Source organism: Bidens hawaiensis, unplaced genomic scaffold (assembly GCF_021521415.1).
Source record: "Bidens hawaiensis isolate Kalapana, Puna unplaced genomic scaffold, B.hawaiensis_p1.1 tig00005195_1, whole genome shotgun sequence".
Lineage (NCBI taxonomy): Eukaryota > Viridiplantae > Streptophyta > Magnoliopsida > Asterales > Asteraceae > Bidens > Bidens hawaiensis.
Genome location: NW_027491335.1, coordinates 232,785 through 304,873, shown reverse-complemented (window position 1 = coordinate 304,873; position 72,089 = coordinate 232,785). Strand labels below are relative to the sequence as shown.

At 35.6% G+C, this 72,089-nt stretch overlaps 4 protein-coding genes and 2 non-coding genes across 7 annotated transcripts; 4 read left to right on the top strand and 2 right to left on the bottom strand.

The window, feature by feature from the left end:
* Positions 1–5,322: 5,322 nt before the first annotated feature.
* Positions 5,323–8,920, bottom strand: LOC143629401 (PI-PLC X domain-containing protein At5g67130-like). Of its 2 annotated transcripts, XR_013152942.1 has the most exons (5): positions 8,129–8,920; positions 7,156–7,254; positions 6,768–7,071; positions 6,301–6,686; positions 5,323–5,729 (listed from the first exon to the last, which is right to left on the bottom strand). XR_013152942.1 is itself a non-coding variant. In XM_077098686.1 (4 exons), the coding sequence occupies exons 1-4, from the start codon at positions 8,228–8,230 to the stop codon at positions 6,379–6,381; spliced, it is 813 nt and encodes a 270-aa protein (XP_076954801.1). In that variant the 5' UTR covers positions 8,231–8,920; the 3' UTR covers positions 5,750–6,378. The 2 variants fall into 2 exon arrangements, 1 of the variants encoding a protein (XP_076954801.1); XM_077098686.1 differs by lacking the exon at positions 5,323–5,729 and having other exon boundaries at positions 5,750–6,686.
* A 7,748-nt stretch (positions 8,921–16,668) lies between these two features.
* Positions 16,669–19,216, bottom strand: LOC143629457 (uncharacterized). The gene is made up of 2 exons (XM_077098728.1): positions 19,007–19,216; positions 16,669–18,267 (listed from the first exon to the last, which is right to left on the bottom strand). The coding sequence occupies exon 2, from the start codon at positions 18,235–18,237 to the stop codon at positions 16,990–16,992; it is 1,248 nt and encodes a 415-aa protein (XP_076954843.1). The 5' UTR covers positions 18,238–18,267; positions 19,007–19,216; the 3' UTR covers positions 16,669–16,989.
* A 5,317-nt stretch (positions 19,217–24,533) lies between these two features.
* LOC143629456 (uncharacterized) lies at positions 24,534–34,128 on the top strand. The gene is made up of 17 exons (XM_077098727.1): positions 24,534–24,999; positions 25,430–25,799; positions 25,896–25,967; positions 26,063–26,125; positions 26,233–26,442; positions 26,683–27,204; positions 27,292–28,053; positions 28,139–28,402; positions 28,476–28,631; positions 29,073–29,482; positions 30,152–30,575; positions 30,940–31,224; positions 31,311–31,977; positions 32,052–32,110; positions 32,193–32,690; positions 32,845–32,883; positions 33,745–34,128. The coding sequence occupies exons 1-17, from the start codon at positions 24,626–24,628 to the stop codon at positions 33,928–33,930; spliced, it is 5,361 nt and encodes a 1,786-aa protein (XP_076954842.1). The 5' UTR covers positions 24,534–24,625; the 3' UTR covers positions 33,931–34,128.
* Positions 34,129–42,411: 8,283 nt separating this feature from the next.
* On the top strand, positions 42,412–42,484 carry TRNAR-UCU (transfer RNA arginine (anticodon UCU)). The gene has a single exon. It is a non-coding gene; the product is annotated as a tRNA-Arg (tRNA).
* Positions 42,485–49,249: 6,765 nt separating this feature from the next.
* TRNAR-UCU (transfer RNA arginine (anticodon UCU)) lies at positions 49,250–49,322 on the top strand. The gene has a single exon. It is a non-coding gene; the product is annotated as a tRNA-Arg (tRNA).
* Positions 49,323–54,176: 4,854 nt separating this feature from the next.
* On the top strand, positions 54,177–56,698 carry LOC143629359 (abscisic acid 8'-hydroxylase 4-like). The gene is made up of 9 exons (XM_077098654.1): positions 54,177–54,485; positions 54,594–54,915; positions 55,303–55,452; positions 55,549–55,797; positions 55,851–55,967; positions 56,046–56,124; positions 56,211–56,317; positions 56,411–56,545; positions 56,609–56,698. Exons 1-9 carry the CDS (start codon positions 54,256–54,258, stop codon positions 56,696–56,698), a joined length of 1,479 nt encoding a protein of 492 aa, XP_076954769.1. The 5' UTR covers positions 54,177–54,255.
* Positions 56,699–72,089: the final 15,391 nt, after the last annotated feature.

Genomic DNA, 72,089 nt, shown 5'->3' with positions numbered 1-72,089 from the left:
CCGAAACATAGAAGTTTACAAATTTACAAATGATGAGGTAAAAACTACAAACACAAAAAAAAAAAAAAAAAAACAAGAAGGGCTTTTCAAGTCTCTATGTTAATATCAGCCTCTTCATCTTCCTCATCATTATTTCCTCCCTCAGCATCTGGCGCAGCCCGCTCCTCGTCATCTCCAAACTTACCATAATCAAGCTGTTCGTCTTGAATATAGTCGTCTTCTGTCATGATAGCGTCAGAAGTAGGTCCTTTGGCCACGCCAGAGCCGCTGGCAGAGGTAGCGTTGCCCGCGCCATCATCATTGCCACCAGTCCCTTCACATTCATCAAGTAATTTCTTTAAAGCGCCAAGATCGGGCTGGTCAGCAAGCGCGGCTATCTGCAAGTCACAAGGAACAATATAAGTACAAAAGATTATGAAAATAAGTCAAGTAAACTCATTAAGGTTAAAATACCTGCTCAAGGATGGGAATTGGAGTATTCAAGTACTTCTCCCCCACCTCAGCCATGTCAGCGCAGACAGCGTCGAGCTGATAAGGGTAGTCGGATGGATTCTTCTTTAGCATGCCATATTCATAACCATCCTTAAACCCCTCAGCCCGACCCACCAAGCGCAACGCCGCATTACAGTCCATCACAAGGGTCTGAAACTCGTCTGAGTATTTCATGGCATAAGCGCAACGAGTCACACCCTGTGAAATCAGCCATTGACGGTCCTGCGCGAGGGAAGAAACAGACGTCTCATGAGCAGGGATTTGAGAGTTTAACAACTTAACAGTTTCCTTGGCTTGTTTTAGCTCTTCTTTGTCAGACGCTGCCGCCGCCAAGGCTTCATTCTTTTCCGCTCGCGCAGCATCGAGCTCTTTCTTCAGGCGCGCAACCTCACTCTCCAATAAAGATTTTTCAGTATTAACTTGCGCAATAGTTTGGTCACGCGCCTCCACTGCCAACTCCAGGTCACGCGCTCGACGCGCATACTTGGCCGCATCTGCCTCTGCCACTTGCAGTTTCTCCCGCGCAGCTTGCAGCTCAAGCCCGCGCTTCACAAAAGCAGCGTTGGAACTTGCCCGGTTCTCTCTAAGTTCTGCTTGGAGTTTCTCAGCTTTCTCTCGAGCATCAGAAAGATTCCAAGCAGAAATCTTAGCCTCTTGCTTGGCCCCCGCAAGGGCATCACGTACCTTTATATAATCATTGCGAAGCTCTAGGGAGGCAGCAAAAAACGCAGACCCAGCAAAAAGGTGGTCATTAAGCAAATCCACGCGAGCGCGGTCCTCTTGAAACCTCCTTTCAGCTGGAGGAACAGAGTGAGCCCAAAAGTCTTCACATACGCCCAAGGATTGGAATGAGCTCTCTTCAGTGATACTCCAGCTCGGGCGGTATATGTGATCGGCTCCCTACAAACACAAAGCAACGCAAAGAAACGTTTTAGTTATCTAAACACTAATTTGGAAGTCTGCACAGCGGAGCAAAATAAACTTATACCTGAGGAGAACCGGTAGAAAGATTAACGCCAGCTGATGAGCTCCTACCTTCCCCATGAGAAAAAGGCTGCGCCACGAAATCTCGTGGCGCTATAGGGCTTACGCGGCCACCATCAGAATTTTCAAAATTAACATCCTCATCATCCTCTATAACAGGTCTCTTCTCCTGCGACTTGGAAGAATCAAAAATAGTCTCACGAGAAGGGCCGCGCGCAGGAGGAGGTGAGGGATGTCTTGACGCTGTTAGAGCAGCGCGAAAAATAGTCTCCTGCTCCTTAGTGATCCCAATGAGGGGAGATTCAGTACTTGTTGGAGCAGGAGCAGAACTAACGGCGTCAGCGCTAGCAGTGCCACCAGCAGCTTGTGTGCCAGCTATAATTCCTATGAATAAACCAACAAGGAGAAATGATTCATGACTTGAACTAAAGGAAAAAATCAGACAATCAAAGCGCAATAAATACCTTGGCGCACCGCAGTCCGCGAATTAAGCATCGCCATGAAGTCCATTTTCCCCCTTTTTGAGGGCAAAACAAAGGACTTCAAAACAACCTTCGGCATAGCCTTGGCACCTTGCTGCGCCCGAGGTTGAGCCACCAACGTTGCCGGCTCTACAAACATTTGAGTAAACAAAGCTTCATTAATAACTCTATCGGAATCACGCTCATAAAACCACAAAATATAAACAAAGTATACCTGTTGGAGAAGACGAAACAGCAGGCGCAGCACCGCTTCCCTTGTCCGCCGCGCGCAGAGATGAGGTGGCAGCACCATACCTCGTGTGGACTGGAGGATTGCCCACACCTTGAGGCAAAGAAGACGAGGAACACTTGGAAGTAAAACCCTTGGTTTTCTCAAGTCCCTTCACTTGAGTAGGAGGAAGATTCTGGGCAACAGAGGCATCATCTTTTTTCTGTTTTTTACTGGCCCCTGCGCCAGTTTTGCCTTTAGCCTTGCGCTTGAGTTTTTGCGCTTCAGCTTCTGCCTCATCCCCTTCCTTTTCCACAGGCTCTAACTCATAATTAGCGAGCGCATCTACAATACGCGCAACAGAAATGATAAAACCAAATTTGGTATTCTAAGGGCCTAAGCACAAATACAAAGGCTTACCAGGCACATCGCTGTCAAGGCAAAACTCTAAGTCAACAGGAATAAACATATCGTCAAAACGATCAGGAAAGGCGGTTTCCCCAGGGTTCAGCGCAGCAGATCCACCCTCCGTATGCTCGTCATAGGCGGCGTGGATGTATTCATTGCTGTCTGCATAAAACAAGACAAGTGATATCAGCAAAACGAATTATACTCGCGCAGAATTAATGCAATGAACAAACAACCCACCTGAGCCATCAACACGGATGACAGGCTCAGTCTCGCTGTCAGTCCACCTCTTGCTCATACCAACCCCCACCAGCGCTTCCTCGCAAATATTCTTGGCGGGGGATGGTTCAGCAGATAACTTCTTAACCCATGTGCCCGTTGGGTTCTTAAGGACATTGTCATCCGCGGGCGCAGAAGTGATCGCGCGCATAGTCATGCGGATTGGAATCACACCAGCCTTGACGTAGAAAAACTTCTCAGTCCAGTCATGAAGGCTCTTAAAAGTGACAGTACAGCATTTAACCTTCTGACTGCGCGGAGTAAACGAAAACCAAGAATCTTGAACCTTTGGTTTATAGAAATATTGAAAGCGGCGAGGAGTAGGCTCTTCGCGCTGAGCTTTGCACATAAACTCAAAATGAGTCATGCGCACCAACCCAAAAGGGTGAACTTGGGATATGTGAATCCCATAAAATTGAAGGAGCGCACCTATAAACCTTGTCATCGGAAGACGAAGGTTACAGTGAGTAAAAAAATGAGAATATAGAGAGATATAGCCGGCAGGATGATCCGCAGCCGTCTGCCCTGCTGCCGGGAGCAGACAACCATACTCAGGGAGAAAACCCTGAGAAGCAATGAGACTATCAAGCTCAGGCTGTTTCAACTTGCAGGGGATCTCGTCCCATCTTTTCGCCGTTTTATTCTTTCCCCCCTCCTCCGACGAAGCCTCGGCAACCCGAATACCCTTGCCGGTCTTCTTCAAGTTAGAGATAACCATCGACTTCACACGGCCTTTACTGGGGGACTCGGTAGTGTCTGGGTTAAGAGACATGCGATTGCAGAATAAGAGCAATCCGATTGTTTAAACACAGAATCCGGAAGCAAAGATAAAGGCTCTGAATCGAAGGGTTAGAAGACAAGTAAAGCTCTAAAGTGACAATGGAGATGAAGAAAAAACCTTTCAAAAAGGTTTGGTTTTATAGGCCCAGGGGAGAGAAAGAGAAACAAGTAATAATCAGATCTACGCTCACGCGCCCCCACTCGCAGGCGTAGGCCAACATAAGCGCGACACGTGTTCCTGACACTGTATGAGGAGACGTGAAAGGCCACTGTAGCACCTCGAGCACACGAAAGGTCTGACATATAACGCCTCCATCTCTGATGCATGTCAACACCAACCAACCACGTGCATTGACGATTCGTTTTAACCAAAGGGATGGAATTTCGCGCAACGCACATATGAGAAATGAAAAAGAAAAGACAAACCCTATTAAGAAAGCGAACCATTGAGTCCAATATCTCCCTTACCTCGCTAGCGCGAGACAAGACACACATTAGACTGGGGGGCTTGAATGGGTATGCACCCGCCCCAACATCGAGCGGGGCGGGTCAACCCATAAAGTACGGATAAGAAGCTTGAAATCAAGATGTCACGAAGACACAAAGCCGAAACCTATGCGCAAGCGCACGAAACACCTGTGCGTGGCGCATATCGCATATGCACACAGCGCGCACACTCAGTGTGAGAATAAGAGAAGACCCCGCGCATCCCCGGGATAGGCGCATAAATGAGACAATTATCTAATCCAAATCAGGATAAGGACAACCGTGATTGTGCTCATCAGACAACCTTCCAGAAGGTATCTTTTAAGGAATAAAGAATGTGCTGAGGTTGACAGCTGCCAATGAAAGGTGGACAACTCAGCAAAGCCCATGTGCTACCACGTGATGGCACATGGGTCAGGTGAAATACCTTGGTCAGAGAATAATCAATGAAAGAGCACCAGGTGTCCTAAATACACGTGGCGCGAAGCAATAGGGGGAGGCTAAAAAGGCCCTAATTGGGTCTGAGCCAAATCATTGGAAACCCTAGCACTATAAATACTAGGCCGCCTCCACAGTTGGAGGCAGGCAAGAAAATATATTCTAAGTCCTTTACTCATTTTCACATCCTGATTATCCTCTCCTACAATATCTGATTCTCACACCGGAGGGTTACCCCAAAGAGGACCCCTCTGTCCCTTTCTGAGGGGTAAGCTCACGGTACTGTTCGTTTTGTAGGTGGAAGAACTCGTATCTCGGAAAACCATCGGTGATATAGCACATTCGTACCCGAGGAACGTTGATCGTATACAAGTAAGTCGATACACGCTTATTCAATATATGTTTCATTGATTATGTTAACAAGTTTCACCCTTCAGGATACTACTCAATATTGTACTTTAGAGGCAGCATATTGAAAGTAACTAATTGTATTCTAAAGCTTCAGATGGTACCAATTCAAATCAAACCGGATTGGAATTCGTTTGTCTGGAATTCAGAATTCAGTAATTCAATCAAGTTGTGAATTTGTGAGTTTCCATTATCGAATCAAGTTATGTATTTGTGGATTTTGAACCGAACTGGATAGTCCCGAATGCCAAAATTCATATTACATGTACATTCCCTTCATATATATATATATATATGAAATATAGTGTTTTGTTTAAATCAACCCGAATCGAGTTACAAATTACCTGAATCGGTTTTCCCAAATTCGAATAACCAGACACCAAGGAATTCCAACCTAATGTGTCCATTTATAAGCGATGTGCATTATATGAAGTCTAGGAGAGAATCAATAGTAAGTAAAAGCAGCCTATCTCTTCAACAAAATTACCATTGATTCATATATGAGACTCACTTTACACCAATCTCCTTTTGCAATCTAATGTTTTAAACTGAGTTTACTAAACCCTCATTATTGAGAAAGAAAGGATGATCAAACCTGTCCCCATAAACCATCCAAACTGAAGCTGTTGATAACCTGAATGGGCATACCTTTTCTTGAATCCTCTTCCTTTTGCTGCTGCTGTTGTTGATGTAGATACTTCTGTAGCTGGGGCTGGTGCAGGACTGTCCTCTGATGCTATACACTCTCCAAATTGCATCTTTGACTGCAAATAGATTCAATAATATCATTTAGTCATAGGTTTTCTATCTTTGTTGTTTTCAGCACTTCATATTAATGATGATAATCATTGTTTTCAGAATCGGACCGTGAACAAGCTATATAACTGGTTTGATTGAGTTTGTATTTGAACCGTCCCCATTTGAACCAGTCTGACCGGATTTCAATCTTTTTATGTTATTTTTCCTTCAAATTTAGCGGTGTGAGAACGAGCCAAGCCAACTCGTGAGCCTTAAATAAGCTTGTTTAATAAATGAGCACAAGCTAGATCATCGAGCCTAAAGTGGGCTCTAGTAAGTCAAAACGAGCTAATCTCAAGCTCGGCTCAGCTCATTTGCACTCCTAGATCCATTTACTACTTCAACTCAATATATTACTTATTTAAATCTTCGTATTTTACTAAATTACAATTCCACATCAAAACATAAAACAGTTTCATATTTTGTTTGACATTAGTTATATATGTAGTTTAATTTTATAAATGATCCGACTAGTGGACCGCTAAGGTGACCGGTTTAGTTATGGAAACATTAATGCTAATGAAAATGAAAGCATACTCTGCATGAGTCGATGTTGTTACAACCGCAAACTAGCTGCCCATTAGCAAATCTACAGCAGCGCGTGGACCTTCACCGTCACTTCTCTAAACATTTCAATAACGTGTATAAGTGAGTTGAGTTTATTCGGTGTTCGGTGAAAACAATTATTATCAAAAATACCTTGTAGAAGTCAACAGTAATGAAATTAGGCCATCGTTCACCAGCAGCATCATGGCAAGTGTTCATCATGGTCATCAGTGGAGCAGAATTGTGCTGGCAAGATTCAATCATATCCGGGGTGTCAGGGAAGTGGTTAAACAGAACCAAAGATCTTGATCTAGTGTTCATAGCAGCTGACTCAGCACGGTTGGGGCAAGACCCATTTTTCATTCCATCAGATCCATCTGCAGTTTACAGACTTCATTAACAAACGTCATACATATTGGAAGATTTTGATAAAGTTGAGATTAAGAGTTAACACTTACACTGATTCTCAACCAAGTATCTCCACACATATGCAATACCTTCGGAAGCTTCTTTAGAAGACTTAGTTGTAAATACTACCAACCGTTGATTATCCTCGATCATGGTGTCAACTGTAGGCCAGTTACTACCATTGGTTGGCATTCGAGATACTGGAAACCAAAACTTGCCCAGACCAGAAGCTTTAAAGACCTTGGTTAGACCACTTTGTGAGGTAACATGGTCTTCAATGATTATGGTGACTATTTCTGTAGGATTTGCTTCTAGAAAAGCTTCAACCTCTTTCAGAACATTGATTGCAGGTTGCTAAATAATATGTTTGGATTTCAAAGTTTATCAAAAGAATACATAGTGATTACAGGCGATGAGAGTAGTAATAGAAATACTTACAAAAGCTGTGTAGTTAAAGCATCTCCCATGAAAGGAGTGACATAACCAAATATCATTCTCAAAGTCATACATATCGAGCATCAGACCTCTCACGCCATTCTGCAAAATCAGTAAAAACATATCTTTTGCTTAAACAATACAAGGTATACATAGTTAAGACAGCTTTTCATTGGCATGGAAGTTTAAGTAATTCAAGATCAGTTCAAGAAAGAAACCATAGGCAATATTTTTATATATAAAAACTGTACTAGAAGAATTTGGCTCACTGAAGTTAAATAAAGCATCTTAACTACAACAAACATGAGATTCTGGATTCAAGTCTAATGGGGCTATTCTATTTGTGATAAGAAATAGTAGTTTCTGACCATTGTTAAGTCTATAGAAAAGTGATACAAGCAGCAAATGTAGGTCCACTGAGATATTCAGTCTTGTAGTGTTCTGCCATACAAGGCAAATTTTCCACTCTTTATTGTATTCCAATTATGGTTGTTAACTACATATTAGTCTATAGTTGATTAAACTTAAGGATTGACAAGGTCAAATTGATTCTTAGATTCTTTCACTTGTAGAAGAATATCTTGTAAAAACAGATTGCTATATATAGCAGTCAAAGCCTCTACAATGTTGGCTGAAAAATAAATACAGTTGTTTTAACTTTTAAGGCCAGTTCTCAGATCTCAATTCTAAATTGGCATACACTCCTAATGTAATTCATGGCCACTTAATCTATTTCTTGTTGCTACTGAAAAATATTCAATGTTATACCAGTTTCTAAGTACAATTTCCACAATATTAGACATTATTAAAGCTTATTCTAGTGATGCAGCGATAATTGAGTTTCTCGAAGGACTTTCGATCGTTCAGAACAGTTATCAATCAATTATACGCGATGAATAAGCAGTCAATTAATCAATTGCAATTTAGCGCGCGTGTGTGTGAGTGTGTGACTGATAGAGAGAAACGAAAAGCATACTCCGAGCTGAGCAGTAACGGAATCCTGCTGGTTCATCGGAGCTAGAAGAACTGCGCCTGTAACCGACTTATGTCCAATTCTAGCAAACGAGTTATGAGTCATCAACCACGAGTACCGATTGAACGGTAATCCTCTAACCAAAAACAATTCACATTGATAAACACTTCAACACTCTACTTCATTTCCAGTTCCACTCATAAACACTAACATATAAATATAATATACCTTACGAATAGGACTATGAGGCTGAATGCGAACACACCGAAGCGGAACGGTGCCGTTTCCGGTACACGTTCCGCATTGTGATCCGGAGTCACAGCTCTTATCGTTAACGCAAATTTCTCCTTCCTGTTAAGGCCAAGTCAAAATTAATCGATAAAATTAGCTGCAAATAGATAATTAATTGATGATTAGTTTCGGAATTGACCTTGAGTGCCGAAGTCACTGTGAACAGAATCGTTGCGGCGAATAGAGTTGCAGATAACACGTTCAACGAGAAATTGATTCTCTGTGAGCATTCGAGTACGTGCATGTTTGATCAGTTATTTGGAGATGAAAATGTAATAATAATATGTAAGAGATAGAGAGATGTTTACCTCCATTAATGGCGTTCAGAGAGGATGTGTAGCCGTGTAGGTGTGATTAGAGAGAGATATAGAAGTGTGTGTGTGTATATGTATGTATCTCTGGAATGAGTTTGTTTGAATGTTTGTTCAGGCAGGCGAGAGTGTGACTGTGTGAGACGCTTCAGTCACGCGCCACGCATAACAACCTCTTCTCCTTGTTTTCTTTTTGGAAAATGTAAATCTTAAATTAAAATGGAAAAAAAATTGAAAAATGTATTATTAGAAAGGATAAAAAAACGGGTGAGTTAACGTACCATAATTGTTTAACGTACATTAGGTACGCGGAATACGTTCAGTATTTAAAAACTTTAAACGTTTAAGTCAAATTCTCAACCCTAAAACGTTTAAGATTAAACCTTTAAACATTTCAGGCTTAAATCCTAATACATTCAATGCTAAAACCCATCACTCAGAGGTCAAAATTGATCGATTGAAATTTCAAATTGATAATTAAATGAATCATCATCATCATCGTACTCAGTATATCCCATCAATAGCAATGCTATGGTAGGGTCTGAGGAGGGTAAGATAATTAAATGAATCGATTTCGAATATTAACCAATCAATTGGCTTCAATTTCAATTTCGGTTCTTATCGAAAAACGGGAGCGGTGTTCGTGTTTTTCCGCCGAGTTTTCGAGCCCTCGTTGTCGACTCCGGTGATGGTGAAGGGCGTGTGTTGATGCCGTCAAGTGGTGGTGGAGAAGGATTGAGGGAGAGGGACTGTCAGATGAGTGTAATTGTAATTTAGGATGTTTGAAAATCAACGTTTTGCAATGTCGTGTATGTAATGTACGATAAAGAATTATTGTATTGGATCCTTTTATTTAAAAAAAAAACACCTTTAATTGCAATAGTAAAAAACTACATGTGAAACCTTTATATGATGAAATTTGTGAAAGATATCTTTGAAAGTTAGAAGAAATAACGATCATGTAGATAGCTTAGTTTTATCAATTGGATTGGGATTTAATCATAGCATAAATTAGAAAGATGTGATTATTTAAAAGGGTGCAACACTTATTTCTGTATGTGCAACCAAATAAAAAAGACGTGATGATTTAAAAGGGAGCGACACATCTTTTCTGTATGTGTAGTGTGGGTGAGGTCTTCAATTTAATTTGGTGTTTAATAGCATAATTGTCAAGATGGTTCCAGTATAGATGTATAGTTTAACGAAAGAGAGTGAACCAATTTGACGATTTACATAAGGGTGACATGTTCAAACATGACACGAACAAGCATGATCTTCAGAATGACATGTTCATACCGTACATTATCAAAAGGGTACTAGATTAGAAAGGTCGGAATTTAATTAATATTAAATTTCTATGGAAGTCGAATACAAGCAGTGGTTCTAGGGAAAATGTATTATACAAGATACTTATTTATAAAATATAAAATTTTGTATTGTGATTTGAAAGTTTAGAAATCTTTCTATCTTATTTCCGATATTGAGTGTAATGAAATCTTGCATAAGAGGATAGTAAGTTACAAATTCTATTTTGTTTTTTCCTTCCTTTCTTCTTTTTCGTTTCGGATTGAAAGAGGAAGAGTTGAGTAAATGAAAAATCCAAAAGAGTTTCGTGGCCAAGGGTAAAGATGTGCGAATACCAGTTCTTTTGGAATATACTGCTTGTGTTCGAAACGGTGATACTTATTCAAAAGGACATCCAATGTCATATAGATAATTAAATATAACACTCTTCACTTTTGAAATTAGAACACTAGCACACATCAAACTTTGTCAAATATGCTATCCCTTATTATACTCGAATTATAAGCAACAATTATAGAAACAAAGTTCTCATAAACTAAAATCAGTGTAACTCTCACTAATTCGTCCTGAGTTATCACCACTGCTTGAGAGTTGGTCAACATATATATACACATTATTTCATTGTATCTTGGGAGGCTATTCACCAACACCCATGGTGATCGAAGGGGGCAAAATTGCGACAAGTAGTAGAGGTTGCGTATATATTCGCTTGGAAACAATTGCATACATATAATCTTTCTAGCTTATAGACAAGATCTAGATTGTGGTGACAACAACGTATATACTAAAACAAAAACATTTCATCTGCTATTCGGTGTTGATGGAGCACGAAAGCTCGATTGACTTGGCGTTAACTACCATCATGAAACCCATATATTTTTTAGAGGTGCAAAAGAGTTAAGTTGAGTTCCTCTAGACACGAACTCGACTACTTAAAAGAGCAAGCTCAGCTAGTTCAAACTCTATTTCTAAAATTCGAGTCTAGTCATAAGTAGATTTAAAAATCGAGCTCAACTTGTAATTAATAGATTTATAACTAAGTTGTATATATTTTAATTATAACTTTTATTTACAACCTAGCATATATCATTTAATTATTTTTATCGTATTTTTATAAATGATAGCAGTTATTAAAAAACTATCAACGTGCCCGCGCGATGCGGCGCGGTATGCATGCAAACATGTCATCGGATGCGTAACCGGTGTTACCGTTTCTGTATGTGCGTGACTTCACAATAGTATGCGCGTAACCCGAAGATAGTATGTTCGTATTGCGGCATTGGAATCTTAATCGGTATTAGTAAGCATGCCACACAACGATTGTACGCGTGCAATCAGATGTCGGTGCGCACTTAACGCTGCATTGAACTCGTCTTGACCCGCAACCAGTTCCGTTTGACATTGTTCTAATCCGAAATTCCTTATGACTTGACCCCTTTCAACCCAAACCCGTCCCGACCCAAACCAAATTAACTTTTTTATATCGACTCATTTCAACCTTAACCTTGTAGACCCATGGCCCGAACCCTCCCGATTCGTTTGCCGGTCTTTAATGGTAATCACGTAACACGTTAAGTTTTTAAAATAGAAAAAGTATAGCAATACCATACTCAAATTAAATATAATAAAATACTCGTTTGGGTGCTGCTAAACGTACCCCCCTCCCATCCATTTTTACTAAACATACCCCCTCCTTCAAGTTTTACATTAATACAATTTAGACCTTTTTGTTGTTTCTTTTGTCATTTTGCTATATTTTATTATCATTATTATTTCTATAAAAACATTTTTTTCTATTTTTATTTAACCATTGTTTTTCTATTTACCCTTTCATGTATATTTAAAAGCCTTTAATAAAAACATATTTTTTCTTACTTAGAAATGTTTTTTTTTTCCTTATATGAAAAACGTTGTTTTTCTTGTTTTAAAAAAATGTTTTTTTCCTATACCTGTTTTAATCTTTTTGGAGAGCGTTTTTTTTAAATTAAGAGATAGTTTACATTTTTTAAAAAAAATAATATTTTTTTTTATAAATAAGAAGGTTAAATAACATACAACTCGATAAAAAAATTGACTATTCTCTCAGATAACATTAATCTCATGTATCCAAACCTAACAAATAAAATCAAATTGTTTTGAATACATTTTATAAAAAAATAAAAAATCATCTAGAGAAAACACAAACTTTTGATACATGACAGTACTTTTTAATACATGTAAAAGAATACACAAACTTTTGATAAGATCTTAAAGAAACAAAATAATAAAATAAATAACAAAAATATAAAAAAACTGTAAAACAAAAATAAAAATTTAATAGTTTTTTATTTGATATTTTGAGAGAATTTAAAATAAAATAAAAAGGACTAACATGTAAATTGCAAATGTTAAGGAGAAATGAAAATTCATGGGGGGTGTATGGATAGCAAGGGAGGGGGTTCGTTTAGCCTGACCCTACTCGTTTATATGGTATAATGTTTTTAAAAATATTAGCATGTGAAAACGTTTAAACGTCGTTAGGGTAGTTGGTTTAAAATAAGGGGTCTATATGTAACTATTATATAAGTTAACAAAATATGACTAAAGTTAAAGAACCAAACTTGTAGTTAATTTTGAATAACTTAAAAATCAACCATAACATGATTTTATTTTTGCTAAAAGACAAAATTACCCCTAAAATGTCTTAATTTTATGCTTTGTAGTTTCTACTAAAAGTAACAAGTTTGGTACCTCTTAAAAATTAAGAGCTCCCTAACACATGCTTTATATATAGTATTAGACGTGCACAAATCGGGTTCACTTGGAAAACCCGAACCGGTTCGGAACCGGTTTTTTTCACACCGGGTAGGAAATGGCACCGGTTCCAGTCAGGAACCGGTTTGGTTCCCGACCCGAACCGATGCCCAGAAATGCTAACTTTTAGGAACCGGGTAGGGTAGGAACCGGGACCGGTTATTACGTAAAAACCGGTTCCACCGTTTTTTTTTTAAATTCAAATATTCTAGCCATTAGAAACCGGCTCCAACGGCTATATAGCCGTTTTTGACCGTTGGAACCGGTTTTTTTACTATATTTAGCTTATTTTCATTCTATAAATAGCAAGGTATGGATGTGTACTTGTTAAACCACTTCCAAAACTATAAAACACACTCCAAAACACAATTAAGCTTAAACCGACAACAAATGGAAACTAATGACGACGTTGTTATGGTGATCGAAACAACAAGATGCCCTGATGTTTGGATTCATTACGATTTGTGTCTCATGACCGACTCACATGAGATGGCTCGTTGCAAATATTGCTCGAAGTTTCTTAAAGCAGGGTCCAACTCGACATTACGAAAACATACGAATAAGTATTGTCGAGAGAAAAGAAGTTTGGATGCTAAAAAAACGGAAGTGGGAGAGTCGTCCGGCTCTACAACCCAAGCATCTACCACCGGTGACAACGCTTAATCGTTGTAGAACGCCGGATTAAAACGACGGACTTTGTTTTTTTAGTTTTAGTTGTTATGTTTAGTATCGTTTATGTTTTAATAATGTTTGTAATAGTTATTGTTTAAATAAATAAAATGTTCGTCGTTATTAAAAAAGTAACAAAAAATTAATCATGACTAACAAAAGTAGTTATAATTAAACAAATCAAGATTAAATATTAGTTGAACTTGTTACAAATAATTTTATTAAAACAAATAAAAAACACAAATTACAACTCTTCTTCGTCTTCATTCTCGCCTTCACTCTCGTCTTCGATATCGGAAGAAACCCCGTCCTCCGCCTCCTCATCATGAATAGGACGCTCTATTGGTATTTCGTCTTCAAAGTTCTCCTTGTGTTGTACACGATCCACCGCATCCAAACGGTCATTTAGGCAAATGCAAACCTCTAGAGACTCGGGAGTTAATTTTGTTCTTCGCATAGATAACACCCTCCCACTAAGAGAAAAAATCGATTCGGAAGCAACCGTTGAGGCTTGTACGGCAAGCAAATCACGAGCCATGGCGGATAGAATGGGAAATTCGTTTTGTTTTCCTTTCCACCAAGCCAACAAATCAATAGAGCGAATTTCGTCGACCGTTGCGCCCTCAACATAGTTTGCTCCACTATATCGACCAATTTCGCTAGTTGGTGTGTTTCCTCTTTGCCTCTTAAATGCCAATTCACGAACCGCATTCATCAAGTTTATAAGTGGGTCATTGCACGGCCTACTAGTTGTTGTTTTTTTCACAAAAGACGATCTCGTGCTTGGACCATACATTTGAAAATAATGATCATAAAGGTCTTGAAGGTTTTTGTTGAACTTTTCTTTCGCTTCCGTCGACAACTTCGGGTCGATCTCATGCATACCAAGTTGTCGAATATTTCCTCAATCGTTGTCTCAACCCCATGAACATTCCAATAGGGGTTTAATGCGGCGGCACAAGTAAAGACCGGCGGTATGTTTTCAAAATATTTTAAGAACTTTTCCTTCATCACCGCAACAATATTCTTAAAGTTTTTGTTCTTCTCTGCAAAGTTTTTAAAAGTGCAAGACATGTAGTACAATTATTGCAAAACCCAACAACTAGTAGGATAATAGACTCCCGATAACTCTGTTTTTGAGTTTTTGAACACGTCAAGATACCCCAACAAAAAACCGACATTCACCCAAACACTTTTCGGAAGCATATCGGCCTCGCGTTCATCAACAAGATTGGTATGAAAAGATTGTAAAGTTTGGCGTTGGGCAAAAGCACACTTTAGCATATGACAAGTTGAGTTCCAACGGGTTGGAACGTCCCAATTTGGCCCCAAATACTTTCTTTCAACCGACTTGCAATAGTTCTTATATTCAAGATGTCTTCTTTTACCACTTTTGAAGACATCTTGTAACATAAGTCTAAATAATTTTAAATCCTCACAAATGTTTTCATTGTCGAGACCTTTTTGAACAACCAAGTTGATGATATGTGCAACACATCGAACATGAAAAAAATCCCCGAAACAAGGTGGTGAATATTTAATGATAAATTTTTCGGCCGCCTTCGTATTGTTTGAAGCGTTGTCAAACGAAATCGAAAATATTTTATTTCTCAAGTTGAAAGTCGTTATAACTTCATCAAGTAATTCAAACAATTTTTCGACGGTATGTGGGAACGGGAAGTTTTCAAAAGCGATGGTGCGTTTCATCAATTGCCATGTCACCGGATCAACCCAATGAGCGGTGACACATATGTATGATTCGGGCAACCCGTGTGGTGCCGACCAAACATCGGTAGTTAAACTAACCATCACTTGTAAAGAATGAAAAAACTCGATTAACTCTTTTTTAGCACACTCCCACAACTTGATACAATGACGTCTTAAGGTAGTACGACTTACATGTGTGTATCGCGGTTGGAGAGTTTCTTGAATCAACGACGTCAAATCCGGGTCATCAAAGTGGTTAAACGGCAAACCTCGTTGAATAACGAACTTTGCCATTCTATCTTGAACTTGAGTCGTGTTGTAACGAAATAGTGTACCATCTTTACCCAAGTCAATTTGATCGGTTGTGTCAATCCCTTTCAACGCCTTGCAATATGGCTTCTCGATGTGCTTTCTAAAAGTGGAGTTGGAATCGTGCTTTAATTGTGCTCCACATAGTTTGCAACGAGCCTTTTGATAACCTTCGTCATTCACAACCAAATCCCAATTCTTCCATATGTCTTGGTTGCGGTTATGGTTGACTACCGTAACAACATTTGGGTCCTCTGTAGCAGGAACGGGTTCAATAAAAACACTCTTCTTAGCCTTCTTGTTAGTTTTTTTGATGGGTGCCATAATAATATTTAGTTGGATGGTCGGGTAACGGGTTTGCTAAACGAGAAGTATTTTAATTTGTTTTTGAGTTTGGTGGTGAAACAAGTAATGGAAAACAACTTATATATAGTTTTTGGGCTACAAAAACCGGTTCCAACGGCTATATTACCGTTGGAACCGGTTCCAACGGCTCTTTTGTTTCTCAAAAACCGGTTCCAACGGCTATATTACCGTTGGAACCGGTTCCAACGGCTAGTTTGACCTGTGTTTGACTTTTTAAAAAAACCGCCGGAACCGGTTTTTTCGGGTAGGAACCGAACCGGGTACAAATAGGAACCGGGTTGGAACCGATGGGGAAATACAAATAGGGGAACCGGGTATGATTTTCGGGTACAAAAATACCCAAACCGGGTATTGGGTCCATCGGGTAGGAACTGGAAACGGTTCCGGGTCGGTTCCATCGGGTAGGAACTGGAACCGTTTCCGGGTCGGTTCCATCGGGTAGGTTCCGGAACCGATTTTTTTGTGCACGTCTATATAGTATAGATATAGATTATATATTTGATACAAACTATTATACAAATAATAGGTTTGGTTATACTCTCAAGCTCGATGAGTGAGGTTCGAGCTCACACTTGTATGTTAAAACAAGTTTACTCTGGCTGGGGCTCAGACTCAGGCTCTTTTAATACTAGGTCAACTGAGCTTTTAGCGAGTCAAGCTTGGGTAACTCACAAGGAGATTGACTCGTTTGCCCCTCATTTCAAGAAAATAAAACACAAATAATGTTCCCTGTGATAAAAAAAATAAATACATAAAAACTAAAAACTGTCAGGCACATAATTTGATGATAACAGTTAATTAATCGTACTTTGAGCACACCCTATAACACTAAACGTATGTATAGCCTATAGGGCTCACAACCAACCACATTAGCTAAAAGCCTAAAATAACATGTGGTGGTAATGAACATTAACCTCGCATAAAACACAACCAAAGGCTTCTGTGTCTCAGCCGCTTGCGCACCTAAAGTCCACGAGCCATAGTAAACGAAACCAAGAGGCAATTCATCTTCAGAACCAATAAGCATTTAAAGCTCAGCCAAGTGGGCTCGAAACGTGGTTCATGAACCTCTTGAACCACCCCATAAAAAAACACATTAAACCGCACACAACCCTACAGACCAGCAATCACCAAGAGCTTCTTCTTGCTCACCGGTTCCTCATGCAATTCTACAATATCATTCATCTTTCCAAATAACTCCTCAAGATCCTTCACACCAAATCTTTTACATTCAAGCGGTCGTTTGTATCGTTGCTGATATATCTCCTCAAAACAACCCAAGAATATCCTACAAGAATAACTCACTAATATTTCTTGCAGTTCACACTTAAACAGGTTGAAAACCTCATTTTTAACCACATTCTGTTCTTCAACAACCACTCTTTCTTCTTCAGAGCATTCACCAGAAGACACTTCCCGAACCCCCTTCCCTTTATTATCATACTTAACATTAGCACCCGTTAACCGTTTTTTGAGCAACACAACCCTCTTCTGACCCTGCCCTTCAACCGATATCACGTCACTCATTTTTTTTAAAAGATCCACCATTTTTAACGTCCCGTATTCCGAAACACAAAGCGACCTCCCAAAAGTTTTCTGGTATTCACACGGAAGACGTCCTATAAGTAACCGTCCACCGAAAGCTTCTAGAAGCTTCACTAGTTGACCCTTCAAATGAGTCAAATCCCCGGGCTGGACCCACATCAAATCATTTGTTTCAGATGAAGGATGAGTTATTGTAATCCCTTTATAAACAATTGCTTCTTCTTCAGTTTTATTATCTAAATTTTCACTTTTTTCACTTATTTGAAATCTTGATGATGGTAAAAACCCGTGACCACGAACCACACTAGACCAGTCCCAAACATAACTACCAGCATTACTCAAAGCAGACGGAACACCAACTCGAGATGGGATCACGAGAATCACAGTGTACCCACGTTGACCAAGTACATGAAGCGCAGGAGAAAAGTCAACATCACCCGAGATCAACATGATGGAACACGGTGGAGGGTTGTCAAGAGCAAACAAAAACATATCAATCAATATTGCCTTATCAGCAGCATCTTTTCTTCCATTTGGTACATCTACAAGCTTGACACCTGTCCTTTGGCAACCTTCTCGTAAACGCCTTGAAAAGCCGTTAAAATCTCCATAAGCGGATAACATATTAACGGATCCGTTTATTACAGGGTGGGCACGTAAAGCTGTCCTGATGTTACCTGCCACGTCTTCGGGACGTACGTCATTAGGAACGGGACAGTTCTCCATGTCCCAAAGTATAGCAATTGGACCGTCTGATTTGTTATGGTTTTGTTGAGGTGGAGATGATATTAACGGTGATGTCATTACATTAGCCATTAGTAGATCACAAAAGGTTCAAGGTAACACCTGTATATTGCAAATAAAGAATGATTTGTTATTCATTTATTTATTACTAAATCTTACCTATTTAGCAAATACAACCTAAAAATATGTGCATATGGTATCTATAAATCTGAAATTCCTAAAAAATAGCCCAGCAAACTAAAAACTCATCAGCAAACAAGAAGCGTATAAAAAGAATTGAAACGAAGAACAAAACGATAATGGCGAATATTTTTTTCTGCAAAAAGAGATAACAATGAAAAGAATGATATATATAGGGTTTGGATCAAATACACATGAAATTAACGTGCTAAACGTGAGAATCAAGCAGAGTAATTATGTAACTACAACATAGAGTAATTATTATAGAGTAATTACACAATTACTCTACTTGTATATATAATTACTTTACTTGATTATCACGTTTAGCACGTTAATTTTATTTGTACGTTAACATTCCCCATAAAAACTAAGTAATCACAATGATAAAACCGTGAATAACTATCATAATATTCAAACTACAAACAAGCAAACTTAAAAATAAATTATGAATCAAATAATAGTAAGTAGATAATAAAAGCTGCTAACATATTCAATCACACTAATACATCAGCTAACAATCATGTTCAAATTTAATAAATCAGCTAACAATCATGCTCAAATTCAATAAATCAGCGTATAATCATTCTCAAATCCAATAACCTAAAACCTATATAAACCTAAAATCTAAAATTTTGAGCATCGATTAACAATTTAACAGTACCTGGTGAAAGTAGAAAGTTTGTTAGTAGTTGAGGACGAACGATGATTGAACAATAATACCGGTGACGATCGGTGTGTGGTGGTTACAATAATCCGATTCTGATTATGATGAAAAACAGTTGGCGGTGAAATTGAAATTGGTTGTTATGCCGACATAGGAGGGTTTATCGGTGGTGTCATTACCGGTTGAGGACGCGTGTTCGTGTGTCTTATTGGACCGTTCAACAAACCCACCTCGAAGCGTGTTACGCGAACAATACCTTAGCCCGGTTATTATTTTCTAGAAAAACCGGTGTTTGGGATTGCTTATTTTACTTCCTTATAACTTTCATAAAAAAAGTCATAAGGTGTTTGGCAAAATTGAAAGTTGTGAGAGGAATAGGTTATAAGTTACACTTTTGTAACTTATAACTTATTATGAGAATAAGTTATAAGGAGGTGAAAATAAGGAATTCCAAACACCCCCTTAGTAAAATGTTTGATGACTATTGAAGATTGTTAATCAATTTGATCGGGCAGAGACGGATACAGAAAAATTTTATACGGAGACATAATACGGATTGGCGCGACCGTAATGGGATGACAGACGTAACGGTTGGTAGAATATGAGAAGTAAGCACAGTGTTTTGGAGGCAGAAGTTGATTCACGATGACACGATGCATTCAAAATCAAATTTTAACGGTTAAGATTAGATTTTAATTGGTTTAGGCATTGGACTTCAAGTTTGGACGATGGATATGTTAACTAAAACAAAAAAATTTAGACTATCTATTAGACTATAAATTAGGGTTGACAACAAAAAAATATGGATGGGCGTGGCCCACCCTTCTACACAATTAAACATTTAAATTATTTAGGCATTGACCTTGAGGTTTTGTAAGACAGGTCGTTAACTACACTATTGGATGGTGGCCCTGTCCACAATCATTAAGCCTTATCTTCGCTTTTATGACGTTCCTTCATAAATGATAAAGTTCAGTTCTCGTGATTTACATAAATGTGTAAATTTAAAGATAGTTAGTTATACATGTGTGAGTTTGTCTCTCTAAAACTAAATTTAAAATCGTTGGTTTAATTATCTACTTTTTTTTTCTTCATAACTCATTTTTATTTATACATAATTAAATATATTAAAGAAAATGATCCAATTACAATAGAGTGATGGATAAACGGGCAACAAGTTGCGTCGTTGCCCCCTTTTGAATAGCAAACTCGATCCTACTGAAAACAAAGTTATAGTTATTTAGCGTCGATGAGTTACTGTGCACGAATCGTTGAACTCTTTTAAGAAACGTAATAGCTTCAGGGGCAAGTGACCCAAATGTATCAAAAGCAAAAGAAATAAAGACGTGTTAATTCTCGACACATGTTTTCTCATGCTTAGTTGAACAAACTATTTATTTAGAAACATTATATGGCTAACAATTTTCATTAAGAATACAAACTCTTTTATGCGAATACCCATATGTTTATTGCATTTATAATTGTCTATACGTCAGGGTGGTGGGAGTGAGTGGGAAGATGAAAGTCGGTATCGATGAGCACTTGCAGGAACACCACTCTATGGTGGTTGGTATCGAAAAAAACATACGTTGGAGGAATTATCGAAGACTACACCCCGATTTGGACAAGGAAGAAAGAAGAGCATGTTGGAAGTTGGAGTTTGGAGTAACTCATCGACGCAATAATATTACCGTTTATATTATATATGAAAAAATGAATCTATATAAATAGCCTCATTCATTTTTTACACCAAAATACCACTCCATACTCAACATTTTCTACTATACAAACAATATTCATGTGATTGAACAAACTAAATCATGTTCCCGAATTAAGTATTAGAAGAGGATAAGGTTAAACTACCAAGAAGAAGCGGTGTTAACAAAACCTTGGGTCTATGTTTCCAAACATCTGAGCAATATAAACTAGCAAACTTTAGGTGGTTTTTAGAAAACAAGTGTTTGATTATTTTATACAAGAGAGTGGAGCAATGCGTTGGAATTTGGAATAATGCTTTTATATATTTTGAAATAATGATATTTAATACTTTTCATGTTTTTAGTATTTTGAATTAACGGAATTTATGTGGAAGATGGATTGCTTCAAGCATCCGATTGGGGTGGTACTTATGTAGTAGTTCAAGAGGTTAATAGCTTGTCAAAGGTTAATAGCTTGTCAACAAGTGATATTCGAGCCCAATGATGACCTAGTAATTTGGTATGGAGATTCCTCAATGGAAATTTCGATTGAGTGTCTAAAAACTTTGTTGGTGGAAACTCCTTGATAAATCCAAAATATTTTTTATTTGGAACAACTAGATCCCTCAGAAGGTGAGTTTTGCATCTTGGAGGGCAGGCTTAAATAAACTGACAACTTTTAATGTGTTAGTAGTAAGAAACATTCCAGTTATCTTGACTATTTGTTCGATGTGTGGAAGTGACAAGGATTCAACAGACCATCTTTATCTTATACGAGTTAGCTCAAATGGTGTGGAGTTGGATTACTCAATGGTGTAAGGCACCTTCTGTTTACATTGTTTATGTTCGGGATTTGGTTGAATTGTACAAATTCATTTCGTTTCGTTTTGTTTCCTAAACATAAGGCCAAAGTGTTCCATGTAGTATGCTTGATTACATAGTGGTGTATTTGGAAGAAGCAAAATGCTTGGTTCGGGATTCCAATCCAATTAAATAGCTAGTTGAAAAAGATACAAGTGCTCAAATTTCTTTGGATTAAAAATAAGTAAAAAATGTTAGGGTCTTTTTGGTATGAGGTAATGGAATGAACAGAGGAATGGAATAGACAAAGGAATGGAATGAACAAATGAATGAAATAAATCATTACTATTCCATTGTCTTGTTTGGTTACCACATAGGAATGAAATGAATCATCACTTTATTAATTTTTTTTAATTAAATAGTAAACTATTCAATCATAATATTTTTTATCAATTAATAAAACGATTATAAGATAATGCGATATAGTAATAAAAGAATAATAACAATTATAATTTAATAAAATTTATACTATAATAAAATAATAATGATGATGATAAATAACAATAATAATAGTAGGAGTAATAATAATAACAAAAATAATAATTATTTTTATTATTATTATTAATGATCATTTTCCATTTCATTTCTAGAAGGAAGGAAAGAAAAACCACATTTTGCTAAGGAATGAAAAATGTTATATATGGAATGGTTTGCATTCATTATGAATAATTCATTCAATTAATGAATGGTAACCAAACATGTTTTATTTCATTCATTTGGAACGAGTCATTTCATTCCACCTCTAATTACTTCATACCAAACACTACCTTAGGGTTTTCGTGGAAGATTGGTGTAGTTTCCACTTGTAATAAACGCTTGTGATGTTTTGAATGTGCAGACGCAAATTGTAGCAGCTTGCTTGTGTCTCGTGAGCTTTTATCTTTTTTTCTTTTGTTGTTGTTAGCAGCCGTAGTTTTTAGTATATTGCTAAAGTTTTAATAAAAGTTTGTTGGTCTATATTTTATATTAAGAAATGAAATATAAGAGAATGATAACTGGAGTCTTTGTGAGTGTTTGGCCTAGCCTTTTTAGTGAAGTTTATAGTTTTTTTTTATTACAAAATAAGCTTAATTTAGTGTTTGGCTTAGCCTTTTAAGCTTATGCTTATCAGCTTATATAGGCTAATGTGAAAAAGCTTATTTGAAGATGGTTTTTTAGCTTATTTGAAGAAGCTAATTTGTGTAAGGGTGTAAATTACTAATTTGCCCTCAAATGATGATGGATTAATAATTATTGAAGCAACTTATTAGTGTAACAAATTAAATAATGTGAATTTAACAATTTTTCAAGATGCATAATTAATAAGAGACAAATGGTGGATAATTAGCGAGGCAAAGGTATGTACCCGCCTCAACACCGAGCAAGGCGGGTCAACCCACAAGATATAGACAAGAGGCTTGAAATCAAGACATTACGAAGGCACAAAGCCAAAACCTATGCGCATGGCGCATATCACACATGCTCAGGCATCATATGCCCAGGCACCACACATGCCCAGGCATCATATGCCCAGGCACACATATGCTCACGCATCACATATGCTCACGCATATCACATATGCGCGTGGCGCATCAGCGCACGGCGCATATCACATGCTCGTGCATATCACATCTGCGCATGAAACATCTGCGCGTGAGAATAAAGAGAAGACCTAGCGCATCCTCAGGATTGGCGCATATCACACATGCACATAATCAACCTCGTCCTTATCCAAATCAGGATTAGGGCAACCTTGATTGTGCACGTCAGACAACATTCCAGAAGGTATCTTTTTAAGGAATAAGAATATGCTGATGTCGACAGCTGCCAATGAAAGGTGGACAACTCAGCATAAACCATGTGCTACCACGTGATTATAACCAATGAAAAAGCACCAGGTGTCCCCAATGACACGTGGCGCAAAGCAATTGGAGGAGGCCAGCAAGGCCCTGATTAGGTCTAAGCCCAATCAGTGGAAACCCTAGCACTATAAATATCACATCCAATATCATCAGATAACACACAGTCACATCCAACAACAGACAGTTACAGAGTATTCAGCTATTAAGCAATACATTCCAAATTCCTTACTCTCACATATTATTATCTTCTCCCACAAATACTTATTCTCACACCGGAGGGTTACCCCAAAGAGGACCCCTCTGTCCCTTTCTGAGGGATAAGTTTACGGTGCTGTTCATTTTGTAGGTGGAAGAACCCAGATCCATCAGATCCAAGAGAAACCATCGGTGAAATAGCATAATCATACCCGAGGAAAGTAGATCGTCTACCAGTGAGTCGATCCACGTTTCTTCAGGTAGAAATTCATAAAAGAGACAAGTTGGTGGATTTAATAAGTTGGTCGAAATTGGTAGATACTGATTAATACGTTGGTGGAAGATCAACTCTTACCATCAATCTACCATTTCTCAAACTATTAACTCTTACCTTAAAAAGTTATATTTATCACACACTCATCTACCATTTATCAAGCATTCAAAAAATTTGCTTGAAATGGAGTGACACAAACTTGTTTTCATATACTGAGGTAATTTGTTCTTTTCGTTTTTTTTACTTATTGAATTGTTTTCTCTTTGTTTTAATTTTCAAATTGTTCTCTTCGTTTGACCTAGTTTTTACGTCTTCCCCGATATAAATTTATCAAAAAATGATGGTATAACTCATAAAAACAAAGTAGATACGTATAAAATATAAGATACGTGATAATATGTAACCATGCCCATTTTGGTCATTTCACTAACATAAGCTAAATAAAAAAAGCTAACACAAACACTTAAATAGAGCCTATCAACTTGTAGAATATAAACTAATCCAAACACTAAAAAAGAACTTATCAAATAAGTAGAAAATAAGCTATAAGCTTCAAAAAAATATAAACATAAACACAAAAATATAAGCTATGCCAATTGCCAAACACCCCCTTTGTATAAATCAGGAATCAACCAGAACTGATGCGTGAAAACCCTAAACCTGCATCTCAATTCAATCCCTCCAAAATCCCCAAATTCTCCAACGACCATCCACCGTTAACTACCACCAACACTTGCATGCTCCACCAATGGAATCCATCATCCACGGAGCACTGGAAGAAATATGCTCACAAGGAGTCAACGGACTGACCCTAACTCATCTCTGGTCCAAAATCAACAACTCTCATCATGTCTCATCCTCTAACCTCTGCACGGACGTCAAGCAGGCCTTATGGTCCAGTCTCCTCACTATTCCAGGTCTCCAATTCCAATGCAATGGCGTTCCGTACGAGGCTCAAAACCCTACCATTCAGTCGTTCCAAGATGCCGAGGCTATGGACTTGAAAATCGTCGCGGCGGAGCATATGCTTAAGAGCTTCGTCGGAATGTACGACATTGAAGCCTCCGATGCCGGCATTTCGCAGGTTCAACGCCGTGTTCTTGAGCGTCTCGCCATTGCAAGGTTTGTTTGTGTGAATTTATTAAGAAACCGAAAAAACCAAACCGAAACAAAAACTGCCGAATTTATAAGAATTTAATAATAAATATGTAGCTTAAATATTGTAGCTCAAATGTATAATAATCAATTAGTTATTAATTAATAAAATTATTTAGGCCTAAACTCATTATTTTGGTCCAAAGTTTTCAAGCTCAAATGACTAAACTTATAAACGAACCCAAACCGAAAACGAAAAACCGAAAGCGAACGGTTTTTAAGAATTCAATAATCGAAGTGTTGGTTTTTGGTTCGGTTTGGTTTTAGCCCAAACGAGCTGTGCACACCCCTAGATTAAACTCTACTCTGCAGCAGAAAAATACGTCAATTTGGACTTTGAGAAGTATGCATAAAGATTATTGATTCTGTTGTATATTACTATATTATACTGTTGCAGAACAGATGGGATTACCCAAAGTGACCTTGCCAAGGAATTTGGCATTAAAAGCAACAACATTTATTATGTACTAAGGAATCTGGAAACCCGCGGGTTAATTGTGAGGCAGTCAACAATAGTAAGGAAGAAAGAACCTGGCAATGATGAGTATGCATATGGTTCGATAGTGAACACCAATATGCTCCATTTACACCGTTACGCAAAGCATTTGGGTCACTTACAAAGACTTGAAATTACCAAAGGTGTCACTGATAATGACAATGCAGGCGAAGAAGTTGGTACGGGAGATGGTGTTTCTGAAGCAAGCGTAAACAACTATGTACCTGCTTTTAGAGCTATTTGTGATAGACTAGAAAAGGCCGATCGCAAGGTTACTATTTACATTTTAGCTGATAGTGTTTTACTTTGATTTCATCCTTATTCAGGTGCTAATTGTTGAATTATTATTGTTTTTTACATTTTGAAGGTTCTCGTGGTTTCAGATATCAAAAAGGAATTAGGTTACCATGAAACGCGTGGACATAGAACTTGGAGAAATGTAAGCTAATGTATCAGAGTTTAACATATCCCGACATTTGCTTTTCAGTTAAGTTCTTCCTCACTGAATTAACCTCATTGCTCAAATGTTCATAGATCTTACACAAGCTGCAATATGCTGGCATAGTCGAGGAGTTTATTGCTACAGTCAACAATAAGGTACTCTAACTTTAAATTTTGTACCACATCTGTGACTTATGCCATATTTTTTCGGTCGTCTGTCGTATGAATTATTCCCTTTCACATACATTTTGTTTGCGCTTCAGGAAGTTAAGTGTCTGCAGTTGCTAAAGAAGTTTTCTCCTGATACTTTTATGCTCAAAGGTCATGGAGGCGGAGATGATGATCTTGATACAGAACAGTTTAAACCGGTAAAAAGAGGCCAAATTACTGACCAGCTTCTTGAGCTTCCTATTGAGCAACAGATTTATGATATGATTGATGCCGAAGGTTCCAAAGGGTTGACAATTAATGAGGTTTGTCATCTTTATTGGCTATATCTTCTTGCTATTAGTTTTGCATTTTTTTTTAAATTTTAACATTCTGTATTTTCTGCCATCCTTTTGTTCATTTTTTATAATTTTCACACTCTGAGTTTTGTATATGTACTAAGGATAGCCTCCTCTCCAACTTGAAATTTTTCTGAAGAGGTTTAGTGATAGCCAAAACCTTTCAAGTCAATAATTTTTGTTTTGTTTTTTCATTGTTGTAAGCAGGTATATAAAAGGCTTGGTATTAACAACAAACGATACTATCCTCGTATTCTTGATATGGTGTCTAGGTTCAATATGCATCTAGATTCAGAAGCCCTTAATAGAGGTGTAGCCTACCGAGTTTGGACTTGTGGGAACTATAATGCTGGAGTCCCTAATACTGAGAAACCTCCGACTCACGCACAAGCTGGACAACTGATGCTGGCTCACACCACCCAAGATGCAGATGATCAGACCTCCAATGTGGATGCTGAGGCCAGTCAAGAACAGAGCAATAATCCAGTTTCATCAGCTAATGACACATGGCTTGATTCAAATGATCAGCAACCTGAGGAAAATGATATAGTTCCCGAAGCAGAACTTCAAATTGTAACTGTACCACCCTCGTTGAATCCTGTTTCTTCAGAGATAACTTCATCTGGTTCACCTGCCCCTCGAAGGCGTCGCTCTTATAAAACCTATCCTTGTATTGGTTTGAATACAGTTAACTCGCTAAGGGAGCAGAGGATACTTGAAAAACTACAGGTCTGTATATATAACCAACATAAGTGGTAGCATGTACAAGTGCTTATACATACACATCACATATTTTGTAATGTTCCATTTCTGTAGGAAGAAAAAGTTCTTATTAAACCTGAGCTACAAAGGCTGCTGGAAAGTATTGAGAATCTTGAAAAGAAGCAGTGGACTACAATGGACAAGAAGACTCTAGAACGTAGCTTAAATAAGCTTCAACAAGATGGACACTGCAAATGCATTTCTTTTGCAGTCCCTTCTCTTACTAATATCGTCCGAAAACGTACAATTGATGTAGTTTTACACCCCTCTGTATACGAAGCAGAAGACCTATCAGATAGGGTTCATGACAGAATAAGAGTATTCGAAAAACAAATACGTACCCAGTCTTATGCGAAGTATAAGTCTGGTAAATACAACAAGTCAATCCCTGTTTTAAATGATGTAGAGAGAATTAGTACAAGTTTGAGAACAGATACTCAATCTGAATACTCTGAAGCAATGAAAAATAATGGTTTTGTATTGGCAAAAATGGTTCGTGCAAAGTTGCTTCATGTGTTTCTGTGGGGTCATCTTACTGTATTATCGGGTTGGGATGATGCTATAAAAGATGGTCATGAACAGAAGAACCCGCATAGCAGCTGTAAATTGTTTGAGTTGGATGCAGCCATTAAGGCTATGCCACTTGAGTTGTTCTTGCAGGTTGCAGGCTCCAATTTACAACTCGAGTCTGCAGTTGAGAAATGCAAAAAAGGTTTATGCCTTTCTGATCTTCCTGTACACGAGTACAGGTGTCTCATGGATACTCGAGCAACTGGACGTCTTTCATATCTTGTTGATATTTTAAGACGTCTCAAGGTATTATTAGTTACTCTCAAGTTCAGTTGGGCAAGTTTAATTTGGATTACTACTAGTTCTTATATTACTTTTGATGTTTTGTCAGTTGATACGATTGATTGGTGGTGACATTCCTGTGGGCCCACACACTACTCTTAGACATTCACTTGAATTGAAGCCTTACATCGAGGAACCTGTGGGATTATATACAGGCGCGAATGTTTCTGATCTTCGGCCTCAGGTTAGACATGATTTTGTTCTGTCAAGCAAGAAAAGTGTTGATGAATATTGGAACACCTTGGAGTATTGCTATGCTGCTTCTGATCCAAAAGCTGCTTTGCATGCCTTCCCTGGATCTACTGTGAAAGAGGTCTGTTGGTTATCATTTATTTTTAATTATATAGCTGCTTTTATCTGTATATTCTGAAGCTTGGTTTCATCAGGTATATCATATCCGGTCATGGGCCTCGGTCAGAGTTATGACAGCTCATCAACGGGATGAGCTATTAAAAATTGTAGCAAATGAAGATGTGAGTAAAAAGGTATCTTTCAGAAAGTGTGAGAAGATCGCGGAGAATCTTAATTTGACCTTGGAGCAGGTTGGTTTTCACCTGATATTTACTATTTGAAAAAAGTAGGACGGATTTGGTAATGAGCTTTGTTAACATCACAAGGTGGCAAATTTTGCCATTTTTATATTAATTGGTTGTTTATTTTGTATTTTTTTATGTATGCAACCTCCCAAGTCATTTAATTCTTAAAGTTAGATTATTGTTAAACTATCATAATTTTATTAATTATATTTGTCACTAGTTATTCATGAAAAATTAAAACATTTGGACAAAAAGTTTTTAAGTCAACACTACCAATTAGACACACATCAATCCATGCAAAAGTTGCACTATTCATTAGAAGAGCTTATACGGGTATGCGTTTAAAGCTACTTATGGGCTCTAGTTTAAGTGTTCGTTCTTCTTTGTTACTCATATGATGAAATTTATTTATTCCTTTTTGTAAGTTGATTAATGCTCTCATTACAGGTGCTCCGTGTATTCTATGATAAAAAGAATAAATTAAAGTTAGCAGCAAAAGCCAAAGAACATGAGTTCCCAGCTCTAACAGATGCTCCATCTACTTCTAAAAGAAAGAGGTCTTCCAAACGAAAATCACCACTAAATACTGAAAAATCACTTGATGAAGAGACACACAAACCGAAGCAAGCCAAAAGTGCCACAAAAGAACAAGATTCTGTACGAAGGTTGATCGATGAAATTGATGAGGCAAATATGTTGATCAATGAAACTGATGGCCAAAAAGACATCGTGGATGATGATATGGTACTAAATCAAGATGAAAATGGTCATTCCTATTCTGCTATGCATGACTGTGTCTTGTCAAAGCTAAAGCTTTCACGGCAGAAACGGTTTGCATGGACAGAAGACAAAGATAGGTATTTTTTTGATTTGTTAACTTAACATATAGTCTGTCTGACTTGGATGTGCTAAAGAAGTTCCCGTGGGACTGAGATAACAAAGTTTATTTACTTATCTATCTCACAATATAAGATAACAAGATAACTGCTCGTTCATTATGAATGTGTCATTTGGGATAAAATGTTAATGTTTGCATAAACTACTAACATCACTTGACTTTTGTCCCATTTTAGCAATTTTACATTTTGAGCTGTGAAGCAATGGTTTTTGCCTTGTTTGGGTTATGAGGACCTTTTTGTATCGTTCAGTTCATTAGGTGAACTTGCTGTAAAAGGGCCGTCATTAAAATATCCCATAATGATCCAAATGGAACAAAAGGTCGTCTAATGACTCAAAAGTGCAAAAAAAATCAAAAATAAAATAATAGTGACTAAAACATGAGAAAGGTGAAAGTATGTTGGTCTTTTATGAAAAAAAAACTATAAAAAGTAGCTTCAAGGAAATTAGTCAAATGGTTCTAACCTGTGATTGTTTGTCCAAAAATATGTTTTTAATGCTTAATATCTCCTAAATCATTTTATTAGAAAAAATAACATCGTTATTTATATAATATAAACTTTTGCAATACTTGGAGACAGTAAACCAATAAAAAGTTTCTTATAGTTTTTATTCATGATCTTTTGCAGGGTGTTGGTTGTTGAATATGTAAAACACCGCGTTGCTCTTGGAGCAAAATTTCATCGTGTAGTATGGTCATCACTTCCAAATCTACCAGGACCTCCTGATACATGCAGAAGAAGAATTAACATTCTCAACAGAAACAAACAGTTCAGAAAAGCTTTAATGAGGCTCTGTAACATGCTTAGTGTCAGATATGCAATACATCTAGATGCTTCCAAGAACAAATCGCTTGGTGATAATTGCAGAAATGTAATTGTTAAGGACCATCATCTTATTGATCATACAAGTGATTTCAACAGCGAAGAACAATGGGATGATTTTGGTAACAAAGATATACAGACGGCCCTTGATGAGCTTCTTAAATACAAGCAGGTTGCTAAAACGGAGCCCACTAAAGGTGCTCGATATAACCCCAAGTCGCGTATAAAGGTATCCTTGCTTTATCTGATTTCTATCTTGGGTAACCTTTGTTTTCGCTTATAAAAAGGTAACATAGCTTCTAAAGTATAGAGTTAAGGCAACCAACTTTTCGAAGTTTTAATATTTGTATGATGGGGTGGTAGTTGATGTGTAGGTAACTTTGACCAGGTTGACTTTTGTATACTGATAAGCCGCATGAAAACAATATATTACCTTGAATAATTATTTTTTTTGGAAGTATGCTATTTGTTATGTTTGAAAACTAAGTTCATTATCTAAAACACTATGCTAACTTTTTATACAACATTCTCATTTTGCATATCATATTGTTAATAGTGTATCATAAATGGCCTTTGTTTACTCGTGCTTTTAGGAATTGGATACGAATGAGTTAAAGGATGGTGGAAAAAGACAAGCACCCAGTCGAAAGAGTCGTCTTCCTAAAAGCTATATTAAGCTTATGAATAAAGTAAAAGATTTTGGTACACAAGCATACAAATCATTAGCGGTTTCTAATGCAATTGAGCTTTTTAAGCTTATATTTCTCAGCACTGCAAAAGCTCCAGAGGTCTCAAATTTTCTAGCAGAAACATTACGTCGATATTCGGAGCATGATCTTTTTACTGCCTTTAACTACCTCAGAGACAAAGGCTTTATGGTAACAAGATTTCTGTTTTCTTTTAGAGTAAACCTGACAACTTTTTGGCTTTTTTGCTCATTCGTTGCTTTTTATTCTGTTGGCAGGTGAGAGGTAGTGACATTGGCCACTTTGTACTCTCTCAGCAGTTTTTACATGACATTTCTTTATCTCCGTTTCCTGTTAATACTGGAAAAAGAGTTCTTCAAATGTCCAGGTGGCTTCATGAAAGAGAAAATGATTTATTAGACAATGGAGCAAATCTACCGGCTGACCTGCAGTGTGGAGATGTCCTTCGACTGTGTGTGCTGATGTGTACAGGAGAAATATCAGTGTTCCCGTGTTTGCCTCATGAAGGCATTGGAGAAATCGAGGAATTAAAGAAACGTAAATGTGATAATGAAATTTCCAGTGTTGAAATAACTAAAAAGCCGAAACTATTAGACACTGAAGTATTTACCCGTAAAGAAAAAGGCTTTCCGGGTATTCAGTTATCAGTAAGCCGTCATTTAATTTCAAAAGCTGATAATTTCACGTCATCTGTTTCCAATTTGGAGTGCAATACACTGCCAACTGGACATATTGAAGGAGTTTTTAAGTCAAATGGTGCATCTGAGTCAACATGGGAAGCTATGACTCGCTATGCAAGTCACCTGGTATCTTGTGCACAAGAAGTATCTCCAAATATGTTTAAAACTGTTTATTCAGCCATCCAAAAGTCTGGTGATCAAGGCTTAAGCATGGAAGAAATCTCCCATAATATTGATGTGCAGGGTATGCTAATTATTTATATTATTTTTAATTGTATTGCTTACATATGAATCTAATAATATTGCAAATACTTGTAGGGGAAAAGATGGCAGAACTTGTTGTGGAGGTGCTCGAGGCATTTGGGTGTGCTTTAAAGGTCTGTTTTATATAATTACGTAACTTATTGTTTATCACTCAGATATTTAGGTAGATTGAATTCTATTGGTTCCTGAGTGCAGGTTAATGCTTATGATTGTGTTCATGTTGTTGATTCTCTGTACCGGTCAAAGTACATGTTGACCTCAATGTCATCTCACCAACATGATCTTAACCTCAAGGTGCCAGAAAGTTCTAATAATGATGGCGAGTTACTAAAGTTGCAGCAAGGAAATCATGAAAATAAAAACAAAAAAGTAATGGTAGAAGCTTCCACATACCTTGCTGAAGAGAATGCAAGTACTGATGAGGTGCAACATAGAGTAACGATCCTAAACAACCTGGAAGAGGATCCTCAACCTATAAGTGAAGCTCAGACAAACAATGGAACTGAAACCTTAAAGGACCCAGAAAAGAGCCCACACGAGGAAAGTTGTGAATTTAGGTTGGATGGTTCTTCTAGTTCGTATAAGCCAATATTGCCTTGGATAAATGGAGATGGTACCATCAACAAGATTGTTTACAAGGGACTTGTACGCCGTGTGCTTGGTATCGTCATGCAGAATCCTGGGATATTGGAGGTATTTGCACTTTATTTATTATTAAATATGATATAAATAAATATTGATATATGTAGATGATTTCAAATTATATATGCCTGGAAGCAGTTTTTGTGTTTCCTTCTTATACTCATTCAACAAGACTTGATTTATAAAATGCTTTTGTATCTTGCAGGAGCACATATTAAGCCAAATGAATGTACTAAATCCTCAGGTATGATACTGGAAACTCAATGTGTATATTTTTCAGGGCCGTTCTTGAGAATTGTTAAAAAATTTATAAAGGTTAAGTGGGGTTTAAACAATTAAATTTTTAAATGGGCTTAGTGGGTTATGATCTAGGTTGTGCATTTCTTTTTATAAAAATGGGCTTAAATGGGTAATTAGGTTTAAACATTAAGATTACATTTTCAATAAAATATATATATATATACATATATATATATATACATATATATATATATATATATATATATATATATATATATATATATATATATATATTTATAATTCAGGCCAAGAGCCCCCCCCCCCCCCCCCCAACACACAAACACACACACCAACAAAACCCTCAGTGACGGTATTAATAATGCATATACTGGCTAAGCCAGAGTTGTCACTTGAAAATAAGAAACACGAGCTTTTTGACTGAATATAAACAAATATTTTAAACCTTCTTATTTTCTCCGAATAGAAACACGAGCTGTAATATCGACCAGTTTACTTATGAATGAGTCGTCTCTATTTTCTCTACTTGGTCAAACTATAAAAAAACTTCAGTTTAAAAGGAAGTGTATATTTATGCATATAACCTTCCTATCTCATTATTTTTCTTGTAATCATATAAAAACACTTAACTATATATTAAAAAGTACGTAAATTTTGGACAAAAAGTAACTTGTTTCAAACTATAAGAAAGAAAGTGGCCATCAGGTGACTAAATTAGCCCAACTCACAAAAAAGTATATTTACCATAAAACTAACCAGTAATTATTTATTTCTAAAACTGTTTGCATTTGGAAAGTGTATAGTTGACAATTAGCTTATTATTAATGATCAAATTTTGGCTTTTCAGAGCTGTAGAAAATTGTTGGAGCTGATGATTCTGGATAATCATATCATGGTGAGGAAGATGTATCAATCTGTATCCAATGAACCCCCACCCATGTTAAACCGCCTTCTTGGTAGCAGCTCGGTGAAACCTAAGTTCATCTACAGACAACATTTATTTGCAAACCCAAAGAGTATCGCCTGTTTGTAGATCAAAGACCCGTTGTTGTAATCATGCAATTGTTGGTTATGTATTTTGTTGAGATTTCGTTGTCTTTTGCTTGTTATAATTCATGATATCAGACTACGTTAGAATATATCCACTTAATATATTAGTATAGTTTTAGAGGGTATCTCGACATTATATAGTAGTATGCATGATCGTTGTTGAAAATTTTGGTTGTAGAGATCGTTTCTTGACCATATCAAAAGTCAACGGATCACATATATACTGATATGATGATTGATCATTGAAAAGATTGAAACTGAGGCTGAATCACAAGCGTTTATAGAATCATAGACGAGACCTTGAATATGTTGTATGTATAGAGATGACTATATATCTGATATGGTCTCACAATCTCTATTTTTTCGACATGTGTTCATCCGTGTTAAAAGCCCTAAAATTACAGCTACTCACAGTTCGGCCTGTTTTTGTAGGAAATTTTTAGCTGAATTGGTGACTAAAGGTTTGGAAAAACTAAATCGAACCAACCAAACTCGCCAAAAAGCTTTGACTGTGGTGGCTTAATCTATTTTTAAACATGGAATCATTCGGTTAGATCTTTGAAAGTTTAGTATAATATATTTGTATTTTTTGTTATATAGATTAAAGGGTATACATATATTTTTTAACGACTGGTTTGGTCTATCCATCGGGTTCTAAATCGTAAATTAAACCATAAACCCACAATCAATCTAGTTCTATTCGTTCAGCTTCTGACTGCTTTTAAACATTCTTACCAGAAAACAAAAAGGTTAGATTTTGCGATGTGAGAACCCTTATTATTAAAATTAAAATACATGAATAAAGATATTAAATGGAACTAGATTAACCTCAGCGAAACAAATTTGGTCGGTATCGTTTCAATTCGTTACGGCTTCAACACTAAATTAAAATGTAATCTTGTTTCGGTACCGGAAATAAAAAATGGTTACATATTTTCATAAAAAAACATTAAATAAAATGAACAGTTAAACCAGGGTGTTGCGTCAGGGAGTTGACTCCTCGGTTGGTTTCAGTTGAACAGCGAAACAAATTCTCGAACTGTAAACCGGAATGTATTACTTCATATTTGGCCAAAACAATCAATCTAGTTCTATTCGTTCAGCTTCTGACTGCTTTTAAACATTCTTACCAGAAAACAAAAAGGTTAGATTTTGCGATGTGAGAACCCTTATTATTAAAATTAAAATACATGAATAAAGATATTAAATGGAACTAGATTAACCTCAGCGAAACAAATTTGATCGGTATCGTTTCAATTCGTTACGGCTTCAACACTAAATTAAAATGTAATCTTGTTTCGGTATCGGAAATAAAAAATGGTTACATATTTTCATAAAAAAACATTAAATAAAATGAACAGTTAAACCAGGGTGTTGCGTCAGGGAGTTGACTCCTCGGTTGGTTTCAGTTGAACAGCGAAACAAATTTGGTTGGTATCGCTTATATTCGTAATGGCTTCACCACTAAATTAAAATCAATTAAGTTGTGTCACGTGGGGGTCTTGCCGTAATTTCACACCTCGGATGAGGGTCAGATTGTGGGGAAATGTGAAGGGGGGGTGTGAAATTACAGTGAGACCCCCAGGTGACATGATTTAACGAAGGGTTAGGCCTAAAGGACAAACATTGTACGATTTTGAAACTTAAAGGACAAAAAACATCAATTTGAAATTTTGTGTAAAGATAAAGGATAATTTGTGTATAGGAAATAGCTGATCCGGAAGTGAAAATTCATTGATTGATAGAGGGGCAGAGTGAAAGTTGAACAACATAAATATAATGGTATATACGTGATTTCCATACGGATACAAACCCTAAGTTGAATCGTTGGTGTTTCTCAGAGAAGAGATGGAAGAAGGCAAAGGTACGCCGTTTACGATCCTCGAACATGATTTGTTTTAGTTGAATCGAATTGCTGTTTTTGTTGAACGTAATTAGGATACATACTCTTTCAACAAAAATTTTCATCATAAAATTTGGAACAAATTTTCATAACTCTGGAATGGTTAGCGCTCTGTGGTTGTTATGATAGGCGTATGATTTGCAGTCTTTGTTAACAGAAATACTGGAAAGGAAGAGGAAGAGGAAGCAAACTTCTAAAACCACTGCTGCATCCGCAACCGCATCCGAACCAAATATGACTGGGACGGTCCAGATCCGGTACCTCTAGGTGCAATCTTTTACTATGACGAAGGTAACACCTGCTCTTTGCTTACACTTGACTTATATATATATCCTTGGAAATTAGAATTGTTATGTTATTATTATTATTAGAGAGTAATTAATGATATATATGTGTGTGTGTGACAAGTGAAACACAAGTACCCGTATGTTCAGTTTGATATATACTGTGAGGGACGCACTATGGTTCTAAAGGTATCTGGATGGGCTCTTGAATGCGCCAAGTGTGAAAAGCGTCGCGAGCTAGGAGGAACTCCAACTCCAACAAAGTCTTGATATGTAACTAGTTTCTCCTCGTTGATATATATTTGACCTTTTATTTTGCATAATTAGTACGTAGTAATTACTCTTACGGTTTTGATGATTAGAACCTCACTAACTATATTCTTCTGATGTTGCTTATTTTACATAGGTCGTCAACTGGTGGATCCTTATCAACTGCTTGATTTGTTGGTGTTACTAGTAAAACTTATTTGTAATTACTAATGTTTTCTACTTTGCTTATTATGACTTAACTGTGATAAGATAAGAATGTGTGAGATGAAATGAGACAGTTGTAGATCTTGAACAAAGAACATGACTAAACCGAACCGAATATATGCATAAGCGAGTCAAGTTCGTTTTTGAGGAACCATCACTAATGTTAAATTGATTTTAACACACTAAACGACTCAGAGACGCTTTAAAAATAAACTATAACATATCCAGAAGGAGAACAGGAAAATACATTTAAAAAAAATTCCTAGATCTATCATTGATTATGTAAAAAGAAAATAGGGAAATTATTTTTGCATCAAAACAAAGTTGATCCAGTAATGCATTCCCCTGCATTTGTTGTACCGGGCATATCTTGCTGTAACTGTGAGCAGTGTTAGATCTTCAACGTCTAGTACGGATGTGCTGAAGGTCACAAGACCCAAAAACCTTTTTTCCTACTTCTAAGTTTCGGTTGGGTAACCCGGTTTGGGTCGGATCAGACAATAAATACACTAATTCAATGAGAAGTAATATATAGGATAATATCATATAAAAGAATCTAAAATCTAAATATAAAACACATAAAGTAGTCAACAAATCATATAGTAGCATATCAACATTTCTTTTCCTTTTTCAAGTACAAGTTATCATTTCTTTGTACCATTATAATCCTTAGTTAATTATTCATCAAACACAATCTAAAACAAGCCTTATTACTTTTATTTAGGCTTACACGTTAGAACATTCAGATGCTTAACCAAGATCTTTATCTTTCAACCCACCAAATCTAATGTGAGCTTACATACCCCTTTTTCAATATGCTATTTTTGGGGGTAGTATGTATACCTTATTCACTTTTACTCATGTTTTATTACCACATCTATTCAAAACACAATTCAATATATGTGTATGTGTGATTATTGTATGTTCTGTGTGCTTAAATGTTTATTTTATGTTTGGTGGTTGGTATCTCATCCTCATCTATTCTCATCTAGTATGATCATACATGTACCCAAGTATGTTGGTTTTGTATCAATAGGAACTGCTCCCAATATATTTAACTATTTACATTTTCATAAGATTTGTAACGCTCACCAGATACATATGAGTTGTGCTTTACCTATATATATAACACTAAAATTTGTGTATTTTTACCAACATTCGTGTTGACAAACTCTATTTTTATACATGCTACAGATACAAGCAATTGATATTGTTAAAGATTGAATATATTAGTTTTACCTTAGGATATTTATTCAAAATACAAAAATATGATGTATTTGTTTTGTTTTGTTTATTGAACTTATGTACTTGTTAATATCAATGAAATTAAATAATTATTGTCGCTTTAATTAGTGTATTTTGAGCTACTGTCCAATCAATATGTTACGCCCGACATGTTCCGCCTTTGGTCGGGTGTGACAGTGGCGCCTAGTCAGCAAGAAGATGATGAATTGTATTTTAGGGGTGTAGTGGTGTGGGAGAGATTGTGAGGGGGGGGGGGGGGGGGGTTCTCCCCAGTCTCCACCACTACGGGTGGTCTAAGGGATTTTTTTCACCTCTTATATATGCCTAAAAGAGATGTTTAATTTGATTAGCAATCTTGGACAAAGCAACAAGAAAAAGAACAAATCTTGATGGATAAATATTAGTTATATCTACCATTATTATGGTCCATGCTAAATAATATCATGGATAGAGATAAAAATAATGTAACAAATTATTGTGACACCCCCAACATGTAATTTTGATTCATTATTATAGAAAGACGCATGACGTAAATCGTTATTGTGGTTGATTGAAGTTGTTAGATAGTCTCCAATTCTTAATTACGAAATGGGCCATCGTATACACACATATTTTGGATGCCCCTCCTCTCAAATAATGTTTACTTTTGGAATGGCGTTAGGGATGGCAACGAAACCCGAACCCGGTGGGAAAACTCGAAACCCGATATAAATGAGACGGGTAATACCCGACCCATTAGGGTTTGGGATGGGTTTGGTATTAGTTTTGAATTTTTTTTGCGGGTTTGGGACGGGTTTGGGATTTCTAATATACCCGGTTACCCGACCCGATTACCCGATAACATAAACCCATTTACCCGATGTACCCGATATAGCTTATTATATTATATATATACTATATTCCAAATATATTATTTGTTAAAACTTGTTAATGTCAATTATTTGAGACATTTTATCTTTATGGTAACCATCTTTGTAATCGATTAGTTATATTTTGTCAAAACCCGGTAGGAATCTAGCGGGTTTTGAGCTGAGTATACCCAATGGGTATTTTATCAAAACCCGATAAGAAACCCGAAACCCGATGGGAAAACCCGAAACCCGACGGGTAATTACCCGATTAAAAGCCGACGGGTTTGGGACAGACTTTCATAACCGGGTATGGGTTTGGGAATACCTAAACCCGACCCAAACCCATCCCTAAATGGCGTAGGGCATCAAGAGCCCCTCATACGACTTTCTCTTTGCGTGGAAGGTTTCACAAACATGTGAGTTTTTTTATACAAAGAATGATCTGAGTTTTAAATAGGAGATATTGTTGATTAACACATCATTGAAGAAAAAATAATTTGCATATAATAGTGTACCATTTGGATGCATCATGCTTCTAGCAAGAAAAGAGAGTAGATTATGATTTATGAACACATTAACGCTTATAGTTATTAATCATATCACATGTTTATTAATTTTCATTATCATTAAACATATTGACATTTTTAATGTGTTAACATATGTGCATTAACACTATACTGGGTGGTTTCAACTTTCACGTACTATATATATGGATTTTACTCTTTTAGGTCTATTCAAATCTATATTCTTAACTTTCTTTTATTTACATAGGCATAACAACTTATTTAGTTTTGTGTTTTACTCCTAGTTTATAGGATAGTTGTAGTCTAGATAGATGGTATAAGGATAAAGATGGAGAATAGAGCAATGGATATTGTAAATGGTTAGGGGTTGTCTCTTACGAGGTAATGGGATGAGCGTGGGATGGTACCCGAATTCGTACCCGTACTTGTACATGTTTGTACTCGTACCAAAAATCAATAAAAACACGTACCAATACTCGTACCAAATTTTTTGGTACGGTACGAGTATTTTGGTACAATACCCGTTTTTGTACCACTTTGCTTTTTTATTTCCAAATTTTTGACGATCTTGAAACCGAACCGGTACAAATAACAAACAACCTGAATTAGTCCGAGCATCGGTACTTGCACAGGTACGTGACGGGTACTAAATTAGTACTGGTACCAAATTGGCCATCAATTTATGATAAGATAGTATTGAAGAACCCTAACTCGGTCGTCGACATTAACTGATTTGTTTGTTGGTTCGTGCCTTGAATGTTATATTATTTAATTTTGAAGAAACGTTTGGTAATTTTTCAATAATAACATGGTTGGAGAATTTATTTTATATATTAAATATGAAGAATCTCAATTAAACCTTTATATAATCAAAATAGGTACAAAATACCAAATGTACCCGTACCAATACCCGATTGTACCTGTACCAAAATTCAACAAAAATGAGTACCAATACCCGTACCGAATATGCTAAATCGGTACGAGTACGGGTACGTGTACGGGTACGGTACGAGTACAAGTATGGGTATTTGGGACAAAATGCTCATCTCTACGAGGTATACTCAAGTTGATTTTTATTTTTGGTAAATTACGTGCGATACCGAGTATAATTTGAGTGCATCATACACATAGTGATATATTGAATACCAGGGCCGGCCTTGAGGGGTGGTGGGGTGGTCGACGGCCACAGGCCCAAAAACACCCCGCTAGGCCCGAAGTTTTTTTTTTTTAAAAAAATTATATGTATTTTTATTAAATATAGTATGTATATTTAATGATTAAACTTAATTACATAACAACTAACTTGGTCTAGTGATAAAGAGTATTACTCCCAACCCAAAAGTTATGGGTTCTAGTCTCATTTGAGACATTTTTAATCATATTTTATATAAAAACTTTTTACACAACCCAAAATATAAACAAGTAAACTCATATAAAAATTAAATTGTTTAAACTCTATAAAATACTTATTTTACCTAAGGGCCCAAAAATTTTTTCGCATTCGGCCCAAAATCTTTTTTGCTTTCTTGGAGCCGGCCATGTTGAATAGAACTTATAACTAAATTGCTTTTGCTTTGTTGTTTGATTAGCCTTTTTTATCAATCCTTATATTTAGTCACTTTTGTTGTTATAAAAACACTATAATTTTAAACTTTAAAGTGGTTTATTGAATACGATTTACTATTTATATGGATTTTGTTATTATGAATTCAATCATCCTTAATTTTTTTATTTTTTAAATAATCAAATATTCATTAACTGACTAAGTAGTTAATGTTATAAAAGCTTGAATGTTTGATATATGTTATCGAACAATTATAACTGATTTGTGAGGTTTAATTGATTATGTTTGTAACATACGATCTCTCGTACAAATCAATCTCGTTATTATGCTCATTAAAAGCCGCAAATTTGTTTTTGGTTTTCTAAGTTAAAATTTTCATAATGTCAGTCATAATGAATTACCTCATCTAAGCACACTTACCCATATAGTTCTATTCTCATTCATAATTAACGTATCTAAAACATGTTAATGATATTTGAGACACAACATTACTTGTGATTCATTATCTCTCATGTGGATATAGCAGAACAATATAGATTCATCTAAGATGTCATAAGCACACTAGGGACTCATCATCTTCGATGAGACTTGTCTCACCATTGTAAACAAATCAACAAAGGAGCTACTCTTCTACCTTTCATATCAACCTAGGAGCTTATAATTTGTGTTTTGTAAAGCAAATGAACTCCCTAAGAGATCGCCCATCTCTTGATTATTTACCTGAGCATATTTAACTGTGGAGTTCTTAGAGCATTCCCAGCATAACATATATCTCTATCACTATAATTGCACTATAAACTATGATTTTTCTCTCTCTCATTTTCAATTAAATTATTTTTTTATACCTTTATATTTACATTTTTTCTTACATTCACCCACAACCGTTTTAAAAAAATATTAAATAATTATAAACAAAATAGTGTTTCTCCAAATTTACTGATGGACGCTAACTTTTTCTCTCCTATCGCTTCTTAATCCTTTCAAAATGGTAGCAACATAACCCCTTTTTGTGATTTCTTTCTATCAAAGAATCATACCGATGGTTTATTCGTGCGCGATACACCGTGAATCGAAAAGTTTTAGCCGTTCCAACAAAAATTTTGGGATTTAAAATTTGTTTAAAATTTGCTCGAATCGGATCCTTTCGATTTCTATTTCTACTCACAACCACTCAAAACGACTCTATAGAATATAGATAACACAATCACATATTTATAGAGGAACTGTTGGGAATGCTCTTATCTCATCAACAGTCATCTATGGAAACACATTGTCGATATTTGAGGCGAGGCACTGTTATGGCTCTATATCTCTCATATGAAAACAATAAGATAGATGTGAGTTTTGACTAGTGTGTCATGATGTATTGATCAATGAAATTTAGTTGATAGGGAAGCTACAGCCACTAAACCAAATAAACAGATGATGTAATACTTGAAAGTAATGATATAAAACATCAAAAAATAACATTGAAAAGCTTTTGTGGCACCAAACTACAGATAATGTATAATATAATAGTGTCTTTTATAGATATAGAAAACAAAAGGTACATGACTGAATACAAAACAGTGTTAAAGTTATCTATATTGGATATATAGTTCTGTAAATTAGAAACAAATGCGCCCGTGGCCTAATGGATAAGGCGTCTGACTTCTAATCAGGCGATTGTGGGTTCGAGTCCCACCGGGCGTGTTTCATTTTAGCCTTTTAATCAGTTTGTAGTTTCATTTTGCGTGATTTTCATATTTTAGTGAATTATTTAGCCTTTTAATCAGTTTGTAGTTTCATTTTGCGTGATTTTCATATTTTAGTGAATTATTTTCAGGCTTACATGAAATGGTTTTATGAATCAATTATGAGAAACCAATAGCAGCTGCATTTATCTCTAACTTTGGTCCTTCAAATGCTTAAAAACTCAAATACCAAGATTGATTCTCATGGTAGTTATCACATAAATCATAATGGAAATTGTAACCATGCGAGCTTTATTCATATTCCGCTTCGACTTGTAAGGAATGTTCAACCTCAAACACCGTTAATGCTTCTTAGGAGTGTGCATTTCACGGGTTAAACATGTGAGAACCAAAGAACTGACTTGTGTAACCTGAAAAACCGTCCCATATGGTATTCTAGGTTCGGTCATCGATCCATATATATCAACGATAATGGTACCCGGCAACGATTCTAATTAAAACCCGATGAACCTACATATTTATAAAAACCTATTCTTTTCAGGGAAGTTTCCAATGTACTTGTAGGATTTGTGTTGCAATTAGATGTCCTGGAAAGCTTTTAGAATAGTGTGATCACTTAAAAATCAATATATATGTGGGTATACGAAATTAACAATCGGATAAAACACAAAGTATCATTTAGGAAGAATATAAATGTATTCTTAAAATATAATGCACACCTCTATAGCTTGCAAAATATCATATAAACCCATATCAGAATTTCATATACACGAATACATAATGAATTCTCAAATATCATATACATCAATAAAAATTTTCAAAATACGATATGTTTACCTATAAAAATTGAACTGAAAACCAATAAATTCAACTTTTGGGATTTTGAAAACCATTAAGGTTTTTTATGTTTTTGGATGTCATAAACTCACAATGAGTTCTGTTTTCTTACAAAATGATCAGCTGGGCTTAAAACTTATGGGCGTCAAACGACTAAATTAGCGGATTTATTAGTATTGCCTGAAAATGAGAATAAGTTTTTTGATATATAATTTAGGGTTGGCAAATTATGTTTGATCGTGTTTAACACGTTATAGATGGCGCGATTAACACAAGTATCAAAGATAAAAACGACTCGTTTAACACTCGGCTTTGATGGTTTGACGTTTGAGTATGACAATTATATGTTTCATGTATCAAGAAATAGAAATGATAAACTCCACTCTCCTAATTTAATTTGTTTTTTTATTCCAATATGTAGAAACATAGATATTACATCAATATAGCAGGTAGGCGGGCAACAAGCTGCACCGCCACCCCTTTCTGAATTGCAAACCCTAACCTGCTAAAGACATACCCCTGCCCCGTTGGAGTCGACACATTGCTATGCACAACCTGTTGGACCCTGGTTAGAAAACGGATAGCTTCCGGTGCCAAGGAGCCAAATGTATCAAAAGCCAGAGGGACAAAAACATGTTGGTTCTCTTCGCAGGCTTTAGCATGTTTCTCCACCTTCTTCGTTTCAGCCCTTTTCATTGCTTGCCCAGCTACAAACCCATTATCCCTCAAACCAGCTAAGGGAGATACCCCTGTGAGGTCAACACAAGCGTGTTTTCCCCCGGCCCAACCAAAGACGAGCAAATCTGCCGGTCGTAGAGTGGATCTCCCTTCCGTGGGGTCTGTAAGGAAGTTTACGGGGGCTTCCTTTTTAGCTGATATCCCAGCTCGCCTTAAGATGTCCCAAAGAACGTCCTGCACCCAATCATGTCGGGATTTGAACCCAGGCATCTCCTTGCAATGAACCGCATGCTCTCCGAATTTATCCAGGCAGGCCTTACGGCAGATCGGACATGTTTCGTCTTCTGGGTACATTGGGACCATCAAACGGTACTTAAGAATGGCCCTATACTCGACCGCATACATGCTTTGGCCCAAGCCATCAATCGGGATTACGGTCAGAAAATCTTGGGCATGAGGACCTTGTAAGCATTCAAAAACCGCCTTCTGTTAGGGGGACAATCCAAAAACTTCTCCCAGGCTCTGAGTGATTTTTCCATAAAGGGCATTCGCCAAAGTTTTTTGAGGCTTTGGTGGGGCGGTGTCCATATTAGAGAAACCGCCAATGTCAAAGTCTGGGAGAGCGCCATTTAGGCGTTCCAGGGCCTGCACGTAGTCTGGGTCCAGGTCGACAACTCCGCTATTCCTTAAGATGTGATTCTGTAGCTTCCAAGACTGAGCCCTCGACGCTACAAAAGCGTAAACCCCAACATCATGAGCCGAAAGAAGGCCTAAACCCCCTAAGCGCATCGGTAAAGATGCAAGTCGCCACTGAAGATCACCAAAGAACGGGCCTCCACATACAACTATGTCTGCGATGGCTTCTCGTAGCCCCTTATCAAAACAGGATACCGCATCATCCATCATATGGGGGTGGCATGTTCGTAACCCAAAAAGCAACTTAGCAACCCCCATGCAAGACCTAAGCAGGAGGAGTTCGCTCTGGGGATCCCTAAGGCAAGGTAAGAGTTTCATAAGATCAACCGCACGAGATGCTCTCCGCCTCGCCAACTCCTTAATAAAGTAGGGATCTCGATTAACAGCCCCTCCAAGGAGCTTTACCCCTCTCTCTGGTCTACCAATCCCACTAGGGAAGAGCCCATCTTTGACTTTCACCCCATTACACGCTAGCCAAAAAACCTCGGTTTTCTTAATATTAAGTTGCAGCCCCAATGATGGCCCTTCCGAGTTGATAATGTCTAGGGCTTTAGCGACTTCGTTGGCACCACCAATAATAGTCCCATCATCCAAGTACCAAGCATGAAATGGGAGGTTACAGTCATTTTGTACCCGGAGAACAAGAGGGTGTAATGCTAAGGCAAAGAGGAGGGGCCCAAGGGGGTCTCCCTGCTGAACCCCAGTAGTAGCCCCTATACAGTCATCATCAACGTACAACCTAGCCGGCTGGGCATAAAGGAACTGGACCCATAGATAGATAGATGGGCAATGATGATGAACCTCTCGGAGAATGGCTGTGCGGTCGACCATATTGAAGGCGTTGGAGAAGTCCACGGTAAGCATAGCTAAAGAGCCGTCCGCGTGAAAGGAGTTAAGAAACCGGTTCGCGCTGTGAAGCACCGCCTCTGCCCCATTAGGGGTCCCCACCCCAAACTGAAAGTCCCCTAAATACTGAGTCATTTCCTTCCCAACCATCTTCATAGCCACTTTAGAAACCAACCTACGCCAGATAGCCCCCACAACAATGGGCCGAATTCCATTATCCGGCTTTAATAAAGGGGTAAGGGGGGCCGAAGCAATAAACTCAGCGAGCACCTTGGGGCACAGACCCCCTAGCCATAAGTTGACGACTTCAGTGATGGCTGAGAGCAGACCTATGGAAGTCACTGATCCCTCACCACTAAGAGCGTCCAACAAGTGTTGCGCCCGCATCCCGTCTCTCCCGCATGAGGTCCCTTTAGGAAATGATCGGATACATCTAAGCACACAGTCCCCATCCACAGAGAGAGTAGGCAGGACGACAGAGCTAGAAGGCAAGGACGGAGGCGGCACCACTGGGTGTTTATCAATGAGGGCTTTCATGGTTGAATCTCCTAGAGGGGCAACCCCACTTGAGCATAATACCTTGACTGCAGCTGTGAAATGACCATCCCTAACTTTCCTGAGACATTGTTTAATATTAAGGCTGTTTTCAGAACCCTCCTCCCCTCCGACCTCTCTTTTAGAAAAAGTGCTCCCCCCCCACGTTATCAAAGAGAGAAAGAACCAAGTCAGCAAAACCAGATCCATCTTTCCACACCGCAAGTGCTTGCTGAATGCTACTACATTGCAAAGACTTTCGATTCCCTGACCTGCTTTCCTGCCTAGTGGAAGGTTTCACCACCCTTAAAGTACAACGCGACAACAATAGTAATTTGACCCAATTCTCAATCGAGCCTGGTGAATCCACTACCTTGCGTAAAGCGCATGCCAAAGTCTGAGCAAACGCCAAACGACAACTTGGGGGGATGCTCTTAACCGTTTGAATGGGAAGGGAGAAAACCCGTTCCAAAAGGGATACATCCCCAACCACTCCTATAGATGGACTTGGGTCCCTATCCACAGACACACGATTAGGTTTCTGGATCCCAACAATGAATTCTCCAGCATCTCCAGAATCCACAGAAAAAGAATAGACACCATCAGCATGCTTGCACCCCCTGCTAAGGGCATGCAACGTCATGCACCTCCCACATAACCATTTATCCCCCTCCCGAAGGGCTTCCCCAACATCTATAAAAAGGTCCAAATCCTTAGAGATAGCGTCTTTTAAAAGGTTCTTCCGAGTATCCGTTTTGAAATGGGTACTTTGCATGTGCTCAATTAGGCGAAAAAACCCCGAGGACCCAGGTCTACCATCCTTACACTCGTGGAAATGCTTAAAGATGCATGGCCTTAAACCGTAAGTGGAGCTAGGACCAAGCCCTCTTGTATTTACGTTTCGAATTCTTTTTATGGTAGCCATGTACACACGAGAACAGAAACAAACAAATCACAAAAGACACCGGACCCCTAAAGACCCCGACTCGAGATGAGTTAGAGCAAGAAACAGAGACCAAACCCCTCACACTCGAAGGAGGGGAGCAACTACGGGTTGCTTACCCCCATCTAGCACCCCACAACAACCGCTAAGGCATAAGAGGAGGAAGGTATAACTCCAAAACAAAGCAAAATGGGTAGAACTCCAACTCAAAATACCCCCTTAAGCACCCAAAAGGAAAATAGAAAGAACAAGAGTGAAAAATCAAGAAGTTTGGTTGAGGCAAAAGGTCGAACAGTTGGTGTGTATGACAGAAAAAAGGTAATTTTATATAAAATTTGTTTTATATATATTATTTTTAAAAAAGGTGTAAGACCAAAAATTAAATGCAACAATAATAACAACTATCTACATCTTTTATACATAAATAAAACAATTGATCAAGGAACAGCCTGAAACTGATGTTCGGCTTCTAAGATCCAAAATTTCGTTTTTAACACGATCAATTTTGCTATTCAAAAGAGGGTTGCGGCACAACTTGTTGCCCACTTACCAATCACTTTATTGTAACCGTTTAGGTTTAAGGAAAATCATTACTTTATAAAAAAAAATCACAAGCTTTTTCAAAATCAAAGACTAGCAAGACCTTCAATATGTTTATGAAGGACACATAAATCTGATCTGGTCATACAATCTCTTTCTCTTGACCCATCTTTTCATATGTCGTTGAATGACCTAGAAGACAAAAAGAAAAGGTTAAGACAAAATCTCACGAGGATAGAATTAAGATGTGAGAGCCAAGACTAAATTACAATTTCATCATTTATGTACATACCTAATTGCATAATGGGACCATAACCTTTATTAGTTGCACTGGACCGTCCGACACTCTTTACATCCTTTATACCAAATAATGTTAAAACTTTTAGTTAACTCCATGTTAGATAATTGATACACCCTTAAGTATTGTACCATTGTACCATTTCAATTAAATAAAATCCCCAAAATATATATAAAACAAATTTTAAATCCATGTTAGATGATTAATACACCCTTAAGTATTATATCATTTCAATTAAATAAAATAAAAAGTTCATGGTCATTTTCTTCCGTGTAATTTACTACTTTTGGCAATTCAGTCCAAAGTTTGAAATTTTATCAATTTAGTCCTTATAGTTTTTAACATTATCCAATTACGTCCCCCGTCTAACAGCACCGTTAGTTTAAGGGCATTTGTATCTATCTTCTTTTTATTTTAGATAATGTTTAATTTAATTCAGTTTTTTTTCTATAACCCCATGAAATATAAAAACAAATTTTGCACTTTTAATTTCAATAACAAAATCTGATTGAATACACATGTTCAAAGTAGTCGGTTAACCAATAGGACCGAATTAACCCAAAGATATTTTTCAATCATCAATAAGCTTAGCTCGTAACTAAACCAAATATCTACGTATTATCATTACTTTATCATAAGATATTTTCCTATCACAAGAGATTTATTAAAATGAAGGCGACTGTTATCTATTTATTGGAAAAATAATAGCGCCTTTGCAAAACAAACTAAATCTAAAAAAAAGAAGAAAAAAAAAAACTTGTTATAAACATCTTTGCCTCAAAAAATCACTCAAATATTTCTAATATTTTTTTACGTTTATTTTGGTTATTTATTGTTTTTTTTTACTTAATTAAACAATGGACTTTTTTTATGTGTTTTGGGTTTTTTTAACGATCAATTTGGATTACTGACGGGTTACTAACCTACCCGATCATTTTCATTTCACCATCGGGAGAAAAACCAACATAGATGTGAAAACTCACTATCCCTACTTGAGCCATTTATTTTTTGTCTCAAGTGGTACTTGAACTCAATACCTCTCTCTTTTTAAATTGAAGTTTTTAGGTGTTTCACTCTAACAACTTAACTAGAGTTCATTGAACATGTATAATATGGTAAGAGCATATTAGTGACTTAATAAAGACTTAAATGACAATTCTAATGGTAATTAGTGTAAAAGATGAAAAGTGTTACAAATCCCTTGGTTTAAAGACGTTATGTGTAATTAATAGAGATCAAACATATATATAACGGATTAAAACATGAGCATAAGATGATAAGATATCAAAATGGAATAATGTTTTTTTATATATTTATTACATAGAGCTAATTAAAATGCAGTTTTGAACCTAAATTTGATGTATAATAAGTTTGTAAGAAAAAACACAAATGCGCCTGTGGCCTAATGGATAAGGCGTCTGACTTCTAATCAGGCGATTGTGGGTTCGAGTCTCACCGGGCGTGACTTTTTTTAATTTAATTAGACTTTTTTTAATTTACTCAATTAGACATGACGGAAGTTAAATACGTATTTATTTGTTTTTTTTTCTCCACTAATTGTTTCTGTTAAGAGAATATGGATTCCATAAACCATAACTTAATCTTCATTTTCTTAAACTTGTCAATCTCCCTTGATCAGATAAGAGTGTGTGACATTTGACCCATTAGATGTAAAATACAACCTACAATAAGCTTTTTTATTTAATGACAAGTTTGGATTGTATTAGAGCATCGACGGTCAATCTTTTATTTTTATGTGAGTAGGTTCTTCATATAGTATTGAGTGGTTGTTAGTGGGGTAGAGAGAAAATGTTAATGTTCATAACAAAATTCAGAATCGCACTTTGTATAAATGAATAACACGTTAACAGTTATGGTCTTGCCTAAGTCTACGTAAATGGTCTTATAACCAAACGAATAATCATAAGTTTTAAGAAGTATCACAGATTCACAAGGTTTAAAACGTTGCTATTATTGGATTAACATTAACATATTTACTTTTGACGCTTGAGGGCTACATGGGCGGAACAACTATTTTCAGGACCTAAAGTAAATGAAAAAATAATACTCCTCTCTCTAATTTTGTTATTATAAAACCGCAACTAACAATGTAATTTACAAGTGGTAACGCATCAATAACATCTTTTATTGAAGAAAACGACAACTACAATTCACTATTGGAACAAGGATAGATATCACCGACAAATCAACGACCATATCAATGACGGTGTTAGCACGAGTCCTATATGTACTATTTCTTTTAATAGTTTGATGCACAAAATTTTTAACCAGTACACTACTTTTTGTGCATCTAAGTGTAAAAGAAGTGTATTAATCGACACGTGTCTACAGTAAACCATGTGTAGTGGTGATAGGGGGGGGGGGGGGCATTCAATGGCAAACCAGTCCACTACACATCTTCAAGAGGAGGGCGTCAAAGGGTGATGAGCCTTTGGACGCCAGTGCAATATTAGATAAAATGCATCAAATGGTGGGACCAACTATATATCCAATCAATCAAAAGGTCTTACTCACGTACTTATAAAAAAATACAACATAGTTAATTTTTGGTTAAACCATTATAGGTGTTTGATAAAAAAAAGTTAGTGAATGCCCCTTCGTTGCGTGGTAATGATGTGACGGTATTTTATTATTAACTAACCCCCTTTTATTACACACGATCTTATAATAATCTAGTTCTTTTAGAACAACGCTAATTCTAGACCACCTAAAATCCACAACGGAGTTTGAACCCTTACCACTGTCGGCTATAATTTAGTTACACATATACCTTTTTTTTACTTCACGCCACTTCTTTTTACACTAAGTAATTAGTAAAGGTGAAGAAAGTATAAGCCAAAAGAAAGTAACTAAAATGCATGTGCAATAAATTTGAAAAGGGCAGATTTGGCGGGACGAAAAGAAGATTATCCAATTAGGAAGCCTCGAGAAGTTGAAATAGACGATTCATGAAGCCAATGGCCCCCAACATGCTTGTTGTACAACACCATGTATGGTGCCCAATTGCTTGATATCACATTACCGGTCACTTTTCGATCATCTACTATATATAAGTGTCTGGATTCATACGGTCCCCTCCGCATGACCATGTGAATGTGCATGCACGTAGCACCCTCATGTCGCTAGTCACCGTCCTTGAGAACCGGCCCCTTAACCACAATCATTGGATCTACTTGGGCGGTTATTGGTTAGCTAGTCACTAGATGTCATGTTCATAAAGAGTGGACCAAGACCAATCACTGGTTTTTTGAGAATTCTAGAAGTGAGACTTGATATAACCGGTTCAAGTCATGGTTTGGTTATTCAGTTTTGTGTATCGGTATGGCTTAACATGATACTACGTGGTTCATAGTTTCGGTACGTGTCATTTTTAACTAAAAGAGTGTATGGATGGGAATTGGTATTCCCTGTTTCATTTATGAATGTAACCCGTATTTCATACTTAGCCCAATACATATGGTAATTATCCATCGGTTATCGCATATACTCGCTAGTTTGTTAAAATTACCTGTTGGATTTTCAAATGCATTTATTACTTTTTTAATTGTTATATAAATTTATTGTTTAATGAAATTAGAAATATAAAAACTAAAAATTTGTGAATAGCAATTATACTTTTACCCACGGACAACGAAAAATAAAAAGAAAAAGATTACAGGCGTAGTTTGAATAAACGAGTATCATCTTTCTGATAAAAGTTTTAAAAGTAATCTCAAAGCCGGTCTCATACTCACATACATGTTCCTAAACTTTCATTTTTGGCCGTTAGCGTCCGGTTTTTTTGCACCTCTACAATCATTTTAAAATGCAACACATATTCATTAACCTCAGTCATTGGCAACAAAACATGTTACTGATAGGTGACAATAAAAACCATGCAATTTCTAAAATGCATCATATCCTGCTCATGGGAAATTTAAGTTATTTGAATATATATTTAAATGGTGAGTGGCACAGATGAGCTCATTGGTCATTTCCAGTGCACTGTGCACACCTATATATTTTTTTACACATTTTTAAATTCTAGTATCTACTAGTAAAAGATGTATTCATGTGAATTGTATTTTGATTTTTTATTTCACAGAAAAAATAATAATAATAATACAAGTATTAATATCATACATGTACTTTTTTACAAATAAATCTTAAATAACAATAGATACTATATATCATATATGTCTGACTACATATATAGTTTTCCAACACTTGGCCATTTTCGTATGCGTATGAAATTTAGAGTAGCATCAAGGATAAGGTTCGGTTCCAAGATAAAGTGCCAAATCTTGTAGAAAACTACATTCAAATCCAATCCAGACAACAAATATAACCAAAACAAAAATACGATAATGTTCTAGATACTCATGCTTTCTATTGTTCCTGATAACAACATCCCAATACCTATGACACCCAATATTTATGAGCCGTCTAAAGTTGTTTAGTTATATAGATTAGTGTGTTCATACGTTGTGTCTTGTATGAATACGTCATGGATTTATGACGCTGACACAAACCTAAAACGAAATTCATAGTTTTTGGTTTAGCATAAATGGTGTGGGTCAATTTCATGTCAAACCCACATGCAAGTTTAGCCATATAGTCAAACTTAAAACTCATAGGAATTTTATGTAAAAAGTTAAAAGATAATTCGGTGTCCGGATGTGTAATTTAAGTGCAAACATTGTTTTTATGCAACATTGTGTAAACCACTGAACGCGCTAGCTGTGTTCAGATTCGTGTTGGACCTATGACCCATGAACAGGACCTGTTTTAACACCCCTACATAAAGCTTGTCACTAATGTGGTTTAAGTTAAAAGAGGTCATAATAAAGAGGTGCAAGGGTTTATTTGAAACCTAGCATAACCATTCATGGTGTGATGAGTGACATCATGCCAAATAAAAAAAAGATGGTGCAATTTTGTGGTGGAAAGTAGTAAATGCTAAACTGGTCCTAACTCAACCTGAATAATATGGCACTATGGCTCATATTCATGTGTCATACTGACTGATATTGATATCACAAAAGCTAGTTGAAAATCATGTGACTGAGTAAATATATACCGAACTGATTTTGAAATCGGCATATACGTGTGTACAACCTTCTAGCATATCCTAGAATTAAACAAGCGTTGATCAAGAGATTCAAGACTCCAATCGTGGTTCAAGTCAAAATCTTTTTGACACAGATTAAAAAAATACCGATGAAAGGGCTCATAAATGCATCAACTCTCATTGCAGTGAGCCCCTTCAAGATAGTTTATAGACTCCCTTGGAGAAATATTAGGAATTACACCTTCCCACAATTATTCTTAGTGGGGACTACAAGCATACCATGAACTTTATGCTTTAGCTTCAAACCACACAAAAAATAAATATTTTGTGTTGCATTCAAAATTTTTGTTTCCAAAGATAGATGTCTCTCCCAATTGAGGCCAAATTAGATTCTCATGTCAATTTGCATGCCGAAAGGAGGTTCCCATTACAGCATGGAGATCTATACAAAACTAACTATGAATGTGGGAAGATAAGGGTGTGTGCTATCCACTTTAAACTAGCATAACATAAAAAGGTTCTGTTTTGGTATGCTTGGGATGTTATATAATTGTTTGACCTGAATTTGGATACATCCGGAAGTTGTGTATGGAAATTCTTTTTTTTAAGGCAGAATCTAAGATTGTATGGGATATGTTTAGGTGAGAATGGAGGGGTTTAAAATCGGGTGGCAATTCCTGTCATGACCCGAAACACAGTACAAGAATAGTCAGGTTTTAGGTTGTTACATCTAACACGCTTGATAAACAACACATGTCCAAGTTGGCATGTTTAACCCGTTTAATTAAACCCGTCAACCAGTTTAACTGAACAAGTCAGCCCATTAACCCGTTATCAGGGTTGCAACTTGATTAAAACCTGCCTAACAGTTTGACTCATTTAGATAAATGGGTTAAACGGATCGTGTTCAGGTTGATGTATTTTGCAGCGAATAGATATATGTGTTGTGCACTAACCTGACATGATTGACACCTTTCATTCTAAACCATTAACCTGAGTTGAGCTGCTTTACTTCATAATCTAGACACATCATTCTTATCTCAAGTACCCAAAATATATTCTTGTTTTGACATATGATAGTCAACTGAATTAGTTTTAACTGTACGAAAAGGTTGTTGATCTATTGCATACGTATAAAAAAGCTAATGTATATATTTGTTTGGATTTGAAAATGTGTGGCAATTATGTAAGATATACTGAAAATATACCTCTTGGGGTGATAATGAACACTGTATTCTGGCTGATGTGTCTCTATATAAACCCCGTGACCCCTTTGCTCTCACATTAAAGGATCCTCTCCAGCAAACACCCTGTACAAGATTCAGCATGTTCTTAGCCGAATCAAACCAAACATTCATGAAGCTTTTTACAACTCTCTTTTATTCAATAATCTTTTTATCCTCTCTTTTCTCATATTATTTTTTCAAAAAAGAAAAGAGATCGCATAAAAACAGAGCTAAGCTTCCCCCAGGTTCAATGGGGTGGCCTTGCATTGGAGAAACCCTTCAAATGTACACACAAGACCCCAATGTGTTTTTCACATCAAAACAGAAAAGGTTTGTATATGCAAATGTTTATGCATTAAATATAAAACCGATGAAATTATTATTATTATTATTATTATTATTATTATTATTATTATTTAGTTTGTGTATTATGATCAGATATGGAGATATATTTAAAACTCAAATTCTTGGATATCCTTGTGTTATGTTAGCAAGCCCCGAGGCTGCACGGTTTGTACTTGTGGCTCAGCCTCAATTATTTAAGCCTACTTACCCAAAATGTAAACAGAATCTGATTGGGCCATCGGCCCTGTTTTTTCACACGGGAGATTATCATGCCCGCATGCGGAAACTAGTTCAAAGCTCGTTCTCTCCAGAAGCAACACGAAAAATGGTTCCCGATATCGAAAAAATAGCCTTGTTTAACTTGGAATCATGGGCCAATGGTCAAGTCATTAACACCTTCCATGAGATGAAGAAGGTATGTGCCCAATATTATTTTACATTTTTACGATTTTTGTTTAATGATATTAATATTTAGAGTTAATTATTCCACTTTTCATCCTTACACTAAGGAAATTACAGAAATCATCGTTTATCTTCATATGCTGTCATAGTTTACGTCCTATCCACTATAAAATCCAGTCATGCGCACTGCACACGAGAGTATTTTAGTCTTTTACTCGTTAAATAATTAATATTTATGATTTTATTATGTTATCTTGTTCTGATTCTCTTAGCTACAGTTTATATTATCTGCTTTATCAAGTTTACTACACCTCCCACCCTCCCCACACCCTACCAAATGAATTAGATTTTACTGGGTTCGTTTATTTGTTTAATATTAATATTCATGAATTTTGTACAGTTTGCTTTTGAGGTAGGCGTTTTGTCTATCTTCGGCCAATTAAACAAGACATATACAGATAAACTGAAGGAGAATTATAGCATTTTAGAAAAAGGTTACAATTGTTTCCCAATAAAGCTACCGGGAACCGCGTATCACAAATCTTTAATGGTAATACAAATAAGTATAAATTCTATGACTTTTTCATGTATTAACTATGATAGTCTAATCTTGTAACTAAACATATGATTATGTGTATACGTGAAGGCAAGGAGAAGGCTTAGTCAGATTCTTGGTAAGATTGTGAAAGAGAGGAAGGAGAAAAAACTGTTAACAAACAATCTCTTGGGTAATTTGTTAAACTTCAAGGACGAAAAAGGAAACGCGCTCAGTGATGAACAAATAGCAGATAATATCATTGGAGTACTTTTTGCAGCTCAAGATACAACAGCTAGTGTCCTAACATGGATACTGAAATACCTTAATGATGATCCTAAACTTCTAGATGCTGTTAAGGTAAAATCCTAAAACTGATATGTAATAATTTACCTTTTTTATGAAGGCCCGAGTGCGTGACAGTTTTACTGCTAATGACAGGAGAGCAGAAGGCACTTTGTGAATCTGCATATGGAGAGAATCAATCTTTGACCTGGGCAATGACAAGAAAAATGCCATTAACATATAGAGTATGCATTATAAATTTATAATGTTAAGGTACATCATAAGTTACATGTTAAAACTAATCGTATGTACATTGATTTCAGGTAATATTAGAGAGCCTGAGGAAGGCAAGTATTATATCTTTTACTTTTAGAGAAGCGGCGGTTGATATTGAATACGAGGGTGAGTCAAATTGTCAAAGTTGATTTTTTTTTAAAGATTAAACTCATTTATTAAATGATTTAAAGTGATTAATGATGTTTATTTAGGATACCTAATCCCAAAAGGATGGAAAGTGATGCCATTGTTCAGGAACATTCACCATAATCCAGAGTTCTTTGCAGAACCAGAAAACTTTGATCCCTTCAGATTTGAGGTATGAATTGCAATGTCTGCCAAAGTTAAAAGTCTAAATCTATTATTTATAACAATATTTTATATTATTGATATTAATATTATTATCTTGCAGAAACCTCCAAAACCCAACACATACATGCCATTTGGCAATGGAATACATGCTTGTCCAGGGAATGAACTTGCAAAGCTTGAGATGCTTGTTCTACTCCACCATATGCTTACAAAGTATTCATTTTATGAGTTTCGTGTGATTTATTGTAAACATGTTCTGGATGTATAATGTTTATATGTTGTTATTTTGGTACATTAGTGTAAACAATTGTGGTTGACCTACATGCGTATTGTTATTCTGGATGTAAAATGTTTATGCATTGTTATTTTGAGAAAACTGGCTAAATAGGTATTGATTGTGACATTGATATGATTTAATACTTAATCCACTAATCACTTGTTAACAAAGTGGTCTGTGTATATATACGGAATGTTCCGCTTTTATTTCTAATATCGTAATGAAAATGAACACCTCCCTTTCTTGATGGCATTATTCCTGTTGTATTTTCCTTCAAATTTCCAAAAATATGTTATTTTCTGCATTATTAATTAATTATATTTTGTGGACAAAATTTAATATGAAACCAGGTCGAATATTAATAAATTTGATGGTATACAACCAACTATAATGTAAGGTCAAGTACACAACTGGTGTTCTAGAATAAGATATTAAGTAGAAAAATATGTTTAATGGCGTCATACTTTTAGACAGATATTAGACTATACAGGTTTTCTAATTTCTATAATTTTATATTTTAATGTATCTTTTTCGAATTAAAAAAACTTTTTATGATTTGCCACAAAAAAAAATTCAATCTAAAAACAAAATGACTAATGAGAAAAATATAAAAATAAATATTCTAAATAAAATAACTTGAAATTCTCCTAGAGTAGACGCCTCTATATGAAAATGAAATTCGAAAATGATATTTTTGTTACTTTCTGTTGAATGTCGTTCTTTAATCTACATCAATAGACTTTTGACTTGATAAGAACTCATATATGGTCTTGGTATTAATGCGTATTCGAATTGAACTACACAAGTCGGTTTAGTCTAGGTTGAAAAGGAAACTAAAGCCCCAATCTATATTATTATATTATTAAGGAAGAGTGAAGGACAACCATGCTAATTTCATAATTAGAGGACAAGGACAAAAGAGACAATTCATAACTGGGCAGAAAAAGTAATTTGCTATTACATCATATCGTTCTTTAAACGTATTGTACAAGTTCATGAAGCCTCATGTATAGTGTTATTACTGTTTTATCCTTTGGGATTTGTGATGCAATCAATTGAAAGAGGTTTAATGAGTCATTTGTTATTAATTACTGCTTTAATCCAACAAATTAAAACTCAGTAAACTAAAATCAATTGCTCCCATCAATTCTTGATGTCTTCTCCTCTTCCCCTTCATATTGCTTGTGTGTCATGCAATGCTTTAATTCCCTCCTTCAATGCTCCATGATCACTTCCATCGGTTACATCATGGGAGATCCATTCTCTCATCTTATATAAGCCAACATTCGGTACTCATTCTCTCATCTTATTATTTAAGGTAATCAATCCATTTCAATCCCATCAGTTATATGTTCTAATACTGAAATGCGACTAGGGCAAGGTTATTTATGTTTGTCGAAGTTGGACTGGTTTGTGGCTGTACATAACACACTCCAGGTTAGTAATCATTGTTCAACCATTTGATTTGTGTTTAATAATTGGTACCATAACAAGCCTAAGGTGATTGGAAACCTTTTTATGGTTTACATCTATATTCCAACATACTTAATAAGTATTGGATCCTCTATATTCTAATATATTAATCATAGACACTTGCACACGAGAATGGATCATGATGCCTTAAACTCTTGATGTTTCTATATTTTTGTACTTTATTGTTGATGTTTCTTCGTCAACAATATTGGCAACTTGGATGCAAAATTTGTTGTTGAGTTGCAACTTGGTTTTTATATAGGCTATCTTACTATTATCTTATCCAACTTTTATTTATTTTTGGGCCCTAAAATGACTAATCACACACACCACAATTTTGGTGTAATATGCTTCTACAGTAAACTCGATTCATTAATCATTTACAAAATAAGTTAACATCTATATATGATCACCAAAAGTTGCATTTGTTATTGCAGGTTTACGTTTTAGATTTAGCAAATATTTTTACATCGACAAGTTCTGGATGTGAATGCCAAACCAATGTATTTTCTTCATTGCATGTGATTTTAAACAATTTTTAAATCAATGCTTATGTTTGTGAGTTCTCAACAAACAAAATATATAACTATGTCATTTTTGGAGTGGTAAGATGATTTGGTGACAACTTTTAATTCACGCCTTCTTTGTTTATTTTCCAAATGGCACATCTTTATATAATCTAAATTTTATAAGGCTAACTGACTCAATAGTTGTTAGTTATGAAAAAATATAGCTAATAAGGGTGGTGTTCTCATTTCAGGTATCGTGTAATGTAGGTACAGCATAAAGTATTACTTCATGGGACCAGTTGGGATCTAGAGCAATTGAAGGTGTAGTGCTTTATTTGTAAATTTGGTTTTACACTATGTTTGATTCAAAATGTATTCACGTAATGTATCTTTCATTATATGCATTTTATTATTTAAAGTTGTTGAGCAGCTTAATTTACTTATATAAAGAATCATCTATTTTAGCGCTCTTTGCTACATAATTATAGGGTTTGTTGATTTTTGGGTTTCCTTTTCGTTAAAGCATGCCAAATAAGGGACTCCATATTACAAAGACAGTGTTTCACTCAAATATTCACAGCAACACTGTACATTTTATTTTTTAAGAACATATTATTGGATACATTTTTTTTATTTTGTGTTTATTCAATAAACTTTGTGACTATGTAGAGAAAACATGAACACTTTGTGATGTTGAACTTTACTTTAAACTTTGTAACTTTATATGGAGAACATACACTTTATGATATTGAACTTTATTTTAATGGGAGATTTACATATATCCCCTTACTAAGCCTACTATTAAGACATTTAAGAATGAAAAATATGAAAATGCCCCTATTTTAATTTATCTTAATGGATTATCATGTGTTTTATTTTATTTTGTAAGTAAGACATTTTATTATGGAAATGTTATCCAACTTTCTTATTTTTTTGCATCCTAAACTATACCGAGTGCAAATTTGACTATGTAAAATGCTTCTACCTTAACAAACCAACCACTATCGACCAAATGCCTCGAGTTGGTTCGGGTCTTAATAGGTCTTTTTGAAATTGTAATGATTTGGTTTGGTTTAAAATGGGTCATTTTAAAAGGGTATCGATTTGGTTTATGTCAAAACTGGTCAATTTAAAAAGTTATCAACTTGGTTCAGGTCAAAACGGATTATTATATAAGTGTGTTAAGTTGTTTAATGGATTTGAATTTTCTTTAAATTTGCACACATTAAATATTTTAAAGCAACCGCTGAGATAATACTTAAATAACATATAAAAATGAATATGCGTCGATAAATATATTGAAGTTTAGGGTGTTGATCTTTGAAATATAATTGGTGTACCCAATGTGACTTGAATTAGCATAAGCCCATCAGGTATATGACGCCTTTCGCATGTTAATTGAATATAATCTCTACAACCACATGTTACATAAGACACACTGGATTATCTCAAGAATTGTTCTTTTAGTTGGTAAAATTGCCTCGTGCAATCTTTGTCGCTTTGTTGCTCAATTATTATTATTAAGGTTTTGTTGAGATGATTCAATAACTTATGTTGGACAATAATGGAAATAGTATAGGGTATTTCGTTGTTGCATTTAAATCCTTAAAAACTTCTCAAACTGTAAGTGACATTTTAAACTAAAATGTGTAATGTTAATATACATTTTAACAGTGCAAAGTAATTAATATAATTTGACTATACATTAGAGTTAATATATAATTTACGGATATGGATATGAAAATGGTTGTTATCAAACAAAGTAACATTCAAATTCATAACGGAAATAAACCGCTTTATGTCACGCTTGCTCAACATAAAGGAAAGAGAATGACGAAAGTGGAGGTTTTATCTCTTGGTTTTTAAGTTTTTGAAAACCGTTTTCTTGGGTTTATCATTTGGGTTGAAAAATATTGACCAGAAATATTAATTGTGGCCTAATCATTTTGTTAAGTTTAGTTAATTGATTATTAATACATGTAACTATAAATATTTGGGTAACAGGTCCAGGCGTCCACCAAGAGTAGATAATATTATCAAGTTGGTTCATGATCAAAGAACTCAACAATAATACTTCAGTTAGTTTTACTCTAAACAAATTTTATGGTGTTATTCAATTTAAAGATTCATCAATCTTAACTTGTATATTAAATTATAATTAAATATTTATACTTATCCGGTTCTTGACTCTGGTTGGACTCAGGGGCGAAGCTTAGTTAGGGGCGGAGCCGGTTTTTTTTGCGCAGTAGTGTAAATTTACCCGTTTTCGTTCGAAATTTTTTATACGTAGTGTAAATTTAGGCGTTTTCCGCTGAAAATTTGAATCCGGCCCCTTCCGTTTGTGAAATTCTGTATACATTTTGAGTTCGGCCCCCGGGGTCTTAGTCCAAGCTTCGCCACTGGTTGGACTGGACTAGTCCCATGGATATACCAACAAATACGTCACTGCAGGCACCTTAATATGATCTCGCCGCAACGCGCGGGCACATATGCTAGTAAGTTCTTAAATCCAACGTTCTTTAATTTGTTAGAATAATAATTACTAATCCACCACAATTTAAGAACAAATGAGTAATTTACACCATTAAACAAATAAGCTTCATCAAATAAGCTAAAAAACCATCTTCAACTAAGCTTCTTCAAATGAGCTTATATAAGCTAATAAGCATAAGCTTAAAAAGCTAAGCCAAACACCAAGTTAAGCTTATTTTGTAAAAAAAAAAAACCAAAAAAACTATAAGCTTTGTTAAAAAAGCTAGGCCAAACACCCCCTTAGACTTGGTGTACTGGCGACGGAAATGGGCGCCAAGGCGATTTTTGGGGCGAGGGGGGACTATTATCGCCTGCAGGGCTCTCTAAACATTGGACTCCCATCATTGACCGGGTTAAAAAACGTTAAACGAGTGGGAGGCTACGTCGTTGTCTTTCGGGGGAAGGCTCACTCTAGTTAAAGCCGTTCTTGGAAGTTTGCCTCTATACTTTCTTTTCATGTTCCTAGCTCCGTTAAAATCAATCGAAGAGCTTGAAAAGATTAGGAGATTCTTGTGGGGAGGCCTCGGAGACAAACGGAAAATCAATTGAGTGGCTTGGGTAATAACGTGAAGCCTAAACGGTTCGGTGGTCTAGGTGTTGGTTCTCTTAAATCTATGAATTTGGCTCTTCTAGCCAAATGGTGGTGGCGGTGGAGAACCGAAAAAGATCATCTATGGACGAGGTGCTTGAAATCAATTCATAACATTCGGCATCATGTTGACGGTCAATTGGCTAAACAATCCATACGTGGACCTTGGCATAATATTTCTAAGAATGTAATATATTACAATCAAGATTTGAAGGATGAATTTATAACTTTGTACTTTTCTAAATTACTATTTCTTTTATGTTTAATGGATATCCAGCAATAGAAAAAAAAAACCTTTTGAGATCTAAGCACGAGAAAGCATGTGTTGAGAATCAACACGTCTTTATTCCTTTTGTTTTGATACATTTGGGTCCCTCGTCCCCAAAGTTATTACGTTTATGAAAAGAGTTTAGCGGGTCATGCATAGTAACTTATCGACGCAAATGAACTATAACTTTGTTTCAGTAGAATCGTTCTTGCCATTCAAAAAGAGGCTGCTGGCACAACTTGTTGCCCGCTTATCCACCTCTCAATTATATTTGAATCATTTTGTTAAAAATAATAATAATAATAATAATTAGAACCAAATGAAACCTCCAGGCTCTAGAAGCTCATTTTGAGATCTATCTACATATTACTTGTTTCTTTATTGGTAAACCAATGTTTGAATCATCACTCATATATTGGGTGAGTTAGGTCGGGTATGATGACAAGCTATAACGGCTTCGATTCATGATGGGTCACCTAAAAAATAAACAATTTGGTTCTGGCTAGAATGATTTTGACCAAAGCTAGCACGGGTTAAACCATTTAAAAAACGAAGGATACTCTATAGTATTAGACTATATAAATTATCATTTTAATTACACAAATTGGCACCGGCTTGATCAAATTTGTGTTCGTTCATGAATACTAGAATATGACAAACCAACGAAATGTTTTAGGTAGATTGAAAATAGTCGAACATGCATTATAATTATTCCTGAAGGACCAATTATGCAATTAAGTTATATATAATATATAATCCAAAATATTGACATGGATGCCCTAATTTCCTTACGCCGTTGTTATCAATGTTTCAGATCCTCATCATAAACAATGGCTAACTCTACATCTTTTTGGTCAGCGGGTTCTTGTGAGCCTGACTGCAGCAGATACGGCGTTTTCTTGAGCTTTAAATATGAAATCTCTGTGATCTGCAAACTGAGGGGGAGATACTTAAATGCAGTTGGTATGCTTTCTCTGTTTTATCCTTCTAAATTAGTTGATTGCTGTTTGCTGGTTTATATTTGATAAGAAAAATTGAATTCATGCTTTTATCATCATTTTGTTTTTTAATTATTTAATCTGCTTTTATCTTGATTTGATGCAATTATACATATCAATATACTCATCTGTTATAGATCCGAAGATTTGTTTTTTTTTTTGGTAATTTTGCTTACAGATTTGTTAAGCAATTGTTTCTTGGGCTTTAATCAAGTTATATGTTTGTGTTTGTTGTAAGAATTTAATATCTATATTGCAATTTTTAGTTCTTTGTGTTCTATGGAAAGTACATAGTATATCAAGAGTAAGATTTAAGAATTTAATGTAGCTCATAAGCATTTTAATTTATACACATTCATTGGTTGTTTTAACTTTTTAGTGCTTTGGGTATATTTGATAGAAGAATATTATACATATTCTAAAGATTTGTATTTGGGGTGCCTTATGACTTATAAGTAGTTAAATTTGTAAAGTTTTTAGTCTTATGTTCAATTGTCTTTTTATTTTTCTCTTCAGATTGGAGGTCAACAACATCTAGTGTTTCTGAATCTATGGTTAAGGTTAATAAGGTCTTACAAATGAATAGGGCACTCATTGTTCTTTATGACATCAATGAACATGAGTGAATACACATTTTATTTGGTACAAGTGAGACCATACGCAAAGCAAGATCATAATAACAATCATCTATGTTTTGTATGGATCTATATTTTTGAATCCTACAAACTTGAATTGTTAAATGATCATGAATCATTAGAGCTTTTAAGATGCCACTTTTTTAGTAGAATTAATTGAAAATTGTAAAAGGAAACCCACTAGCTCTTAAAGTATTGGGTTCTTCTCATAAAAAGACTCCAAAAGAATATGCAGACACACGGACATGTCTCGCTCATGCGAACAAAATTTCACAAGAATCCATATCACCTTATGTTTGGGAAAATGACAATCCATACTCCAAAATATAGAAAGAAGCCCATAGAGAATACACAAAAACCCGTCTCGTTGATGACTATGATTACTTTGATCCCTACGAAGACGATCTATTCCAACCAGACTTTCGTTGGAAATGAAAAGTTTGTTTTATAAAAAGAAGTATCCCTGAAGCTATTATTTTCTAGTGTTTACTGTGTCTTTAAGAATAAAGTTTAATCACTCTTAAAGTGAAAAAAATATGTAGGTAGTTTAAAATTTTAAAATATCTTGTATCGTGTGATGTGTGTGATGTAGTCTATGATATAATAGACTATTGTGATATAAGAAATGATGTCATGGGTAGTTGGACCCCCATCCTTGGCATATAAAAAGGAGGGTTCCTCCTAGTTTGTAATCCATCATTGGAAAGAAATAAAAACTTCGTAGACCGTCCGTAGTCATATAGAGTTGTCTTTTTGGCCACAAAACGTCGGGTGTACCCCCCCCCCCCCCCCACTTTTTCCTTGGGCTTTTTGGCATACGCGTTGTGTACACAACGTTGCGTTTTAGATTTTTTGATTTTTTTTTTCTTCTTTTTGTCCCTTTCCTTTTGTTTTCTTTAATTTTATAAATAAAAATAAAAATACAAAACGCCCCCTTTAGGCATTTTGACTTTTTTCAAAAAGTCAAAACTCTAGGCGTCACATAGCGCAAATGCTTAAAGGTGAGACTTTTTGGTTACATATGGCCTTATATATTCTATCTAACCTTTCTATAGTTTTTCACTTTCGATTTTGAGTCTTTAGTCTTTTTATTTATTTTCGGGTGGGTTGTTTGAGGGTCCTCTTAAGCCTAGAAAGGATAGTCCTTGAGGTTTATAAGATTTTCAAGCCGAGTTTAGCCTTGTGTCTTGATGTTCTTACTGTTTTTTCTAAAGATCAGCCATACATTCCCTCATTTTATTTGTTAGTGGCATCATACATGATCTCGTTCATGATTCAACTCGACTTTGACAGTTGGTGTTCATATACATATGGTAGACTCCTAGAAGTAAAATAATATGGGAAAAAGAGAGCTGAGAGGTTTTTCATGTGTAAGTTATAATAATTTTGATGTATTTCTAAGCTGTAAAGTTAAAAAAGACTCTCAAAAGTTTTTTTTATAAATCACACCCGATGTGAGACGTTCCTTTGAAGATACGAAGACACTATAAAATGTAAATTTTATGAGATTACCATAAACAAAGTGTAATATGTAAATAATCATATACAAGCTTTTTATGCAATTTACATTTATATGATTTTATTTAGGGGAAAGTGAATACGGTGCTGTGATGCACCTAAGCTTACACGCAAAACCATCAAAACTGGTTTTGATTAAGAACAATTAAAAATTTAATTAACTGTTGTTATGTGTTATTCCATGTTTTTACCAACTCCAAACAATCTCCCGATGTGGAAGCATATTTCAAATGAACAAGCTAAAACTTGAATCACCAAGTAATTAATTAAATATGAGAACTCCATCGTAATGCATTTTCTTTATCGTTTTTTATATATCGAGTTGGGGAATTTCATTTCTTTCTTTCTGTATTTTGATTTGTAGAACCAGATATTAAATTTCATGGAGAGTTAACAATAAAATCGAATAAAACTTAATAATCGGCTAATTTGATTTCTTATAAAAAGAATAATACTTTCTGCATTTCAATAAAGAAAGTTTTCATCAATCCATTTTGATATCTGATAAATGATTATCGACTGTAGATATTTAATCATGGATCCAGATTTAGTGGAGACAAAATAGGTAATTTGATTGAATTTCCTTTTTAGTTAAATTTTATCAAAACTACTTAGTTTTGATGGCTTTGCGTGTAAGCTTAGGTGCATGATAGCACCGTATTCACTTTCCCCTTGTTAATAACCGACTTTTGGTATTGAGGCCCAACAAGTTGAAACACGGAAAGTCTAAATATTCACTAGTTACTAATTAAAGGGTGTTTTATATCTGTTCCAAAGCTAACTATTTGATTATATTTATTAGAATCAAGATCCTGGTTTTTGTATCGTGCGGTTCAATCTAAAGCGCCACTTAACCAAACTCATTCCAAAGTTCTACATTTTAAATGGTTCAAATTCTACTCTGCAAGCCTGAAGTGCAAATTCACATATTTGCTATTGTATCAAAAGAAGCAAGTTATAGCCACAACACAAAGTCACTCAACTTTACCATTTTCATGACAATTTCAACTCTAGTTAACCAAAACTGTCACGGTTAAATACCAAGGAGTTTTATCTTAGTTTGATCGGCTTAATTTTAACCCGAACTGACTGTTTATTGCAGAATTAAACTAAAAGAGTTTGAACACCTCCTATATGTATTTAAGATCAATCCATATAGAAGAAAGTATGTTTGACCATTAGCCACTTTAATCAATCAATTCATCAAAATTGTCAATCTGCTCAGTTTTAGTTAAAATCACAATTTTCATCAACTCTTTTCAGTTATACATTGGACCCCCGTACAAACAGTTCCAATAAGTGGTTGTTTAATTATGATGGAATCCTGCCAATGAATTTGTGGGCACAGGGCCTTGAGATCCTTGATTTGGATTCAAGTCATCTTATCACTCCAACAGTAGACTTTTATTTCTTTTTTTAAACATTATCCTGTTATATTGTCTTGTTCTATATTTTGTCTTCCAACATGATCTTGAACATGAGGCTCAAAGCCTCAACAGCACTACTCACAGTTTTTTTTTTTCAAAAACTACGTGCAAGAGCACGTGTTTAACATCCGAGAATGAACAATTTTGTTTGAAGTGAGTTACAAAGATTTACCCTCTAATGACGTTGTTATTAGACAACTAAGGCACTTTTTCTTTTCGACACCCAAAGTTTTTATATGGACATCATATAATAGAGATAGAGATAAAGAAGCTATTGTGAATGCTCTAAGTATGAAATTAGTTTTATAAATCTCCGTTGATATAATATGAGTAAGATATTAGGCGATAGCTATAAATCTTTAAGTATGAAACCTTAGACTTGGTTACTATTTTATGATATTTTTCATAATATAATGTTGATTGGTACGCAAAGTGTAGTATTAGACAAATACCTAACCATGTATTTAAGTTGTATTCAACATGGGATGGTGTTATAATGTGCTAATTGTAGTGCGTATAATGTGCTATAAGGTCTAACGGAGTGGTACCGAGTACACCAAATCTACAATTTTCTCATTTTCTCCTAAATCGGGGGATGATGTTCTCATTTTCTCGAATTCATGTCTACTGACGAAACCATGATTTTTTCCTATGAGTTAAGGAGTTTTTAATACTCGATTTTTTTCCGATGTCATAATTTTTAAGCCCAGATGGGTCAGGTCGGTTAATCGGTTAGATAAATAAAATAAAATACAATATCACTATAATAACAAAAATATATCGTCAATATTCAATAAAATAGAAAGTCATATTAAATAAAAAAAGATATTAGTAATGTATATTGTTCCTAATATGTTTTCATGTTTTTAAAACGATTCATAATATCTTCAATCACGACATTCAAAAAGAACTCATTTTTCGTTATAACAAATGCAAAACATCATTCATATAATCGATTAAAGCCTTGAAGCAATCAAAGAAAGAGTTGGTCGGTCGTGTTGTTGTTGTCTGTTTTAAGTCCGACGGTGAGGCGATGGTTGAAGCCTTGAGGCGGAGTATTGAAGAAGAGTAGACGACTCGATAGAAACAGAAAATTGATCGGCCGTTCCTTTTTTTTATTTATTTAAGTATTATTTTAATTAAGAATGTTAATTGGGTTGGGCTTATTTACTCGTTCTATGAATAATTTTAAGATTTTTTTTATATAATCTATATATGAGTTATTATTGGCTCATTTATAACCTTTTTTAGTTTTCTTTAAAGCATTTTTATATTTTATAAAAAAATATTCATTTCTAAAAAGAAATTAATTAATTTTTTCATAACCAATGTGTTCGAATGTTCTTTTTAAATGATATTGAGTTCGCTCGCTAAAAAATAATGGGTTCGGTCGTTAATTTGATATACACTATATATAGGTTAGGGTTGGGTTCAAATAAGTAATTTGTTTTTCCTAGAAAGGCTAAAAATTTCGGTCCACTATTTTTTTTCCTGAAAAAACTCACTTAAATCTTCACTCGGCTCTTACAACCACCACCGCCACCACCTCGTCAGAAAATTCGCCGAAACAAGCTACCTATTAAGACTCATTAGGAACGTTGTCAGAAAGTCATCGGAAAAAGTCGCCTTAAATAGTCGCTGGAAAAACATAATGGAAACACTATGAAAAAAAAACAATATAAGAAAAACACAATGGAAAAAAATACTGTAGAAAAAACACAATGACACAACATAAAAAACACAATTTTATAACACAATTTGTAAAAAAAACCAATAACTTTTTAAAAACTTCTTTATAGCAATATGTTACTCAAATTAAAGTAAAAAAACGTTCGTTATTATGATGATTTTTTCTAATAAAAAATGTCGTCTAAAAAGTTATGAACGTTTTATAATGGTGACATAAATTGACATGTGTATTGAATGTGAAGAAATAAATTGTTATTTCTTTTATACATTTCCCTTTATTTCACAATTTCTCCCTCCTAAATTATTATATACATTCATGTCTAAAATCAATGAATTGGATTACTTATAATTTTTCCTACAAAAAGCATACCTCCTATTATAATCTAACATTTATATGTTATATATAAATCCGAAAACATACTTGGTTCAGCTGAACCCAATGTCTACAATGTGGCCCCGCCACTGTCCATGTCTCTGACCCTTTCTCCTCACTGCTTCCTTTGATTCTTGCATTTCTTAAAAAAATCTTGTGAAAACACACCAATTTTTTACATCCGTCCAAACGCCCCCCCCCCTCCGATGTCTCCTATTCACCTTATTGGCTTCCACCTCCACCTCATCTTACATTTTTTTCATTTATTATTTTTCCGCAACGACTTCGTATTAATTAAAATTATAGTCGTAACATCAACATTTGGGCTTATTCTTTTTTATGATATCATAACTGATTATAGTGTGTCATGCTACATAACTCTTTTTTAATGTGCCATGTAAGCATATTATAATAAAGATCGGAAGGATGAGTTCATAACTTGAATGCTCAAAGCCTTAAAGTACTATTTCTTTTATGTTTCATGGATATTCAACTATAGGAAAAAAAGCTTTTAAGATCTATCTACTTTCTTTATTGGTGAACCAGTGTTTGAATTATCACTCTTACACATTGGGTGAGTTAGGTCAGGCATGATAACAAGTTACTGGGCACTTAAAAGATAAACATTTTGGTTCCGGTTAAAACAGTTTTGATAAAAAGCTAGTACATGTTAAAACATACCGATTTATAAAATGAATAATGCTATATAGTATTAGACTTTATAAATTTTTTTTTAGAGAAAATATTGATCCTTTTATATATAACACAAACCGAACTACATCTGGATAATGAGTAAGCGAACAACAAGCTGCGCCGCTATCCCCTTTTGAATCGCAAAGCCTATTCTACTAAATATAAATCCTTGGTTCCTCGGGCTCTGCGAGTCACTGTAGACCACCTTCTGCACCCGCTCCAAGAAGCGAACCGCCTCGGGAGCTAGGGATCCAAAAGTGTCAAAGGCAAATGAAATGACAAAAGTTGGCACCTTGAACGTATTTGTATTCGTTCATGAATATCATAATATAACAAACCAACGAAACATTTTAGACGGATTGAAAAAAAAATCTAAAATGCATTATAAATATTCCAAAAGGACCAATTATGGAATTAACTCCTAATATATTCCAAAAACAGCCTTCCAAAATTTTGATATGGATACCCTAATTTCTTTACGCCGTTGTTCTCAATGTTTCAGATCCTCTTCTCAAATAATGGCTAGTTCTTATAAGGCTAATTGTATCCGATATGACGTTTTCTTGAGCTTTAGTTCTGAAATCGTCGGATACATCTAAATATTGTTGGTATGCTTTCTCTGTTCTATCCTTCTAAATTATCCGATTTTGATTTTGGTCTGGTGATATTTAATTAGTTGATTGCTGTTTATATTGGATAAGAAATTCGAATTCATGCTCTTAGTCATAAATTTTTTTTATTTAATCTGTTTATATCATAATTTGTTGCGATTATACAAATTTAATTTCCATTACTTATAGATCTGAAGATTTTTTTTATTTTGTTTTGGGTAGTTTCGATTGCAAATCTGTTAAGCAATTGGTTCTTGGGCTTGTTGTAGGCTTTTAGCTGAATCAATATGCTTCATATTGGTAAAAAATTAATATCTATATTGCAATTCTCAGTTCTTTGTGTTCTATGAAAAGTAAAGATTGGTAAGAGTTAACTATGTAGTCTTTTAACCATTTAGACCAACTACCTTTTAAACTTTAAGAGGCTATCAATCATTATTAAGAGGCTACCAAACAACCTGGACTCTATGAAAATTGTTGGACGTAATTTCCGTTGGGCCGACTCATCGAGTCTATGATGAGTTCGTGTCTTGTTTATCAAGTTGAGCACGTGACTTGGTTTACATGGAATAATTACTTGGTGAACAAGTCTAGCCAATGACTTGGACAACAAAGAATTTATTTATTAATTATTGTTTAAATATGTTTTTTACTAATTAGTATTTGAGTATGATAAAAGAGTTTGTATTTTAGTCTAATTAGGTTTTCATGTTTAAACTAGTATATATACCCGAGTTTGTGGGTTATATCATTAAGAGAGTTTGAGAGATTTAAGTATTGTAATTTTTGAGCTGAATGAGAATTACAAAGATTGAGCTTACGATCTAAATTCGTTTTGTGTTTTCGATATTATAGCTTAATATATACTAATAAAACATGTGGTTTTTGACAGAAATTTTACAACCTACAATCAAGATTGAAGTTTATAAACCATTGTGTTCTTGTGGTGGGTAATGTCAAAGACAACAATGGAAATGACCTTTATCTCATTCAAAACTCGCATGGGGAAAAATGGGGCTGTGAAGGGTTCGTTATAATGTCGAGACATTATCACCTCGACCCCGGGTGCTGTAACATCGCCCAATTTGCATATTACCCAACTATGCGTGGGTTTGAAACGCCATTTGACCACCAGATGGCTTTAGTGTTGCGTTACATAAGGTGCAATTGTGCAATTTGTTGTATGTTTTACATGAGGGATATAAAAAAAGGCTATTACTATACTATTTTATTTTACGCAACACAAGGTGCAATTGTGCAATTTGTCGTATGTTTTACATGAGGGGTATCAAAAAAAGGCTATTACTAGTACTATTTTATTTTAATTGCAGTGAGTTTAGTACTTTGTTAATGATATTCTATTATCAACTTTTAAGATTTAATATATGCCCAAGTAACTTGAAGATTTAATATATGCCTAAGTATCTTGTTATTAAATCCAACAAATCCAAGAGTTTGGCACAAGTCCGTGATTCAGCTCATTAAAGCATACAAAAAAATCAACAAATAGAAATGACCAAAATAAAGAAAAATGCGTGAACTAGAAGAAATTTGCGTTAACTTAAGTAAAGGTTGAGAATAATAAACCGACTAAAGGAACTTAAAACATATACTTCCAATTATTTTATGTTGGATTGTATTGCCTTTTGTGAAAAATAAGTCCAAGAAACTATGCATTCAAGATTAATGTAGCAATCACTAACACTTTAGTCAATAGACAGTAGTCAGTTTTTTAATGCACCCAACAACAGAGTGAGCAACTTACCAATTGGCCAGAAAACATTGAAAAAAATCGACCAGTGAAATTGAAGCTTGGAACGAAATCGACATAAACCCAAAATCATGTAGTCAGAACTTGGAACTAATAAATCAAAGATGATACAAGGATTCGAGGATGAAATGATCAATAATTGAAGATAATAGTGCCAAAAGTCGAAAATGAAACCAAAAGTCGTATATAAGTGAAAGATGAAATCAAAGCTGAAACACCCCCTACTTACACGCATTCCAGATTATGGTTGCGAATCGAAAAATCTGAAACAAGATACGACGAAGAGGATAATGGTAGAAGCTGATCATTTGATTAATCGTTATGAATTAAAGAAAATGTTAGCTCTAGCTCCTCCTTTGCAAATTAACATGACATATTCGGGGTTATCAGGTTGGCGGTTGCGATGGGTTCATTTC

Excerpts from the sequence above, each read along its gene's own strand:
- LOC143629456 (XM_077098727.1), top strand. The coding sequence starts at position 24,626 with ATGGAATCCATCATCCACGGAGCACTGGAAGAAATATGCTCACAAGGA. Across the intron at positions 28,632-29,072 it reads TTAATTTGACCTTGGAGCAG|GTGCTCCGTGTATTCTATGA; the intron begins GTTGGTTTTCAC and ends CTCTCATTACAG. Across the intron at positions 30,576-30,939 it reads ACCCCAAGTCGCGTATAAAG|GAATTGGATACGAATGAGTT; the intron begins GTATCCTTGCTT and ends TCGTGCTTTTAG.
- LOC143629401 (XM_077098686.1), bottom strand. The coding sequence starts at position 8,230 with ATGACTCATAACTCGTTTGCTAGAATTGGACATAAGTCGGTTACAGGC. Across the intron at positions 7,072-7,155 it reads GCTTTAACTACACAGCTTTT|CAACCTGCAATCAATGTTCT; the intron begins GTAAGTATTTCT and ends CATATTATTTAG. Across the intron at positions 6,687-6,767 it reads ATACTTGGTTGAGAATCAGT|ATGGATCTGATGGAATGAAA; the intron begins GTAAGTGTTAAC and ends TGTAAACTGCAG.
- LOC143629457 (XM_077098728.1), bottom strand. The coding sequence starts at position 18,237 with ATGGCTAATGTAATGACATCACCGTTAATATCATCTCCACCTCAACAA.
- LOC143629359 (XM_077098654.1), top strand. The coding sequence starts at position 54,256 with ATGTTCTTAGCCGAATCAAACCAAACATTCATGAAGCTTTTTACAACT. Across the intron at positions 54,486-54,593 it reads TTCACATCAAAACAGAAAAG|ATATGGAGATATATTTAAAA; the intron begins GTTTGTATATGC and ends TATTATGATCAG. Across the intron at positions 55,968-56,045 it reads AAATGCCATTAACATATAGA|GTAATATTAGAGAGCCTGAG; the intron begins GTATGCATTATA and ends CATTGATTTCAG.